The 72089-nt window shown below is 33.0% G+C and overlaps 2 protein-coding genes across 2 annotated transcripts; both read left to right on the top strand.

The window, feature by feature from the left end:
* Positions 1-16027: 16027 nt before the first annotated feature.
* On the top strand, positions 16028-18934 carry LOC105794445 (multicopper oxidase LPR1). The gene is made up of 3 exons (XM_012623622.2): positions 16028-16435; positions 17032-18489; positions 18563-18934. The coding sequence occupies exons 1-3, from the start codon at positions 16142-16144 to the stop codon at positions 18614-18616; spliced, it is 1806 nt and encodes a 601-aa protein (XP_012479076.1). The 5' UTR covers positions 16028-16141; the 3' UTR covers positions 18617-18934.
* A 12674-nt stretch (positions 18935-31608) lies between these two features.
* Positions 31609-34421, top strand: LOC105794444 (transcription repressor MYB4). The gene is made up of 3 exons (XM_012623621.2): positions 31609-31847; positions 31958-32087; positions 33631-34421. Exons 1-3 carry the CDS (start codon positions 31718-31720, stop codon positions 34019-34021), a joined length of 651 nt encoding a protein of 216 aa, XP_012479075.1. The 5' UTR covers positions 31609-31717; the 3' UTR covers positions 34022-34421.
* The last annotated feature ends 37668 nt before the right edge of the window (positions 34422-72089 follow it).

Here is a 72089-nt window from a genome sequence, read left to right as displayed (position 1 = left end):
TAATATTGAGACAAATTTTATATCCCAAAATGATGAAATGGAGGCAAAAAAGGAGGGTGATGTAATTCACGGCCTTAATGATATAACTCACCTTGGTGTGGTAGATTTCTTTGAGAATTATTAGAAAATTTGGTGTTATTTTAGCATTTTATGTTGTTTTTAAGTATGTTTCATTTTCTTGCATAAAGAATAAGTTGGTGTTATTTTGGCATTTTTATGTTATTTTAAGTACGTTTATTTTCTTGCAAGTTATACATATTCAATAAATATTTGCAACACCTCGATGTTATATTTTATTTATTTTTATGAAGAATATGAATGATCAACAAAATTTTGTTGGATCCAAAATCAATGGAGACATGTCTATTGCGATAGTGCTATAACACATACGAAATTCAAAGATAAAAATATTTCTCATTTAACAATAAGTGATGCTCATATTAATACAATATTGGGTAGTTCAAAACTTATTGAAGGCTCGGAAGAGCTATTATATTATTACCTAAAGGTACAAAATTTTTCATTGATGATGTTTTATTTTCCATTGAGTTTCAAATAAATTTATTAAGTTTTAAATATATTCGTATTAATGGATATCATATTGAGACTATGAATGAGAAAATACTGAATATCTATATATTACAAATGTTGAATTTGGAAAGAAATATGTTTTGGAAAGGCTACCTATTTTTTTCATTACGTTTATATTATACACATATTAATGCAATTGAGGCACATGTTACTACAAACCAGAAGTTTGTAGAATCACATACTTTTACTATTTGGCATGATTGGTTAGCCAATCCCGGATCTATTATGATGTAAAAAATAATTGAGAATTTAATTGAGCACCCATTAAAGAACCAAAAGATTCTTGAATTCAAATATTTCTCTTGTGATGCTTATTCTCAAGGTAAACTGATTATTAGATCATCACCAGTTAAAGTTGGGATTGAATCTCCCGCATTTCTAGAACGTATTCAAGGTGATATATGTGGGCCTATTCATCCACCATGTGGACCATTTAGATATTTTATGGTATTGATAGATGCAACTAGTAGATGGTCACATGTATGTTTATTATCGACTCGCAACCTGGTGTTTGTGAGACTACTTGCTCAAATAATTCAATTAAGAGCACAAGTTCCAGGTTATGCAATAAAAAATATCTGTCTTGATAATGTTGGTGAGTTTACATCTTAAGCTTTCAATGATTATTGCATGTCAATTGGGATAAAAGTTGAACATCCTGTAGCTCATGTTCACACACAAAATGATTTAGTTGAATCGTTTATCAAACGCCTCCAACTAATAGCTAGGCCATTGCTTATAAAAACAAAGCTCTCTATTACAGCTTAGGGATATGCTATTTTGCATGCAGCAACACTTACGTATATCAGGCCAATAAGTTATAATAAATACTCCCCATTGTAATTGGCTTTTGGTTTAGAGTCAAATATTTCCCATTTTAGAATTTTTGAATATGCAATATATGTTCCAATTGCTCCAACACAACGAACAAATATGGGTCCTCAAAGGAGGTTGGGAATATATGCTGGTTATGAATCTCTTTCTTCTAATGAAGTATGTTGAACCATTAACTAGAGATTTATTTATTGCACAATTTGTTGATTCACTTTGATGAAACAATATTTCCAACATTAGGGGGAGAGAAAATTCAATTGGTAAAAGAAATTAAATGGAATAGATCATCATTATCTCAATTAGATCCTCGTACAAGTCATTGTGAACAAGAAGTTCAAAGGATCATACATTTGCAAAACATCGCCAATCAACTGTCAGATTCATTTACTAACCTAAAGAGAATTACAAAATCTCACATACCAATTGAAAATGCTCTAATACGAATTGATATCCCAATAGGGCAAACTATTAGTGCAAAAGAAAGTAATCCATGCTGGAAGCGTGGAAGACCGGTTGGTTCTAAAGATAAAAATCCTCATAAAAGGAAAGGAGGAAATACTCAAGGTGATTATATTATGGAGACAAGTTCCCAAGAAGAGGTCAAAGATATAACAAATCATAATCATAAAACCTTAGAAGGGATTCAAGTACTTGAAACTGATGATAACGAAGAGATCTCGATAAGTTATGTTGCTTCGGGGGAAAGATGGAACTGGAAAAATATAGTTATCGACAAAAATTTTTCATATAATGTTGCTATTGAAGTGGAAAAAATAAAATGATGATCTTGAGTCTAAATCTATTGAGGAATGTAGAAATAGAAAAGATTGGCCAAAATAGAAAGATGCAATTCAAGCAGAATTGCATTCACTTTCTAAACATGAGGTTTTTGGACCTGTAGTCCAAACACCTAAAGGTGTAAAGCCGGTAGGATATAAACGGGCATTTGTGTAAAAACGAAATGAAAAAAATTAAAGTCGTAAGATATAAAGCATGACTTGTAACACAAAGATTTTCGCAAAGGCTCAGTATTGATTATGAAAAGACATATTCTTCTGTGGTGGATGCAATCACGTTTAGATATCTTATTAGTATGGCAGTACGTGAAAAACTTAACATGCATCTAATAAATGTTGTTACAGCCTATTTGTATGTACACTTGATAGTGAAATTTATATCAAAATCCCTGAAGGATTTAAAATCCCAGAAGGATATAGAGTTTCTCGAGAAAATTTCTCAATCAGATTAAAGAAAAGTTTATATGGACTAAAACAATCTGGCCGTATGTGGTACAATCGTCTTAGTGAATACTTGTTAAAAGAAGGTTACAAAAATGACCCAATTTGTCCATGTGTCTTTATAAAAAGGTTTGGATCAAATTTTGTGATAATTGTTGTTTATTTTGATGATCTAAATATTTTTGGAACTCTTGAAGAGCTCCAAAATACAGTAAATTATTTAAAGAAAGAATTTGAGATGAAAGACCTTGGAAAAACAATTTTTTTTCTTGGCTTACTGATCGAGCATTTAAAAGATGGAATTCATGTTCATCAATCAACTTATATGAAAAAGATATTAAAGAAATTTTACATGGATAAAGCACACCCATTAAGTACTTCGATGGTTGTACGATTGTTAGATGTGAATAAAGATTAATTTCGTCCTTGCGAGAATGATGAAGTGTTTCTTGGTCCTGAAGTACCATATTTAAGTGCCATAAGGGCATTGATGTATCTTGTAAACAACACAAGACTTGATATAGCTTTCGCTGTAAACTTGTTAGCAAGATTTAGTTCTTCTCCAACACGTAAACATTGAAATGGAATTAAACATGTATTTAGATATCTCAGAGACCATTGGTATGGGGTAATTTTATTCAAATGGATCAAAATCCCTATTAGTCAGCTATGCTGATGCTGGATAATTATCAAATCCACATAAAGGTCTATCTCAAACAAGATATTTATTTACATGTGGGAGTATTGTCATATTATGACGTTCAATAAAGCATAACATTAGCTGCTTCTTCTTCAAATCATGCAGAAATAATTGCAATGCATGAGGCAAGTCGACAGTGTGTTTGGCTAAGGTTATTGACCCAACATATCCAGAAGATATGTAATTTGTGTTTATAGTAAAATATGCCAACTATCTTATACGAAGATAATGTAGCATGTATAGCTCAATTGAAGGGTGGTTATATCAAAGGTGACAAAACGAAACATATTTCACCAAAATTATTCTTCACCCATGATCTTGAGAAAAGAGGTGATATAAATGTTAAACAAATTCGTTCTAGTGATAATTTAGCAGATCTTTTTACTAAGGCATTGCCAACTTCAACATTTGAAAGACTACTACACAAGATTGGAATGCGTCGACTCAAAGATGTAATGTAATGTTGCCATTAGAGGGAGTCTAAAAACAAGTTGTACTCTTTTTCTTTAACCAAGGTTTATCCCATTGGGTTTTACTGGTAAAGGTTTTTAATGAAGCATCTTGTAATAGAAAATTGTGTACTCTTTTTCCTTCATTAGTTTTTTTATCCCATTGAGTTTTTCCTAATAAAGTTTTAACGAGGCACGTTATCTACCAATGGACATCCAAGGGGAGTGTTATGAATATTTTATTAAGTGGATGTCCATCAAGATCATGATAAGTTTTGATGTACTTTGAATTCTAATAGTTATTAGAATTATATCTCTACTTCATTTTTACTTCTTATGCCTATGAATAGAGACTTTGAAGAAGTATTGTGATAATCCCATTGATCAATAAAATACATTCTCTATTGCTTCTCATATTTTCTTTGTTTTTATTCTCTCTATCTTTCTTTATTTTATAATATAAAGTAATTTATTTAATTCCAATAACCTTTTGGTACACCTCTATCAATTATAAAAAGATCTAATATAATTTAAAAGCTAAGAAGTAAAAGGGGAGAGATCCACTTACATAGATATAAAATTTAAATGGCTTGACATTTTTAAATCAATCGATAACTCTATCATATGGATCTAAAATATTGTCTATTTACTATATATTTAATAGTTGAAAGGTTTTCACCGAAAATAAATAGTTAGAGATTTTAATTTATGCAAAACTTGACATGCATCATCTATATGATTGGAGTATGAAATATAATGGTTGAATTGTTAAAATAGTAAACTTATAAAAATTAGGTGTAAAACCACTTTAGTTTTGCACCGATATAAGTGTATCTTTCCTCTTAAAAGAGTAATAAATCTAAATTGGAAATAAGTGTTTTGAGAATGCCGGTGTTAGAAGATTGTAATGCGAACATGTTTGTTTACTATATGATGTAATTATTTTAAAAGAAATAAAAATAATGTAAATTTAAATTAACATAAAAATATATATATAATACATCTTAGTAATATATGAAATATATGTTTTATTACTAAGTTTGAAAAACAATAACACTAAAATTAATTTTTAATTTTTTTATAAATTGTAGTATACATATACTAATTGATTAATATCTAAAATAAATTATCTAATATAATTTAAAAGGTAAGGATTAAAAAATCTAAATTAGAAATAAGTGCTTTAAATAGAGAATATCCCGTAAAAAAATTGTTTATTTCCATTTTAGCTAAAGCCTTGTAATACAAAATCGAATATGATATGATACATAAATATAACAACAAAAAGTATAAAAAAAATCAACCTAGGGAAATTATATAAAGAGAAGGAAGTGTCATATCTTTATGAAGTTAACCCGCGAAGAAGGCATTCCTTTGAAAGCTTATATCTCTTTCTCTCACTCACACATAACATTATTGCTCTGTTTTGTGTTTGGTTTTAGTTTTGATGAGGAGGATTGTGGTGTTTCATGTCCTAGTTTTAGCTCTCCTGGGAGAGCTCAGCGCTGATGATAGACTTTTGAATCCTTCAAAATTGGAGATTTTTGTTAATGAGCTTCCAGATATGCCTAAAATCAAAGGTTTTCGTATGCTCAATACTTTCCCCTAACCCAACTCACTCACCATTGGCATGTTCCATGAGAAATGGGTTAACTATCTTTCTTTCTTCCAATCTCTTCCTTGTCTGTTTTAAAAGTTAAAACTAGCTATTTAGATATGGAATAGTTTTTTCCCTGTATCCCAATTCATATTTTTTTCTAACATATTATTAGTTTAAGAAAAGAGGTAGAAATGGTTTAAGTCTCTCCTCTTCCAGCAGCCAAAAATAAGTGTGTTCCTCTGTCTCCTTATCTTACCATCAAATCACTACAGCAAAACAGGTTTTTAGTGGCATTTTTTTGGCCTTATAAGTGTTTTGATAAGCGCAGCAAAAAACGCCGCTAGATTTTGCGGCGTTAGAACATGATCTTTAGCGACGCTTTTCTTACAAATGCCGCTAAAGAACATGATCTTTAGCGGCATTTTTGTGTGAAGCGTCGCTAAAGATCATGTTCTATAGCGGCATTTTTGTGAGAAGCGCCGCGAAATATCATTTTTTATAGTGGCGTTTTTAGTAAAAGTACCGCTAAAGATCATGTTCTTTAACGACATTTTTATGGGAAGCGCCACTAAAGATCATGTTCTTTAGACCAGTATCTATAATTCTTTCATGCAAAAGATCTAAAAACATCAAAATATAGAAATGTTTCAGAAAAAGCATGGACATTACTGTGGGGTTAATAGGGAATAGAAAGTTTTAAGATAGCATGGAGTTATAAAAAGTTAAAAAAAACATACTTTAGTTTCCTATAACCACAGTAGGTTCTCACATTTCACTTAATAGGTTTGGAATAAGAGCCAATGTTCTCTCAAACCACCAAACAGCTTGATTATAATTGCAAGGTTTCCAAGGAAGGAAAATGTTGCTATAATAATTAAAACTAGATATATAACTTCAAAAGAACTTAACCTTCTGAAAGGAATACAAACACATGATATATTTACATATACATGAAATGGAATCTTTACCAGAAAATGGCATACAATGAAATGAAAATTTAAATCATAAAAACATGGTGCATAAGACAACTGCATACCAGGTAAACAAGTAATAGAAAATTATGTTTGGAAGAATAACAAAAAGTTACTAGTTAGTATTAATTTGTTGACCAAGTTCAATGGAATAATAGTAATAATAAATTTTAGATTGTTCCCTGGTTTTCATTTTCAAATATAGAAGTATCAACCTACTAAACTTAAAAACAAGCTTTAACAAGTTTAAAAATTCAACTCTAAAATAAGGTGCATTATCCTTACTCTTTCATATGATATGCAACAACTCCAAGCTCATTATATACAAGTGGATTTGCAGGACAAATTGCCTTTGCCTGCATGATAAACTGAAAAGCAATGCCCTTGTTAAAATTTTTAGTCATGCCAAAAAATAATGATTTCTGAAGATACTAGGAAAAGATAATTGAAATGAAACAAAGACAAAAGAGATGATTATAAGTGAAGAAAACTTAGGAAAACAACACAATCTACAACCAAAAGCAGAAAACACAATGATCAATAATTTATAAAGAACTTTTTCTTTAACCTTGTCAATCATTATACTGATCTCTTTTGTAGCCAAACAATTGACCACCAATTTTTCTTAATTTAAAAAATAAATGAGAGATTATCATTCATATAGAGTTTTCTTCAGTTTCCAAACTTATTCATGAAAATCTAAGTTTTGATGTTTAGATATTTTATAGTTCTACAGAATAAGTTATAACAACAATCTCTCATAATCTTGGGGAAGATGGCACAATGCACGCTACCAAGGCAATTTTCAAGTAATAGAAAATTATATCAATATTGATACTAGCTATTATATATGTACTTGCTTCACTATGTAACATTATAGTCCTCTCCACCACAAGACTATATTTCCTAGAGTGGTCCTTATGCCCACCTCCTTAGTTTGTTAGAAAATATACCCTAACGTACAAACCATGTAATATGCCATTTCTACATATTATCTTTACAAAAATAATTTAATAGTAACCACTCTCTAGTGGTTAATTTATTCTACAAAATAAAATATCTTCATATTCCTAGAGAGTATTGAATTAAATTAAATGTTATATTAATTGTGAATTAAGATTGTGGGATATTCTGAAAGTATTGAATTGTAGTAAATGGATATGAGTTAAGAAAGTATTTGATTTGAACATTATTATTCGATAATATATTGAGCCGATTAACGTAGGATAGGATACAATTGGCATGCCAATATGTTTTAATGTGCGTGATACGGGTTTGATTTATGATGAGATGGTGATCACTGATTCGTTACCGTTCACTGAATATACCAAAGTTTAGAATTTAGTGATTCTGGTGTGTTACCGAGGGTAGATGTAAAGCCTTCGGGCAAGACACTTGGTGCCCAGCTATGTTTTGGAGGGATGTTAGCCTACGGGCTAGGAACTTGGTGCCCAGGTGTGTTCTCAATTGGTTAAGCTCACTCGAGTGTTTTGGTGTGTTCTGGATGGTTAATCGCGTATCCGAATCTGTTATATCATTCATCGGGAAAATTTTAAATGGTTATATGATGTCTTGATAGATTAACTTGAGTTGATATTGAGTGATCTAGTATTATTAAATAGATTGTTCATTAAATGTATTGCTATTAAGACTCACTTGTTGAATGATTATGATTGACAGGACCATAGTTTATTAAGTGTTAATGTGTGAATAATATATATTTCTACAGTAAGTTTATCATATTAAATGTTGAACTTACTAAGTTCTAATAAAGCTTACTCATGTTATTTCTTCTATTTCTTTATAGATTATGTTTTGTGGAAATCAGGCGATCAGATCAACTCGAAGAATCACACTATCGAGATATCTTTTGGTAGATTTTGGGTGTTTATTTTTGGGTTATATGGCATGTAATAGGTGTGCTAGTATATGTTTAGATACTTACTCTATATGATATATTTTAGCTTGATGCATAGTTGTTTTAGCTTGCTTGTAAATGTGCTTCAGTATTTGGTATAAGTAGGTTGCTGGTGAACTTGATTTTGGCTATTTGACATAAGTCTTAAGGAAGTAATTGAAATATAGTATAATAGTTGTGAATGGTTTGGTTGGTAATGATAGGTTTGGCATGTAATTTTATAAAATTTGAGTACTTTGAATGAAAGCTAATTTGGCATGGCATGTGAGTTTGATTTGAATATTGAATTGTGGTGTTAATGAGGGCACATTGGTTAGTTTTTTAAGTGTTTGCATATATAATGTTAATGCCTTTTGTGTGATAGGAAAATTTGGCATGAAATGAACTTTTAAAGATGATATTTTTTACCATTTTGAACCTAGGTATCGATATTTTGGCATTTGGTATCGATACTTGATCATATGAACAGTTTTTAAAACAAACAGAATGCCAAAATGGTATCGATTTTTATTTGAGTATCGATTCTTTTTCATAAAATATTGATACCCTTGTTTTGTAAAGAAAACAATATTCAATTTTGGTATTGATTTTCAAAAAGGTATCGATGTAGTATCAATACTAACTATGGATTTTCACTATTAGCTTTAAAACTTTAAAATTTTTGTAAATAAACCTATTTCGAGCTTAGATTTCACAATTAGGTCCTTGTAGAGTTCAAATTCTTAATATGTTCAATTATGTGTGTTTTACTATATAAATAATATAATCTTGTTTAATAAAGTATTTGTCGATGATTGAATTTAGCTGTAGCATCTCTTTACTCGAGTCCAGTGACTAGGCTGGATAAGGGGTGTTACAGTAGCAGCAGCCAATGTCCTCTGTATTTGGCTTTGTCCTTCGACAAAACTCGCAGTATAGTGTTGCTAGAACTACAAACCTCCAACTGTAAGCCCTGACAATGTTGAATTAAGCTTGTAGACCCCCAACTATAAGCTCAAGGTATAGCATCCCTATTCCTTCCTGTAGGAAACCTTGTACTTGAATCGAGCTTGCATGTCTACAATAAGAATCGATACAGGGATGGTGGGCATGTCTTTTACCAACGACATGATCTAGTTGCATATAGTTTTTGCATCTAATTTTCGGTGGTCTTGTATCATACAAGCGACTGTGCAAGCATAAGGCCTTTCTATCTTCCTGATTGTCCACATCTGAGTCCGCTGCATTAATGTAGCCCAAACACGATAGTTACAATGGCTTTCCAAAATTCTCCAACATATAAAGACTATGTAGACTTCAATACTTTATAGTCGACACATAACTTCAAGTTGTATTGCTTTATTGCATGTACATAGTCTTTCTTGTTATCGAATTGTTGTCCTATGAACAACTCTCCAGTGTCTGATTCTCTCTCAAGTAGGTGAGTAGATACTATATCTAGGTGTACAGCCCAAATTTTTACCCGGCCCACTACCCAAATTAAAGCCCAAGAAACCAAAATAGCCTAACCTACCCAACCCATTACAGAACAGGCCCAAACCCGAGGCCCAGTGTCTTAGCTCAGTAAGCTAACAGCCAAAACTAGGGTTTTAGAAAGTCTGAAACCCTATTGCCACACCTATTGACTCTTGGCCTTCTGCCACCGCCGCCACGTCACGTCGCCACCCCACTTGCGCCGTCACCTGCAAAGAAGAAAACAAACAAGCCAAGAACACAAGCAACAAGAATCGGCTATAAAAGTCGAATATGTAACCCTCTTCTTCTTCTTCTAGTGATTTTTGTAACAAAAAACAAATATTAACAGTAAATAAAAATATATTCAAGGTGATACTTCTTTTTTCTTTTTCGATTTTATAGATCTGTGAGTTTTTATATTTTATTTTGTTTTTATTTTATTTTATTTTATTTTATTTTCATTTTTCTTTCTTTAGATCTATAAATGAAAACGTTTCAAAAAAGTACCTGAATCGCCTCGCACCATCACCGGCGGTGGCCCTTTCGCCATCGTCGGATTTGGGTTCGAAAAGGGGGCCAAAGTTTTCCTTTTCCTTTTATTTCTTTCAGCGTCAGGGGTAAAGGGTTTTGGCCATTTGATACACCGTGAGGCAAGGGCTGAAAAGCCCGTTTTGCGCGCCTCCAACCACCGCGCGTGGCGAGGCTGACGGTGGTGCGTATGGCCGGACCATGGCCGGATTTGAGAGGGGAGAGTTTTGAAAATTTTTTTTTAAAATGGGGGCTGAATGCATTTTTCAGAAAATTTGGGTTTAAATAACCCCTTTAAACGGCACCGTTTGGGCTTAGGGTTCAGAGACCAAAAAGGGCGTCGTTTTGGTCTGTGACACGCACGGTGACCCGACCCGAAGGGAGGATCCGCGTGTTTTCTCCAAATGGAATATTTGCGCAATTAGTCCCTTTGACTTTGTAGCGCCTTCATGGAAGTTTTTCGCATATTTGCAATTTGGCCACAAAATTTTATTTTTGCCTCAAATCGGTCCTTTACAGCGCAGCGTTTTTGGGGTGTTGGTTTATTTACCCTGTTAGTGCCCCCTCTTTCAGCGCGCGTTATAATTTAGTCCGTCTTGTTTTGTTTATTATGATTTCGCCCCGTTTTTTGGCTTTTACTTTGATTTAGTCCCCTTTTCAGCATTTTTATTATTTTCTTCATTATTTTAATGTATTATCATCTTTTATTATTAATATTATTATTATGCTTTTATTTATATTCACTTATGAAAATTTCAGATATATGTGTTTTAATATATTATTATTATATAATTGTTTATATATATATATACGTATATATATATTTTTCTAACTTATTTAATATATAAATACTTTTATATATATGTATATCTATATACTTTTCTTTCTTTTCTCATGGATATACTTATACATATTCATATATATATATTGAAATATATTGAAATATAGTTTCCTTTATATATTTTTTATCTTATTTTTTTTATATATCTCACATGTACATATTTATCTACATATATTTTTATAATATTTATACGTATTTATGTATTTTATTTATATGTTGTGGTTTATTATTTCACATGTTATTGATTTGTTCTTTTTATTTATTTTGTTTTAGTTATTATTGTCCGTATTATTTTTATACTTTCGTATTCATTATGATATTGCCATGCATATCAACAATGTAATTAGTTTTCACATTCTTTACAACAACTTCGTGTTTCATTTTACTCGATATAACAAAATATGTTTTAAAAATGGCATTTCGTGTTTAGATTCGAGAAGGTCGTACCCTAACTTACTATGTTTCAATTTTCACGATAAATCTAAATGCACGAATCTTTTCAAACTCAAATTTTAAATGATCTCGGGATTTTTTCTTTAAAAAAAATCGCGTGCTAACTTACTGGTCGTGATCTTATTTTTAAGTCCGAGATGGCTAAAATGTCTTTTAAATAAGTAAAATTTTGGCATTCATTCGCATATCGGGAATTTGAGACATTGTATCCTAACTTACTGGATATGATGCCTTTTTTTGATTAACGAGGAATGTGCCCCTTTTCTAAAAAATTTTCATTTTTATACAAGGATCGTATTTTTAAATTCTTCAAAGTTTTCACTCTTCGACACTAAGACATTAAGTAATCAACTAGGTACCAATTTTGGGCATATCGAGGGTGCTAATCCTTCCTCGTGCGTAACCGACTCCCGAACCTATTTTTCTGAATTTCGTGGACCAAAACCGTTGTTTTAATAAAATCAAATCGTTTATTAGAAACAACCATTTTTCAAGGTGACCCGATCACACCTTATCAAAAAGGATTGGTGGCGACTCCCTTTTTCATTTTCAAAATCCAAGTCGACCCCGTTTTTTTCATCAAAAAAATGGTGTCAACACTAGGTATTCGGGTAACTCTCATGCATGCGGCGCATTAGGATCTACGTTCAACATGAAGCACCCTAGATTATTACGAATAACTATACTGGATCTTGTGTTCCCGGCCGAATGGTGCTGCACATCTTTACCCTCCACCACGTCTTCATCGTCTATATATTTAGGGACCTCATCGAAATCGGGGTCACTAAAATCTTCAAGATCATAGGGGGACTGATCTTTATTATCGGAACCTTTATTACCATCTGCTATGGTGCCCAATACCTCTAGATATATCTCTAGACGAGGACCCTTGATTGAGATGCTACACAGACATCCATCGTAGTTTGGATTTTCAGGAGTTTGAAGTGACCCTCTACAGCCTGACTGATCTTCCCAGCAGACATTAAGATCAAAATCAAATCCAAAATGCTAACTTACTTGAATTACAACTTAAACGAGTTCAGGATCGGGTATCTCTGTGAACAACTCAACCGGATTGGGATTCTCGATCTCAAGGGGCAATAATTGCAATCGTTGTGCCTCGATCATCATCATCTTCAAGCTCCATTTTCGAGAACTTGAGTGGATCTGTTGAAATTGGAAGTTTGTAAAACAATCTTAACATTTGTTTCTCACAACGGATAGCTATTTTTGCATTGATCTTTTGTTTCAATTTTGCCAGCAAAACACACTTGTTGAATCTTATTTTGATTTTTAGGCGACTTTGAAATACACAACCTTCTTCAACTGTATTTATCATTTCTCCATCAAAATGAACGTACACTAAAAAAATTAAGAACTCATTTTCAATAATATTTGCTTCCTCCTCAACAAAACATCGGTATGGCTATTTTTGTTTTTCAATAGATAAAGCAAAAAAAAAACTCAAATAGAAGACATAAAATATATATAGTTGGCTTCACTGCCAGGTAATGGATGTCCGACACCCAAGAAATTTGTTTTTTTTTTCAAAATATAGTTGGGGTGTCTGCCACCTGGTACACGACACCTTAAAAATGTTTTGAATGACAAAGTGTGCTAACTATGGGGTGTCCAACCCCCCCTCAAAATTTTTTTTATACAAAAAAGGGATGTCGGTCAACTATTTCACGGCACCCCAAAATATTTTTAAAATACTAATATAATTTGTATACCAGTATGATACAGTGTGAAAAAAATACATGGATGTTGATCATGCAATGGCCACAACCAAAAAAATATTATTTTTAAGTCTGTATCAATCATGAGGTAATGATTGGGAGGAATTTTATGTGGGTGTCGGCCATGGAGTGACCAAAACCCCCTGGCACTGTTCATTTCAGGTCATTTTGTTGATTGTTTTTAAACTTGGGTGATTGTTGTAGATATTTTATTTTTTGGGTAAGATAGGTAAAATAACCTTGAGATCCTTTCCTTCATTTTCTTTTTCATCTTTTATGAATATCTTTATTGATTCTTGGCAGATTCTGAAATAAACTAAAATTTATAACTATCAATGGAGACTCTAAAGAAGGAAAGAAAAAAAATGATGTTTTTTTTATTTACTCAAGCTTTTATTGAAATGGGGTCGTGTCTTGATTTACTGTTATTTTTCATGGGTTTGGAAGATTTTTCTGCTGTAATGACTGTGGATTGTCGATGAATATGTTTTGAGGAAGGTGTCTTGCTTGACTATTTGATTTCTTTATATTGTTGGTTCTTGGATTTTCCTATTAGAGCTTTTTGCTGATTCACTCATTCATTGTTTTCTCTTTTTCTTTTCCCATTATTTTCTTGGAATTCACAAAGGATGAGTAAGGTTAATGTGAGGATGTTACTAAAACATGGCAAAGTATAAAAGGTGAGCACACAAATTTATTAAAATTTTCAGAACTTAGAACTAAAATAACAAATCGACTAAATTTGTTGAATATTTTATATTTATGATTAAATTGATAGAATGTGTAAATATTAGATGGCTAAATTTGTTATTAAATCAATAAAAAAGTCCACATCAAGTTCCGTCACTCATGTAAAGGCCACTAATGAGAGAGTGACTAACATATTTGATTTTGAAAAATTTAGTGACTAAATTGAAAAACATAATTAAAATAAAACGAACACAATAATTTAGTGATATTTTTGTAATTTACCCTTTATTTAAAGGGGAAAACAGCCTGTTGATAACTTGATTCCTTTCCTTTATTCAAACTCATATACTTCAGTTCATCATAATGCTTCACAATATAAATATTGACACAGATTATTTAAACTTAATCTAATTGATTCATTCACATTTATATTATTCCAAAAGACAATAAAGATGTAGCAAAGGGCAAAAGTTCCAAAAGAAACAGTTGGCGGTCGAAACCTAATTATTTAAGAAAAATTCAATGTGGGTGATCGAGACCTAATTATTTAGTTTAAATGCACAAGCATGTGGTGTTCACTAAGTGATGAATTTGTGCCCAATGCTTTACACATTGGACATCCACAAAATCAGTAAGTAAATAAATATTCTTCATGCTCATTATGAAAATCATGTCCAAACTTCTATTGCTTCACTTTAAAATTAGGTTCAAGCAGGTTATTCATTTTGCTCATTATGAAAGTCAACGTGGTTTTCATAAAGATAAAAGAATACTAAAATTTATTGAAACTCGATAAAAGTAGCATAAAGATTCTTATATTAGGAATCAGATTACATTTTGGTTTCTCTATTAAAAAATAGATAATTTAATCAATGTAGGTTAGATCAAAAAGCAAATTGATCATTCCTGCTAAAAGTTTCATCTCTTTATACGGTTAAAAACTGGCATAGCTAACGTGTACTTCATATTGACATACATGGACTCATTTTAACAGTAGAGATGGATGAATTTTTAACAAAAGAACTAATTTACTTTTTGATCTAACGTATAAATACTAATTTACCTATTTATTGAATAAAGAGATAAAAATACAATCCGACTCTTAATACAAAGAATTTCATAATATATACTTTTACCATTCACACACTTAATATTGTGGAAAAGTAAAACACGTTTCTGATATGTTGTAATTGAGGCGTCATCACTATTCCTTTTGACGAATTAATCAAAAAAGAAATCTTGATGGGATTGAAATATGGTCTGATGGAATCCATCAACCAAGCAAATTAAGTCAAGCAGTGGGAGACTTATGGGAGTGATGTTAACAGTTAATCAACCAAACAAAAAGCTTTGGTTGTGGTTTAAAATTCTGCAAAAAAAGAAAAAAAAAACATCAAGTTTCAAAGGGAACATGGAATCTATAGAAAGATTAATTAGTTTGGACCAATATAGGGTCCTTCTCAGTACACATATTTATTAGTCAACCAGAGAAATCTAGCGTCTTCAACTTCACACCTCAATTAAAGAGAAAGCTGTTTAAACAAAAATCAAACACGTAACACCACTCACATTGAGAAGAAACTAAAGAATATGTACTATCAATTCTATGCTCATTCCATTCGATAGCAAATAACATTACGCGCTCAAGATTTCTTTTTTTCTAAATTTTCTTTTGAAATTAATAAATAAAAATGAAACATATTGCGTGAGTTTAAACAGTAAAACCAAACGTTATAACAATAAAAATGTAGTTGAATATGAAGGGGATGAAAAATATATAACTACATTAATTAAGCTTAAGTAACTGTAGGTTTTCTGTTCAGACCTCCAGCTCCAAACTTTTAATGTTAAAATCAAGGAGTTTCTTTTTATCGAAGATGCCAAGGTGGAGTTGGAAGCTTATCTCCCTTTGTTTTTATCTGTCTGGCTATGGTAATTGGGTATACTTTTTTTTCGGTTCATAACAAAGTTTTTTTGTCAATTACCTTTTACTCTATTATATATGGATTTTGATTCTGGTATGGAATGATTATACCATCATTTTTATAATCAGAATATGATATAATAGTAAAAACACACACATGAAAATTATATAAACAGAAGGAAGTGCCATATCTTTACCAAGTTAACCCCTATGAAGGCATTCCCTTTCAAAGCTTATCTCTCTCTCTCACTCTCACTCACGCACACACAATACTCACGCTTTCTCCCTCTGTTTTCTCTGGTTTCGATGAGGAGGATTCTGCTTTTTCTCCTACTTTTAGCTCACCTTGGGGAGCTCGGCGCTGAAGATAGGCTTCTGAATCCATCAAAACTGGAGATGTTCGTTGATGAGCTTCCAGATATGCCTAAAATCCAAGGTTTTCGTATGCTCAATACTTCCCCCAAACCCAAGTCACTCATGATTGGCATGTTCAAGAAAAAATGGGTAACTATATTCCTTTCTTTTCTATTCCAAATATTCTTGCTAAGCAATTAGGAGAATTTCTTTTTCAAAATCTACAGCTATTGACAACCTGCAACTTGTATTCTTATTTTTCTTTTAAGAATTATAGCGCAAAACTAGAGAAAAGAGTTGAAATGTTTTAAGTCTCCTCTTCCAGTAGCTGAAAAGAAGCGTGTTCCTCAGTCACCTTACCTTCTTGTCTTCAAAAGTTGCTGCAAATTCATGTAATTACATAACCCCTAAATATAGTATAGTTAAAAACTGAGACTGGTTCTTTGCTATCTTCGACACCTTGGCCAGTTGTAAAGTTTGGTGCTTTCCCATCTTAATATATTTACCAAAATAATAATAATAATAATATAAAGTAGCCAGCGAAGTGAGGGATAATAATAAGTTATGAGTTGCAGTCTTATTTTATTTAATTGTTTGATTGATTAGTTTATTTTTTACACTTTTTATTAACAGAGTAATTAAATTATGTTGGTAAATTCAAGGGAAAAATGTTTCATCTTTTTGCAAAACTTGGGTCTTACAACATCATCATAATCGTTCTACTTCGTCTAAATTCGAGATTGCAGAAATTCCACAGGGACTTGCCTCCAACGCCAGTGTTCGCCTATGGTGCTTCAAGGCGCGGGGCAACAGTCCCCGGTCCGACCATCGAGGCACTCCAGGGAATTGACACTTACGTGACATGGAAAAACTTTCTCCCATCAAAGCACATACTGCCATGGGATCCGACAATTCCCACTGCCATACCTGCAACCAAGACGGGAATCCCTACCGTAGTGCACCTCCATGGCGGCATGCATGAACCCGCCAATGATGGAAACGCAAACTCATGGTTCACTGCTGGATTCAAAGAGAAGGGTCCTGACTGGTCTAAGGGAACATATCACTACAACAATAATCAGCAGCCTGGAAGTCTTTGGTACCATGATCATGCCATGGGGTTGACTAGAGTCAACCTATTAGCCGGTCTGATTGGAGCCTATGTTATTCGACACCCTGAGGTTGAGGGCCCACTTGAACTTCCCCACGGCGAAGAGTTCGATCGGCCTTTGATCGTCTTTGATCGTAGCTTTCGTAAGGATGGATCCATATACATGAATTCCACCGGAAACAACCCCTCTATACATCCGCAATGGCAGCCGGAATATTTCGGCGACTTAATCATAGTGAATGGTAAGGCATGGCCCAAGATGACGGTACGACGCCGTAAATACCGATTACGTATAATCAACGCTAGCAATGCTAGATTCTTCAGACTTTTCTTCACAAATGGCTTGGAGTTCATCCACGTGGCATCTGACTCGACTTACCTCGTGGAACCCGTGGTGACCAATGAAACTCTGCTGGCACCCTCAGAGATTGCTGACGTGGTCGTTGACTTTTCAAAGTCAAAGACTGATGAAGCTGTTCTGGCTAACGATGCACCCTACCCTTACCCGTCCGGAGACCCAGTCAACGAATTAAACGGTAGAGTCATGAAATTTACCATCAAGAAAGAGCGAGAGGTTGACACGTGGCGAGTACCCGATAAATTGATCCAATATCCTTCCCCAGATTTATCCAGTGCGACCCAAACACGATATATTGCAATGTACGAATACACAAGCGACACCGACGAACCGACGCATCTCTACATCAATGGGAAACCGTACGAGGCGCCGGCAACGGAGACGCCGAAGGCAGGGACGAGTGAGATCTGGAACGTAATTAATTTAACGGAAGATAATCATCCGATGCACATTCATTTGGCAGTGTTTACTGTGTTGGATCAAACGGAGCTAGTAAAAGCAGAGGAGTTTAAGGCATGCATGTCGAAAATGAACGACGCCATCAAGTGCCAAATAAGCAAACACGCACGTGGCAAAAAGTTAAGGGTGGCAGCTCATGAGAAAGGGTGGAAGAATGTGTATAAGATGACACCTGGATATGTGACAAGGATATTAGTTAGGTTTTCTTACATACATTCCAACACTTCATACTCATTTGATCCAACTGGAATGCCTGGTTACGTGTATCATTGTCATGTAAGTAACTACATTGCCTTTCCTTTTATGTTTGGTGGATACATATTTAAATATAAAACATTGGAAAATGCAGATCTTGGATCACGAAGATAATGCGATGATGAGGCCACTTGTGGTGATGAAGTGAGAAGCAATATTGGAAGGAAGAAGAGCAAGGTATAACAGGAAATGGGCATTGTAAGGTGGTAATTTTGTTCTGAAAGTATTGGTACAAGCAGGGGGAAGTTAGACATATATATAGAACCAGAATGTTAAAAGTGTAGAATTGGTTAAAAACAAAATGGATGTATCTTTATGATCTAGAAATGTAAGGTTGCCAAAGTGTGGTTTGTAATGCGGAGTAGTTGTTCGCTGGTTACTTCTTTTCCTTCTTTCTTTCTTTCTTTCTGAACTGATTCGCTGGAATTAAATGGCCAATAAAAGTAACAAAGGAATTAAGGTCTTATTTTTGAATGCCAACAACTGCACTTGGACCAACCTTGCTTTAAGTAGTGATTCTGCCATGCAATACTATCCCATTCTCTGTTTGTGATATATGTAGAACGAGAAGCCATAGCAAAGCTTGATCATTGTCTGGTCTGAATCAACATGCTTAAGCATTTTACAGAGTCGGATTCCTATTTAATGTCATTAAAAAATAAAAAATCAATTCTAATCATCTATTCGGTTTGATTTTATTAAATTCAGTTTGATATTGATTGAGTTATTACTTAAATCAATTCAATTAGATTAAGATTAAAAATATTATCTATACCCCTAATCCCTCGAGCACAACTCCTCAAGAACCAAGACCAACACTTTAGAGAATACACCTAGAACACCACTCCTCAGAGCGAGCAACACGCCTCGGGAAAATCTCTCACATACCACCTCTTGAAGCACCGAATGTGCAAACTCCTCGCCATTATCACTCAATTGACCAAGAAAAACAAGACTAATAAAAGAAACTTACTAAAACCAGAAGCTCGACTAATACTAGATAAATAAAGAATTGTCACTCAAAAGAAAAAAAGAAAAAAGAAGAAAGAAATATGACTCTGGAAACACTTCAATTGCAATAAAATATCCTTGGGGTAAAAAACCGAAAACTTTATAGAAGTTTTCTCTATAACACCCCGTACCCGGTTCGGACACCAGACCCAAGCTACAGAATGCTATAGTTACCATTGGAACAAAACGCATTCAATTCATATAAATTATTTTAAATAAACATGGAATCACTTCATAAATACTTAGGTGGGGTTTGGATGGGCAGTTGGGTGTGATGCAGTGTGTTTAGTTTACTTTTTGTCTCACGCTACAGTATCTCTATAGTATCTAATCTTACCGCCACCGCTGTTTTTACACTAACCTCAGGTAAACGCACTGCCCATCCAAACTAAGCCTCAATTATCATTCAAATTAATCATACAATCATACAATCCTAGTCAATTCAATTCGTAATCACCAAATACAACATTTTTCAAGCTTTATATGAGCTTAAGTATGCTCCAGTATCAATCTAGAATTTAACTAGGACTAATTTGCAATATTTCCAAAAATTACAGATAAATTAAATTATAAATAATCCTTTAAATAATTAAACATATCATAAACACACAAATATTATAATATATATAATTAGATTCGAGTCTTAATTGAGCTTACGAAATCTCTAAAGTTGCCTCGATAATGAACAGGGATCAAATTGCAACATATTCAAAAGTTAAGGCGAAAATGCAAAATAGGGGTCGTACGGCCGTGTGGTTCAAACTGTAAAATTTCATCAAAAGTCACACGGTCGTGTGACTAGGTTGTGTAAAAAACTGTAGCCGTATGCATTAAAACTGACCAAATTTACAATACCCACATAGGCGTGTGACCAGCCCATCTAGGACACATGACTGTGTGCCAGCCCGTGGGGCACAAAAATAGGCCATTTTGGTACATGATACAAATCCAACCTTTAAAAGTGACTTAAAAATGCATTTCAACCATTAAAAACATGTTCAAACCAAACTAATACTATCCCAAAACATAACATATGATCACCTAATCAAATCATAAAACCAATATGCCACATTTGGCACCAAATCACAACAAAGCTATATATACAATTACAAGAAATTCAACTATTCGGTTTCTCAATTAAAAAATGTTCATTCTTGCATCAGTAGATACTAATCATACACATTCTAACATGTTATATATATCTTGTGTATATATACCATTCATAACTCCATATCACACATTTAACAATGTATACATTACTTGCTTGATTTCCAAACCATACATATAAACCAAAAAGCATTCAATTTGCAAACATAAGCAATTTGGCATAAGTGTTAAAAGTAAGTATGTCTCAAAACATACTAAACATTAAAAATAACAAGATGCTCCTAGACACATACCACATATAACCAGGTTCAAACGAATGGAAGTTTACCAAAATGAAGACTGTGTAGTGTGAGCTCTATGTTGATTTGATCATCTCATTCCACAATATGTCAACTACATAAAACAGAAAATGAAACAAAATAAGCATATCGTATGCTTAGTAAGTTCATACGAAATCTAAGTTAACTTACCTAAATTTTATATCAATTTAATCAATTAAGACACAAAAGTACATAACATGACATTTCTTTGGCATCCTTAAGCTCTCTTGTACAAGTTCACAAAACAACCACAAGTTAGTATATTGGCATAGTAAGATCAAAGTATTCAAATCACAATCATGTTCCACCATACTAACTATTTTCATGTTATTATGACATATTTATTTTGTAAACATATCAACTAGATTCATAACCAGTCTTTCCGACCATTTGCATTTTTAGTACATTTGTACACTTCCAAACCTACATAAAATATGTCAAAAACCTTCCAAACAATATATTGTAATCATTTCAATTCAATTCAATCCAATATCAACTTTTCGATATTATATGTATAATCAATTCAACATTTAACCATTTAAAAATATCAAATTCATATGATTTATTCATCATATATCCTTTGAATATAGTCACCTAATAATTAACGGTCATTTCCATTTTAATGCTCGACTGGTAACTGTTGTTCTAAGCAAATTCAACCAACGGAATAAACTTTTCCCAGCTACTTTCAAACTCGAGTATACAACATTGGAGCATATTTTCAAGTACCTGAATTATCTGTTCTGATTGACCATCCATTTGTGGATGAAAAGCTATACTAAATTTCAACTTAGTTCCCAGAGCCTTATGTAATTTACCCATAAATCTGGAGGTAAACCACGAATCATGATCAGAAATGATTGATAATGGAACACCGTGTAATTTGATTATTTTCAAAACATACAAGTCTACCAATTTATTGAATAATCTGTACGAATAAGTATAAAATGTGTAGACTTCATTAACCGATAAACTATAACCCATATTCCATCTTTCTTTCTCGGTGTTAATGACAATCCCATTACGAAGTTCATAGTGCTCCCATTTCCACTCGGGAATCATAATAAGCTGCAACAACCTAGATGGAACTTGATGCTCGGCTTTTGCCTTTTGACACACAAGACACTTAGATACAAATTTATAAATCTCACATTTTATTCTTGGCCACCAATATATCTGTTTCAAATCACAATACATTTTTGTGCTTCCTAGGTGTAATTAATAAATATTGTTGTGAACTTTATTCAAAATGTTCTATTTTAATTATGAATCATCAGGTACACACAATCTATTATGAAAATATAAATTGTTATCTGCACCAATATTAAAATCAACTATATGACAATTCTCAACCATTCTCCGTTTGGCCAACAAATTCGGATAATCAAATTGCAACTCCCAAATATTCTGTAAAAACAAAAGTTTAGCCCTCAACTCGCCTAAAATAAAACCATCACAGTCCAACTGAAGTTGAACATTCATCGATCAAAGAGAATAAAGAGATTTACGACTCAAAGCATCGACCACAATGTTTTCTTTGCCCAGATGATAGTCTATTATCATATCGTAATCTTTTAGCAATTCTAGCCATCTCCGTTGACGCAGATTCAACTCTTTTCATGTTATTAAGTATTTGAGAATTTTTTGATCAGTATAAACGTGTCCTTTCTTGTTGTATAGATAATGACACCAAATTTGCAATATAAAAACAACTACAGCTAACTCAGGATCATGTTTCGGGTAATTTTTTCCGTGAGTTTGAAACTGTTGAGAAGCATATGCAATCACCTTGCCTTCCTGCATCAAAACACATCCCAAACCGTTCAAAGAAGCATCATTGTAACCAACAAGTTATTTCCCGAATTCAGGCTGTGTCAACATTGATCCCTTTGCCAATATATTTTTCAACTAATCAAAACTTTGTTGACATTTATCAGACCACACAAAACTAACATTTTTTGTAACAGATTCGTCATAGGCAAAACTATTATTGACAAGTTCTTAATAAACCGTCAATAATATCTAGCTAACCCCAGAAAACTACGTACCTTATAAACATTTCGCAGAGGCTTCCAGTTCAGAATAACAAAAGTCTTGCTCAGATCAACTCGTATACCTTCAGCTAAAATCACGTGATCTAGAAATTTGACTTCTTTAAGCCAAAATTTGCATTTATTAAACTTTGCATACAATTGTTTTTCACGCAATGTCTATAATACGATATTCAAATGTTAGGAATGCTCAAATTCATCTCTGGAGTAAATCAGAATGTCGTTAATAAAAACAACAACGAACCTATCAAGGTGAGGTTGAAACACTCGATTCATCAAATCTATAAATGCTATCAGGGCATTTGTCAATCCAAATAGCATGACTAGAAATTCGTAGTGTCCGTAATGAGTTCTAAACACTATTTTTGATACATCGACATCTTTAACTCTCAACTGATAGTAACCATATTTGAGATCATTATTCGAAAACACTTTGGCACTTTTCAACTGATCAAATAAATCATCAATACGAGGCAATGAGTATTTATTTTCTATCGTGACTTTGTCAATTGTCGATAATCTATACACAATCTCATTGACCCGTATTTCTTTTTCACAAACAAACCAGGTGCACCACAAGGTGATGTACTCAATCGAATAAAACCTCTATAAATCAATTCTAACAACTAAGCTTTTAGTTCATTTAGTTTGGTTGGAGCCATTCGGTATGGAGCAATCAAAATTAGAGCAGTCCCTGACACTAACTCAATAACAAATTCAACTTCTCACTATGATGGTAAACCCAACAACTCCTCAAGAAAAACATCTGTAAACTCACATACTATCGGTACCTAATCAACCTTCTTTTTTGATACTCTGGAATCCATAATATAAGCTAAAAATGAATCATAGCCTTTTCGGATCACTTTCTGTGCTGAAATTATATTTGAAACGTAATCAAAGTTTATAGATTCAACATAAATCAATTTACCGTTCTAGCATCTCAAATCAGTCCGTTTTTTATGGCAGTTCACAACAGCATCATGAACAATCAACCAATCTATTCCCAAGATAACGTTAAATTCGTTAAATGGCAGTAACATCATCAGTAAAAAAGTTGTAGCCCTGAATTTTCAGTGCACATTGTTTGCATATCAAATCAACTATGACATTCCAACCTAATGGGTTCGTTACTTTAATGACATATTCAATTGACTCAATTGGTAAATTCTTTTCAGTTACTAACATAATGCATATATATATGAATGTGTCGATCCAAGGTCAACTAATACATCTATAGTAACATCAAAGATAGAAAATGTACCAACAATAACATCAGTAGCTGAAGCCTCCTTACATGCACGAATTGTATGAGCTCTAGCAGGAGCTCAAGCTTCAAATCGAATTGCTGAATCCTTTGTCCCACTTCTACTGACTCTTGCAGCACCACTATTTCATGTTCGTCTGCCTTTGGTAGAAGTAACAACAAGTTTTGCATTCTTATCTCTATTTGACTCAGTTCATTTCGAGCAATCGCTCTTAAAATGATCGGAAGACCACAAATAAAGCAGGATCTGACTTTCAATGTACACTCACCAAAGTGACACCAGCCTTATTGACTAAATTCTGGTTTGTTTACATTTTGGACGTTACATGCCCTGAAGCTTGAAGAAGTCGGTGATCTCATGTTGTTTTGTTTCGATTGATCTCTGCCCGAAAACCTAGATGGTGCTGAAAAACGGCTACTCAATTCTTTCATCTTCTTCTGTAGGGAAGCAGAAAATGTTCTGGTTGAGTTACGTTTATTAAAGTCACGAGTTTTTGTTTTTGTTTATTTCTTGTGATTTTAAACTTCTTTTATTTTCTAAGCTCTGTCAGACAATATTATAAATTCTCTGATTTCTATAACACTGACTAACAGTTTGATTTCATCATTTAAGCCGTCTTCAAAACAAATACACAATTCTCCCTCAGAAGATACAATTTTGATAGCATATTTACTGAGTTGAACAAACTCACACTCATATTCCACAACTGATATGTTACCCTATTTCAACTCAAGGAATTCTTTTTTCTTCTTGTTGAGATATCTTTTACTAACGTATTTCTTTTTGAACTCAGTTTTGAAGAATTTCCAATTTACATGTTCTTTAGGTACAACATGAATTAGAGTCGACCACTAGTAAAAAGCTTCTTCTTTCAACAATGATATGACATATCTTAAACAGTTATCCAGAGGACACACCTCTTCTAGAATCCTCTGTATATGCTATAACTAGTATTCAGTTCTGGTTGGGTCATCACCTACCTTACCACGGAACTCTTCAGCTCCACACTTTTGAACTTTATCAATAGAAATTATGTGATTATTTGGTTGTATCGAGCTTTGAGGATGAGGGGGTGGAGGTTTTCGAACCTCGAGATTAGCTCTCATGTATGTATTAAACATATCTTACATCATATGAAAAAAGGCATTATGAGCCTCTTCTCTAGGCTTTTAAAATTCAGGTACGTTATGGGCAGCCCATTGATCGATGGCTGGAATATTATTTTGAGTATCGTCAGAATCTAAACGATTGAAATCAGTTAAGATCATTAATCTATAAGAAAACAAGTCAAACTGATCAGGAGTCATCATATTATCACATGTTATACAGTGACATGTATTTCTAGAGTTAATACATTCTACGTTCAGTCTTAGAATTAATTAAATTGTAGCTCTAATATCACTAAATGTAATACCCTATACCTGGTTCGATCACCCAACCTTAACTATAAGGCCTTCCAATATTAAATCATGAACATTTATCATAAAATCAATAAAAAAAACAAACAAATAAATTATAACCATTCATTTCCATGCTATTCAATCAATTCGAGACCTAAATCAAGCTTACGAGACATTTAAAACAAATTGAAAACCATTCTGGATTAAAATGAAACTTTTAAAAATTTTTGAGTAAAAAGTGAAAACATAGGTCACACGGTCGTGTGGCCAGGCCGTGTGATAGGGCTTAGCCCGTGTGGCTCAAGAACATGGTCGTGTGGCTCAAGAACGTGGCCATGTGGCCAAACGTGTAACAATCTGAGTTCGTGTAACTTAGGGTCATACGGCTGTGTTGCCTGGCTATGTAACTTTTTGAGGCCGTGTGGTCAGTCCTGCACCAAAAATCAAAGAGGGCACATGGTTGTGTCATGTAATCGTGTGGGAAACATGGTTGTGTGGCAGACTGTGTATGCCCCAAAACACCTTCAAACACAAGCCATTTCACATACCAAAACTTAGACACCAAACTATGCAATAACCAACTTTCAAATCTATTCAAAATGTGCTAAAACAAGACAAAATATACCAATTCATAGTCAACCTATGTGCCTAACCAATATGCTCTCATTGACACCTCAATTCAAATATATACAACAACCATTCAACCAAAACATGTACCATAAGTTAAATTCATTCAAAACAGTCTTCAAATTTTAGATGCCAAATACCAAAGTTTAGCCATAAACTAAACCATCAAATGCTCATATACCTCACCCTAAATTCATAACTTACCATAACCAAATTAATCATCTCAACAAAGCACAAAGCATTCCAAGTTGCCTATTACCATAAACATACCGAAGCAACCATTTAAATGCATCTAAATATCAACTCATGCATACACCATCACACACCCCAACCAACCAAGTTACCAAATAGAATTTATATCAACATATAAACCATGTTTTTCAAAATGCACATCTTATTATCATAATACTTATGACTTAAATATCTAAAACCCTATTTACATGCCACTTATAACCAGGCCAAAATAAACAGATAGCTACTGAAAGAGTTGTCTGATAGTGTGGTCTCCAATGATGTTCCAATCGACAGCGGAAGTCCAACAATCTACCAAAAATAAAACCAAATAAAGTAAGCTTATGTAAAGTTTAATAAGTTCGTAAAATCAAACATATCATACCTATTAATTTAAATATAAACCGTACATAACAATGAAACTAACAATTCCTTTATCGTATTTCACCATTCCAACTACCCAAAGTAATCAAACCTAGACGTTTCATATCATTAAAACACATGTCAAATAATCATGTACCAAGATATAATTCATCGTATCATCTTGTTCCTTTTTCATCTTAATAGTTAAATTGTTGCTCGGAGAACAATAGTAAATCAGCTTCAGATACATGAGAGGGTAATGCTCATACGAGTTAACATAAAGACATTAACTGATACATGATACTGCTTACACAAGCTTCAAAGAATCTGTAACACATGTAGAACCTCAACCATCGATATGGTATCCATCACCGGTACATAGTACCTGCTAAATATAACATTGGCACAAATTGTCTGCTATGCCTTAATGACATGATATTTGTATCCTAGCTATTCACTAAGTTCACACGAGCTTAATTTGCTTTTCCAAGACCATCTCATGCTCAAACTTTATTTATCCATTTCATTAATAAGTAATAGACCAAAGCATTATCCAATTTCAAAAATCTATTACATACTAAGTTAAAACATTAACAACATAATCAGTGTAATACAAACTTGCCAAAATACGATAGCTAACAACATGTTATGACGACTACTCGACGACTTTTCCTTTCTTGTTTTTGTCGATCGATTGATCCGTTTCTTGATATGCAAGGTTACAAGCTAGCCAAACTTCAAGCGCATAAAAATGGTGTCTCATTTTTTTCAAAAATCGGTGGAGAAGCTTATGGAAGATGACAAAATGTTAGTTTTCATTTGTTTTTGTTTTTAATTATTAATTTACCATTTTAACCTTTAAAAACAATCCAAATTTCATAATTATCATCCTCGTCCACTATATTTAATTAAGGGTTAATTTTCATTTAAAATTTTTTACTTTAAATTTTTAAGCCATTATACTAATAATAATCTATGACGATTGGCTTTTGCAACTTTTACGATTTAGTCCTTTTTACTAAATTAACTATCTAAACATTAAAATTTTCTAACCAAATTTTAATATAACACTATAATAACCCTGTAATTATTAAATAAATAAAAAATACAAACTCACTAGTCAGAATCATGGTCTCAAAACCACTGTTTCCTACACCACTAAAAAACAGGTTGTTACAACCACTCCTTGGAGTGAGCACCGCGCCTTGAGAAAACACATACCACCTCTCGGAGCACCAAATGTGTGAACTCCTTTCCAAACACCTCGCTCGACCACGATATGAGAACTCCTCGAATACCCTCAATCTAGGCACACCTGCACATAAACCATATGTGAACCCTATTGAACTATCATTTATAACACCAGTTTCCAAACACTAATTTCGTTTGACACGATTGACAACTTGTCCAATCGTCACCCTAGCAGCCACGCTTAGGCCCATACTTGCCATGGCAGACCAACTAATGTATCACTCTTGATCACCAATAACACCAGGACATGTGGCACCTCGAGATCACAACCCACCATATATAACTAACAATGGCTCCCAACTAATGTATCACTCACTCTCTCTCTCTCTCTCTCTCTCTTTCATCTTCATCATATACCAACCTTAACCTCCCTCGAACCACCCTATACAACAACTCTCTACCTTGCCTTAAGCTAGGTGAATCGCCAAATACCATCACAACCCTTCCTTTTTGGATCTTACCCTCAACACAACTGAATCAAAATTTATTTTTTTAATTTATAGAATAAAATAAATATTATATATAAGTTAGTGAAATGAACTCAAAAGGTTATAAAAATTATTTTTTAAAATCAATTCAACATTTTTGGGAACCCCAAGTCGCATGACCGTGTCTTGAAAAAATGGAGTTTAAAACAAATGGGTTAAATTGAAAAGTCTAGCCCAACTATTTATTAAATTAAAAAGCCCAAATGCGACAAAAACCAGTTTCGTTTTCATCAAAATTTCTACTTTTTGGTTTTCGTTTCCTTTTTAATCTATTCTTACCTATTTCTTTAAATCCTTATTAATGCCTGTAAATAAATCATTAGATGTGTTTCTTACCATATTTTTGTGTTTTTTCATACTTATATATATATATATATATTAAAAATGACTAAAATTAAACTAGAATCAATCCTAGAATTAATTGATAACTAAATTTTTTTAATTTTATTTTATCTGTATCGTGATATAATCTAATACATGTGTTTGCATTTGGAAAACAGAAAAACAATACAGTGAAAAAGTGCGTCCAATGCAACATATATTGTAACGGAGATTTGGTTACACTATTGGCAGGGAATTCTTTAAACTACCATTCAAAATTTTAACATACCTAAGTCTTCTTCACAACTAAAGGTCGCAGAACTATGAGTTCATACTAAAACTTCTTGCAGGCCTACTATTTAAAATTAGGTAATTATAGACTTAGTAATTTGATGACCCAACTTTAAGAATTACGATGGTCACTAGCATTCTGTATGACCATTAACATTATTAATTTGTTACATTTGATCCTTGAGCCGTTAACTGTCATTAACAGTTTAAAAACAAGCTGACGTGACACGTTATATCATCATTACTGACAAAATTTTAGTCTAAATTGTATAACTCGTATCTACATTTTTTCCTTTGAGCAATTTAGTTCTTTTTTTAAAATTTTTATTTCATAGGGGATGAGAGAAAAAGAGAGAAAATAAAGAAATAGAAATAAAAAGAATTGAATTGCTCAAAAAGGAAAAAGTATAGAGGCTAGTGCAATTGGACTTAAAATTTTCATTTAAATTAATGATATAGTGCGTCGCTTTAACTTGTCGTTACAGAGTTAATGCCACTTAGCAACTCAATAATCAAAATGCAATAAATTGATAACATTGGTGATCATATTGTAAACTTTTTAAATTTCGATAACCAAAACATAATTTAAACGACTAAATCTATAGTTTAGCTATTACATATGATAATATTATATAAAATGATATGTTATCCATACCCTAATATAAAAGTTGTCCCTCATGGCCTGAGATTCTTCAATTGAAAATTTGAAATCATTGCAATGTAATTTTATTGTTAGGAAGGCTAATTCAGTCCATGTAAGGAAAGAAAGGAAATATGGAATAAACAGAAAAATCGAGAAATAATTTTTCTGAGTTTAAATTATTTTTAATGTATTTAAAATATTAAAATGATAGGTTTTACATGTTTTTAATTTGTTTTATGTGATAGAGTTTTTTTAAACGTGTTAAAAGTATTACAAATTTATTTATTTTATATGCATTTTACATATTTTATATTAAAATCATTTCAGGATTCCGTTTTGGTTTTTTATGGCAGCTGAGAGTAATTTTCAGGAAGAAAAGAAAATGTAGGTTTAAGAAAAAAGGGAAGGAATATCTTATTAGAAAGAATGAAGGATGATGATTTGATAAAAATCTGATGAAATATTTTGTCAGTTAATGCCTTATATCAACAAATCAGCTCCTAGGGATGAGTATCATCCTTTTATTGATTGCCCCAAAATATTTTTCTTTTTTAGAAAAAAATATATAGATTTTATTTAATGATGAAAAGAGAGACTGTTTGTTAAGATGGTCTGCCATTGTTGTTGAGAAATAGCTAAAAAAAACTATCAGTCAACCTACGAACATGTGACGGTGCCAAGTGCTAACTCCCATTTCTTCTTCTGCTACTGGGCATTGATCACTAAATAAATTAACCAATCAACTCTCTCTATACATGCATACATGTAAATGTACAGACAATTATTATTTTTGAAGCCGAAACCAATAAAGAGAAATATAGGATGGGATGGAAGTTGGAGTAGCGGTTGCTGGAACCCAATTACTTAATACAATTAGGCTGATAATTAATTTTTTATATAATATCTATAATTATTTATAATATTTTTTAATTTTTAAATTGGAAGATAAATGTGTTTGAATGCATTCGAATCCATATTTTTCTATAGTAATAATAATGCCGATATTAACTAAGTTAAGACTCAATTAACAGATTGTAATGTTTTGATTTTGATAAATTTTGAAAAAGAAAGTTATTATCTTACAATATATTAATTTAAACAATTAAAAGTAATGGAAACACATTCTACTGGTTCAAATTGGTTTCATTAATTGGTTCTTAAAGTTTTTCTAAAAAATTATGTACATTTTACTATGATGTAAGAATCTTGTTGATTTAATCCATCAATTCTTATTCAATAATAATTAAATAAAATAAAAATTAATTAAATAGTTTTCTTGTTTTTGTTTTGTTTTATTTTTTATTATACAACAATGGTCAAACTAGTCGAATCATCGATTTTTAATTCAACCCACTAGTTTGATTTTAACAATACTGTTTCTTTAAAGTTATTGTTACTAATTTATGTAAAATGTTTATTCTTTATATTATACAAAAGTTATAAACTAAATAAACCATAAAATTTCGCTCCGTTTAAATTTTGAATAATAACAAGTTTTATTTTATTTTATGAATGGAAAACCTGATAAATGAAATAAAAGATTTAATATGTTGGATTTTGATCTAGTCCCAAAGCAACTACCAGAAAAGTGATAAAAAAAAATTGTCAAACTTTTACTAGCCCTTCTTTCGGTTTTGTAATTGAAATTTCGTCCCTTTAAACTTAGAGGTTGAGAAGAAACATGGAAACATGCATGACCAAACCACCAGTCAACCCAACCCCCCCCCCCTCTTTCTCCATTTCTCTTTTATCTTATAATTCTGTGTCGCTAAACAACCTTTAATATATACCCAGGCATCCCCTTCTTTTGTTGCCTTGGCGCTCTTTCACTACTAATATCATCTGAGATTTTAGGGTTAAATTAGTAAGGGGGGAGAATGAGGAAGCCTTGCTGTGATAAGCAAGACACAAATAAAGGGGCATGGTCTAAGCAAGAAGATGAGAAGCTCATCAATTACATTCGACTTCATGGCGAAGGTTGCTGGCGTACTCTCCCTCAGGCTGCAGGTTTCTTATCTTATATGCATCATCATTTTAATCATCAATATTTTCCTTTTAATGTCAAGGGATGCTAATTGTGTATTATTCCTTCTTCTTTCCTATAAAAAATGGTTTAGGGCTCCTTCGATGCGGTAAAAGTTGTAGGCTGAGATGGATAAATTATCTTAGGCCTGACCTTAAAAGAGGTAACTTTACTGAAGATGAAGAGGATCTAATTATCAAGCTTCATGCACTCTTAGGCAACCGGTACCAATTCTCTCTTTATATCTTTTACATACTGACAAAATTTTGTTTTTTTTATAGACACAAGATAACCTAATAATTCAATATTTAAATTATATTTGCTTTTTTAAAAAACTATAATATGTTAATAATATTATTAATTAGTCAGATTAGATTATCTTTATTAAAATTTTAAAATGTAATTTTATTTATTAAAATAGTTTTCTTAAAAAAATTATCAAAATAATATCTTTAATTAAAATTTATGATTTTTATTTCACTTAAGAATAAAATTGATTTCATTAAAATTTAAGATAATATAATGTTTAAAAAACTAATTTAATAGAGAGTGTACTTTATAATTGTTGTTATAAGTGAAAAAACTCTTATAAAACATAAAAATTTGGTTCTAAAAAATTAATTTTATTAATAATTATTATAATGAGAGTTCGCTGTGTGTTACTCCAATTAAAATATACATCTAATTTAGATAAGCAAAACATGAAAATTTGTAAAATTAAATTATTTTTATACATTATCATTAGTAATTATAGAAGTTTTAATTTTTATGAGAGAAATCAAGATTCCATATCTCTAGAATTAACCTCATCCAAAACATCAAAATGAAAATCTTTGCCACATGTGGCTTAAATAGACTAGAAATGGAAGTACAAGGCTTCTAATAAAAAGGGAAACTCAGAAAGCATTTATGAGTGGCCATGTATTATCATTTATCAACAATGTTTTTTTTAGATGATTATTGTGAATTGAGTTTTAATTCAGTTAGTGTTAGGTGTGTTTAAATTTTGGTTAAAATCGAATTAACCGACTTAATCGATCTAATTCGGTCGGAGGTCAGTTAATGATTTTTTAGACGTTTGGTTATCGCTTAATTTGGTTTGAAATCGGGTAATTAATCGAATTAACTGAATTAACCAAACTTAATAATTAATAATACAAATTATATGTAGTTTTAATTCTGATAATTTGGTCTAATGAATATTATCAATTTATTTAATTTTTTGATATGTTTTATACTTGTTTTAACAAAAATAAAAATAAAAACATATAAATTTCGGTTCGGTTCGGTTCGATTAACCGTTTGAACACCCCTAGTTGGCGTTAGTATTGTTGTCAATGCATAAAAACATAAGTTCAAATACACTCAAGCATGTTTTATCCTCCTATTAAAAGTTGGGTTAGAGTTATGAGTAGTTTTAAACCTTATATAAAAAAATGGAACCAGATGGATTATTGAAATCATTGATTTGACTTTTCAATTAAATAAAATTTTAAAATTTATAAAAATAAAAATACTAACAAAATTTTGTATCAATTCACTTTTCTTTCAACTTATACCTTAGCTAATTTCCAATTTAACTATTCCAACCGTAAATTTAACTAGTAGAACCAGTCAATCTCATCAAATAACTATGTTTAACATGAAAGTTTCTTGTTTTTTTTTTTAATAACTCTGAGAAAGTGCTAATATTGTGCTTAGCTTATCTAAGTTTAATCTGCAAAAAGCTTTAACAAGTTGGTATTCTTTTACTGTAAAAAAATTCAGGTGGTCGTTGATAGCCGGAAGATTACCTGGAAGAACCGACAACGAGGTGAAGAATTATTGGAACTCTCATCTAAGAAGGAAGCTTATAAACATGGGGATCGATCCCAATAACCATCGTTTGATCACTCACAATCATCTTCCTCGTCCACATGATTCCAATAGTGGTGCAAGTATAATATCTCCTGCTTCAAAAGTTCCAGTCACCGATAATTCTAATATTCATCCACCGGAGAAATCCAGAGGTGACAATGATCAAGTTTCGGATGCTGCAAGTTCCCTGGAGGATCATCAGCTCCCTGATTTGAACCTCGACCTGACCATCAGTGTTTCAGCTTCCACCGTTGATAAGTTAAAGATGATAGACGAAAAAGCCAGAAACAGTCCAACATAATAGAGGACCCTTAAGATTTCACACCATCTGCCACACTAGCTTTGTTTTTGGGTAATTGATGATCAATTTGCTTGTCCAACTTAAGAGAAAAACTTAAGGTTAGGTATACTGATGATGCATTGGATTTAGGTATACACTATCTAAATCTTAGCCATAGGCTCTCCTGATTATCGAAAAACGAAAGCAAAATGAGGAGGCAATGAATGGATGGCGCTTTGAAGGAGATAATAAGAACCCATAATTTAGCTTTAAGTTAAGAGGAAAAGTAGATACTCATTAACATCCTCCATTGTCAAAACTAGATACTCGTACCATTGCTGGGAATGACTGAAATTTCCCCGGCATGCATTTCCTTATTAATTATATCTATTACTGCATGGCCATGGCATGGTTTAATTTCTTCCTTTGTGTAGTAAATAATTATTCGCAATTTGATCCATTCTCGGTTCAATTTGATTAAATCTTAGAATTGGAATTTTTCATATACAACATGAAGCAGAAATGGGTGACAACAGTAATTAATTAAAAAATCTTTCTTTAAAGCTAGGATTCATTGGAAAATGAAGATTTAAATTTGTTTAATGTCAATTAAAAAAAGAAACTACATTAGCATGTGCCAGTGCCATGTTTCCTACTCAGACAGCTCCTAGTAAATCCTATATTTAATTTGGATAAAAGGCTATGAATTTAGCTTCACACGTTTAATTATTAACTAAGCTAGTTTTCCGTATTCGGCCACACATATTTAAGTAGCAAGGGAAATTAATAAACGCAGTTTTCCCAATTTTTTATGGCTACTCATAGGCTGATATTCTATGTTAGAATGGTGTGTTAGAAATGCGACAGTTTCTAAATTTGTCTTAATCCTTACATACAACTACTAGTCTTCCATTGAAGCATGGTTGCCTTTTGCTATAGCTGTGTGGTGTGTTTTTTTTTTCTTAAATTTATTTGAAATTAAGATGATTTTCTAAAAATAAATTTATTTTTTATTTTGTGTTTGGATGATTCTTTGTAAGAAAATTATTCTCTTCTTTAACAAAATTTCCTAAAGTCATTTTTAAAACATGTTTTCAATGAAACAAACACTATAAATTATATTTATTATAGAATATTATAAAAGAATTTTTTTCTTTTGACATCTGAAATTTATTTTACAATAAGATTATATTTGTAAAAATTATATCTTCTTTAGACTTCATAATAACTAATTAAAACTTAATTTAAAAAAAAATATATATATATATATATATATGAGAATAGATAGTGAGACATTAAGAATAAAAGAGGTAGATGAGTTTAAGTCAAATTTAAAAAACATTCATATTTATATCGTTAAAATATTAATATTATATACTATAAAACAACACTACACCAAAACTGTATTTTTGTTACGTTTTGAAAACATCATGAAAACGACATCCAAACTTCACGAAAGATAATTTTGAATTTTCATGACATTTTCACAAAATGTAAAAAATGTGACGAATTAACCTTAAGGAAAGCACTCGTAATGCTTTAAAATATTACAAAAGTTGTTTTTTGTGAGAATAGTAAATGTCTCAAAAGTTGCATATTTTTTATGTTTCTAAGTGTCAATTGACCGATCAAAATGTAACAAAAGTTTATCTTCTGATGCTTAAAAACTCATGGAAAATTGGAAAAAAAAGAATTAATGAATTGTTTATTTTGTGACATTTTAAAAATATTACAAAACATTTTAGACAAAAACGTAGTGAAATGATACTTTTGGCTACTTTTTTTTAATCAAAGGTAATTATAGTTACAAAAGCATTCTATCACCTTTAATGACACTTATATTTTGAATAAAAGGAAATGGAAAGAATAAAAAACTCACATAAAATATTCAGAATATATATATATATATATATATATATATATATATATATATATATATATCAAAAGTCATAACTTAAAGAAAGCAATGAAATAGGTACAAATACATAAAGTCCATCGTACGAGAACTTAAAATCAAGTACTAAAGTTTAAACCCTAAAATATAAAATCAAAATAGAAATGAAAATTGTAATTGAAATTAAGATAAACACATACGTATAATCATGGAGACTAAAAGATACGATCATGAAAATTATCAATAGTATTGCAGTTTGGAGTTATATCAGTAGCTCAAACTTTAATTCGACAGGAGGAGTGTGTAACACCTCACACCCAACCCGATTGCTAGATCCGAGATGTGAGATGTCACACATTCGCTACCGAAGCAGCGACATTTTCATTTCAATATCTAAAAGATGAGTCATGCAAACAATTAAGTCTTAAAACTTCTAAAAATATTATTTATTCAAATCCAGGTTATAAGTAAGATTACGAAAGCTTTCGTGAAACACTAGTAAGAAATGAGGTATCAAAACGTAAAAACAACTAAAACAAGGGTTTTGTCGTGACATCAATGGATGAATGTCACGACATTGAGGGTAGTAGCATGATTTCGCGACTTCAACAGGGGAATGTTATGACTATGGTGTTAAAACTAAACTTCTGTGAGGAAAATCTTGAACACATGAACAAAACACAAACAACAACTCAAACAAAAAAAAAACGAAGCAATTGGATAATGTTCCAAGTAGACCTATTCATGGGTCGGGCCATCCGGCCCGGCCCAAAGGTCCGCCTGAAATGTGGGAGGATTTGGGCAAAAATATAGGCCCAAAAATTGGCTTGGACCAAAAAAATAAGGCTTGTTTACAAAACGGGCCAGGCCTCGGGTAAGGCCTTTTTTGCTCGGGCCCGGCTTGGCCTGGCTCGAATTCACTAAAGGACAAAAAAATTATTTTTTAATATTATTTTCTTATTGTTTTCTCCCTTTTTTGCTACCATTTTACTATTATGTTGCTACTATTTTGTTGTTATTGTTTGAATATTGTATAAAACTTATTTTATAGTTAATTTTGTTATTATTTTAAAGACATTTGTTAATTTTGTTATTATTTTAGAGGCATTTGCTTGTTAAGTTACATCTATCTTAGTGTTATTTAAGTATACATATTTTTTAAAATTTATTTTCAATTTGTTGAGAAATATTTATTTTGATATTTTTAGTAATTTTGATGTATTATATATATATATATTAAAATTATATAAAAAATAATATAAAAATTAATATGGGCGAGTCGAGTCTGGCCCGGGTTTTAACATTTTTATCTGGGTCGGCTTAGGCAAAATTTTAGTCCCCTTTTTTTGAGCTGGGTCGGGTCTGGGCCTAGCAAACGAGCCTAAATTTTTAATTGAGCCAGGCTTGGCCCATGCACACCTCTAGCTCCAAGGTGTGTATCAAGCCACTATCTTTAAGGTTCTATTCACCCTCACCTATACTTAGTTTGCAAATGAGTTTCAAGCAAATGAACCTTGAGGATACAATGAATCCTGATGACTATTTGCGTTTTGCACTGATGAAAATAGTCTACTAAGCATTGTGCAGAGTATAATAAGAAAATCAATTTCTATAAAGAATTTCTGCATTAATTCTTTATAGAACAATCTAATAATAGTAGAAGATGGAGGAAGAATAAAAAGAAACTTTTTGAGAATTTTTGATATATCTTCCAAATGAAATCCCATCCTATTTATAGGAACTCTCATGTCTCTTCATAGAGATATAACATCCAATTGGTATCTTTTCTAAATAATCATATCTTTAAAAGAGACATAATTATTCAGTTGATATCTCCCAACTATTCAAGTAAATATTATTTGTATAATTATCATTCTTTGTAAAAATCAAGTGATATAACTCTTGATCAATAACCAAAAGACATTATACCCTTTCATGTATATACATTATACCCTTTCATGTATATTTATTGAACAATATAAATATTTGAAAATGTTCCAACATATCGAATAGTTTTTCCAAAAATATGCATAATTTCTTTAAAGCTTACCTAGCATCAATTTCATTTGGTCTAAAGTGATCCAAAATCTCTCCTTATCACATAATAAGACATTCTACACAAGGTCAAAATATCATCCTTGACACACCTAAACACCTTTAAACATATGATCACATAAATATACAGATTCGTTCCAATTGCATGCATCACATTGTATTACTTGGCATGCAAGCAATACCTCAATTACAAACATACATATGTAAAATGAGTAAGCATACCATTATATCACTAGTTTAATACATACACATATCATCAAACATACATGGTCGCATTCATAATGTAAACCTTCATATCATAAGTACCAAAACCTCAAAATGAACTTAAAGACCAACTCAAGACATTAGGTACATGCCACTTGCTATAAATATAAAAAAAAAACTATACAAATTTTGCTGAGTCGTGAGTGGAGTCCTAGATGCTGTCAAACACCTCGAGACCATGAGATTTAACGATACTTGTGCATGAAAATAAACAAAACCATATTATGAAGAATATGACTCAGTGGTGCTAACATGATTTAAAGCATTAATTACATATAAGAAAAATACCAAGTACATATATTATGAAATCCAAATACTATCTAAATCATAAATTCATTTATTGTCTCATGAAACAAAACATCATTCTTTAAGCTAGTTAACATGTCAGATTCTAACATTTAATCTGTTTATTATCATATCTCACTTACATGAATGTCATAGCATATTACAAGAACCATTTCATGTTACATCCTGAAATTCAGCCTAATAGTTTCGAGTTGGTGAATCGAGTTTGTCAATTTGGGCAGGGATTAGTTTTCATAAATTAAAGTCAAAATTAGGTTTGAGAATTCAAAATTAAGTAATAAAAAATATTTTCATTAAAACGACTTTCAAAAATAAAATAAAATTTAAAAAGAAATGAGAAAAAAACTTTTAACTAGAAAAGGGGACTAATTTGAAAATAAGGCAAAGGTGGGAGTTTCCCATAAGCAATTTGACCAAAAACTAAAAAATTTGGGATTTGGAAAAATTTTTTAACGTAACGCCTTTCTTCCCTTTTCCTTGCTTAGTATTTGAAAATTTTACAAACACCAAAACTCTTTGTTTACTCTCAAATCAAACTCTTCAAATTGATTTCCTTTTCTTACAAACACCAAAATCTCACCCAATTTTTAAGAAAACCATCAAGCATATCACTAATTTCTTGATTCTTTTTCTATTGTATTTTCATGAAATTCAGTCTCCCGTTCATTTTCCTTCACCAATTAAGATAATATTCTATCACACCTTGATTTCTTTAAGTTTAAAAATTAGGAATAAGTGGTGGATTAAATTGATAGGAGCCATAAGCTGGCAACCTTTACTAAAAAATTAGGAAAAAATAGTGATTGAATTGGATATGGTTGAGATCCAATTCTGGTTCTGTTGGATTGGAACTAATTGGTTCATTAGTGGGAGACAAAATGATTACCAACAGATGATTTCTATGGGGTTGATGACTAAGTGTGAAGGGCTATAAATAGCTGGGAAAATGACTTTTCAAGGAGAATTCTTTTCAAATTTGTTTCACCTTCTTCTTACTCAGAAGAAGATAAGGTTGTGGGAAGCTCTGCATAGAGTGGTGATCATGAAGTTTGAGTCGAAAAAAGTAGAAAATCTAGGTTATAAGTAATTTGAATTTGTTTTGATGTTATTTGGTAAATTGTTAACCTTGGTTGTAAAATAAACATGTTTTGTTAAGTAATTTTTGATAAAATTGCATTTAGGGATTTATTTGTGAAAATAGTAAAATTTCATGGTAAAATAATGATTTAGGTGGGTTGGTATGAGTCCCTAAGAAATCTGGCTAGCTTGTATGGAGGATTAAAATGGTTAAATTTCAAATTATGAGTTCAAGGACAAAATTGTAAAAAGTTAAAATATTAAGGGTAATTTTGTAATTTTACATAAATATGAATTATGGATTAAAATGAATGCTAGAAGTACTTCACGGAATGAAATTATCTATTTATATCAAGATAAACAACAATTGGACTTAAATCGAGGAAAGGCTAAAGTTTCGGATTAATTTCAGATTCTACTTCTTCGACCCTGGTTATTGAGGTAAGTTCGTATGAAAAACGGTCATATTAATGTAAGTTAAATTGATTTTTGTTTATGTTATCTTAATATAAATGGACTTGAAATTGTAAATCTATCGACATATGAAGAATTGATGGATAACAAATCTCGTTTGAACCTTAAGAAGTCTTAGGATACGAATGACATGTCATTAGGGATTTCATGCTTCGAGTGTTGGTATTGAATGTCCTACAGATGGATGAGGTTCTACATTTGTTGTGGATCAATTTGTGTGAGTAGCATCGTGTAGCTAACATTCCAACCCACAACTCGTGTGAGCAGGCCCATTTCACAGCTTGTGTGAGCACTATTAAAAGGAAAGGTTACGGTTATTTGGAAAGGCACACTATGTGTGAGAATTCCCAAGTATCCAATGTAATTCTAGATGGTTCAATGGGTAAGAAAAGGAAATGAAATGGTAGGTATACAAATGAAACAACTTATGATCATATGAAAAAGTTGATGAATTAAATGATGTATATGTGAAACTAACTCACTATATGATTGAATTCATTTGTATCATGGATAAGCATACTAACTTGTGAGTTTGATGGTGCTTGTATAGGCTTATGCTAAGCTTATGGTTTTGGTAATGATATTGTGCTTAATCTATAACTTGTGCTAATGCAATGGTAAGTTATGCTTAAATTTATACGAGATTACTAAGAACTAGTTTCTTATGTAGTTACTTTCCTTTGTTTTATTGATTACCAGAAGCTCAATCTGTTGGAAGTTCCTTAGAGACTTATCACACTATCCAACAATCATTTCGGTAGTTTTTGATTCATTTGGCTAAGGTTATATATGGCATGTGTAGGACCTTTTTGTAATGGTATTGCTTGAATGTGTAATTGATGTTTTGAAGTTTATGCTTGGATTGATTAACTTTTAATGCTTTGTCAAGTTAGGTCATTTTGGCCACTTTTAGGTTTTTTAAATACATGATCTTGTTGGTATATTTGTGGTGATATGCAAATGGTTATATGTGATGTTATTTGGTAGTTAAGGAACTAGGTTTTTATGCTTAGAATATGGTAATATTGACTTGTTTTGGTAAATGATGTTTTTGGTATACATGTGGTGCCTTTGAACAACATATTGGTTAGATGAATTAGGATATTTGAAATGGTATGGTTAAATATGTTTGAATGATGTTTAAAGCTCTTGAATGTGTGCACAAATGGGATGGTTAGTTTGTTATGTTTTGGCCTTGAAATGGCTTGATTTTAGGGTCAAATTATGGATCACACGGCTTGGGACACGGGCTGTCACATGGCAGTGTGTCATTTGTAAAATCCTAGTGTTTTAAGTCAGTGAGTTATACGACCTAGCACATAGCCTGTGACACGACTTTGTGTGGCAAGTCAGAGAGTTACATGGCCTGGCACATGGCCTACGACATGACCGTGTGACCCTACTGAGTGAGTTACACGGGTGAGGACACGGGCTGGGACATGGTCGTGTGTTCCTTGTTCGATTGTTACACGGTCGTGTGACCCATTTTTTCACATATTTGCTACTTTGTCTTAAAACTTTTGTTTTGTTTTAATTTAGTCATGAATTGCTTCTAAGCTATTTCTAGGGCCTCGAAGACTCGATTTAGGGATCAAATGCATATGTTTGATATGATTCTAATTGAGACTAATTTATTAAATGTTATAATGATAAATGTTTTCTGATTGTTCGATAATGCTCCGTAACCTTAATCTGGCAACGGAGATAGGTTAGGGGTGTTACATTTAGTGGTATCAGAGTTACAGTTTAGTCGGTTCTCGGACTAAACATAACATTTATAGAGTTTAGAAATACTTGCCATTATAGAACTTGTGATAGTGTGATATCTTCTAACTCAAAATGAATTATGTTTGCATATAGATAAAAGATGACATCCAACCGAACTGATTCTTATGAGGTTGAAAGTAATATGCAAGGCTCCGTACACGGAGCAGCTAGTAGTGGGCCTGTAGTTGATGGCCAGGGAAGTGAGGCTAAAGAAGCCTTCTTTCAAATGATCTCTGAGAGGTTCCCTGAGTTCGTTAGAACGAATCCGATGGCTTAACGACCTCTATCCCCTCTAGTACCCCAACCTATTCCCATTATTCCTCATTGTTTGAAACAAGTACGTGTTAGCAAGCCTCCGGTTGATAAAACACGTAAGTATGGGGCTGAAGAGTTTTGCAGTACAACTGAAGATGACCTAGAAAAAGTTGAGTTTTGGTTAGAAAATAGTGTGAGAGTTTTTGATGAACTATCTTGTTCTCCCGTTGAATGTTTAAAATATGTAGGATCTTTATTGAAAGATTCAGTGTATCAGTGGTGGAATACTTTGATTAATGTGGCACCAAAGGACCTTGTGAATTGGAATTTCTTTCAGATTGAATTCAGGAAGAAATATGTTAGTCAACAGTATCTTGACAAGAAGAGCAAAGAGTTCATTGAGTTAAAACATGATCATTTAATTGTTGCCGGGTATGAAAGAGAATTCATGCGACTCAACAAGTATGCTCGATAATGTATACCATCAGAAGCTGTTATGTGCACTCGATTTGAAGATAATTTAAACAAAGATATCAAACTGTTAGTTGGGATTTTGGAATTGAAAGAATTCGTGGTTTTGGTCGATTGAGCACATGAAGCAAAAGAACTTAGTAAAGTTAAAAGAAATACAAATTTCAAGGTTTGTGACACTGGTAAACGACCTATGGAAAAGTCATTTTCATCTCCATCGAAGAAATCAAAGGAATTTCATAGTCGTACATTAGCTTTAATAGGATTCTTAGGAAGAGATAAAGGGAAACAACATTCAAATTCAAGACCTCAAGCTACTTTTGTAGCGAGTGTGGGTAGTGTTCGAAATAATAAACCTGAATGTCAGCAGTGCAATAGGAGACATTTCAGGGAGTGCAGATTGAGAGACAGATTGTGCTTTAAATGTAGTTCTTGTGACCATTTCCTTAGAGACTGCCTTAAAGGATTTGATAGAGAGAAAGCTCAGAACACTAGTTCGAGTAACACGACTGTGAGAGGGAGACCATCCAGAAATAGTGGTAATGTGGGTAATAGTTAAAGTGGAATGAAAGATTCTACGGTTAGATCTAAGGCTCGGGCACCAGCTAAGGCTTATGCAATTCGAGCTCGTGAGGAAGCTTCAACAGCTGATGTGATTACTGGTACATTTTCTATCTTTGATACTAATGTTAATGCTTTGATTGACCTGGGGTCAACGCACTCTTATGTATGCATAACTTTAGTGTCGAATAAGAAAATATGTTATGAGTCAACTGAATTTGTGATCAAAGTAATGAATCCTTTAGGTCAGTATGTGTTAGTTGATAAAGTTTGTAAAAACTATTTGATGATTCGGGATTGCAACTTTTCTGTTGATTTGATGCTATTACCATTTGATGAATTCGATGTGATTCTTGGTATGGATTGGTTGACTCTGCATAATGCTTTTGTGAATTGTAGACGAAAGCAATTTTTATTGACATGTTAGAATGGTGAAATAGTTTGGGTTGAATCTGATGGACTTGATGGTACAACTAATATTATTTCAGCTATGTCAGCTCAGAAATATGTCAGAAAGGGTTGTGAGGCATATCTAGCTTATATATTTGATTCCAAAGCTTCATAATTGAACTTAGAGCCAGTTGTGATTCTTTGTGAATTCTCGGATGTATTCCCAAAAGAGTTACCAAGATTACCACCAGTCAGAGAGGTTGAATTTGCTATTAAGTTAGTACTGGGAACTTCTCTGATATCAATAGCTCCGTATAGAATGGCACATATAGAGTTGAAAGAACTGAAAGCACAGTTACAAGAATTGACAGATAGAGGCTTTGTTCGGCCTAGTTTTTCTCCTTGGGCTGCTCCTATTTTATTTGTTACGAAAAGGACAAATCAATGCGATTATGTATCGAGTATCGATAGCTTAACAAAGTCATGATAAAAAACAAATATCCTTTTCCACATATTGGTGATTTGTTTGACCAGTTGAAAGGTGCGACAGTATTTTTAAATATTGATCTCCATTCTGGATATTATTAGTTACGAGTTAAGGATTCGGATGTGCCGAAGACTACTTTTAGAACCAGGTACGAACATTATTAATTTTTAGTTAAGCCTTTTGGTTTGACCAATGCACCTACTGTGTTTACGGATTCAATTTTCTTTTCAGTGACTTTACTATCAAGAACAAATGCAAGGTAAGCTTCACAACCTTTTCTCACATACTTCTGAGCCAACATCGAGGATATTACTGCTGGTAAACCATTCAGATCATTTGATTCAATTCGAATAATCTCATCGTTCTGACACCGTAGATCAATAGTTTTCCGTTTGTAGTTTACAATAGCATCATGTAGAGTTAACCAATCCATACCCATAATTATATCAAACTCGTCAAATGGCAATAACATCAAATCAGCTAGAAAACATAAATCTCGAATCATCAACGGACAATTCCTACACACTTTGTCAACATAAACACACCGGCCCAGGGGGTTCGATGCTTTAATTACAAACTCAGTAGACTCAACAGACAAAGTCTTACTGAATACTAAAGTCTCACACAAATAAGAATGAGTCGAACCAGGATCAATCAATGCAATAACACTGGTATCATAAAGAGTAAAAATACCAGTAATGATGTCTGGGAATGACGCCTCCTCACGTGCTCGAATGGCATAGTTTTTGGCAGGTGCGCGAGCCTCAGATCTAACAGATGCATCTTTAGTACCTCTCTGACAGCCACTCACATTACCCATATTCCTAGGTGGTCTACCTCGAGCGGCTGTGTTGCCAGATCTCGTATTTTGAGCCAAATTTCGATCTACAAACTCTGGGCACTCCCGAATAAAATGATCTTTCGAGCCACATTAATAGCAAACTCGATTGTTGTACTTGCCCCAGCACTCACCAACATGTCTCCTACCACACTGTTGACACTCGGGCTTATTCGGTCGGGTATTACCAACACTAGCAACTGAAGTGGCTCTTGAACTCATTGGTGGTCGTTCTTGAATAAAAAGCCCGGCAGTAGCCTCAGATCGGCTACTAACATCTCTGAACTTCTTTGTTGCCGTCTGAAAAGTTTTACTTGCTGATCTCTTGCGGAAATCACTAGCTTCAAACTCAGCTTTTCTTTTCTCTTTACTGAGTTATTCAGCCTTGCAAGCTCGCTCGACGAGAACTATGAACTCTTTTATTTCGAGTATGCCGACAAGAAATTTTATGTCTTCATTTAGCCCTTCCTCGAATCTTTTACACATAGCAGTCTCGGTCACAACACACTCTCGGGCATATCGGCTGAGTCTCACAAACTCGCGCTCATAATCAGATACGGTCATACGACCTTGTTTTAGCGCAAGAAATTCTTTTCGTTTCTGATCAATGAATCGCTGACTGATATACTTTTTACGAAATTCTGTTTGAAAGAAATCCCAAGTGACACGCTCTTTCGGAACAACCGAAACTAGAGTGTTTGACCAATAGTAAGCTGAATCCCGTAAGAAAGATATAACACATTTCAATCACTCATCAGGCGTATAGGATAATTCATCGAAGACACACATGGTATTATCGAGCCAAAATTCAGCCTGTTCAGCATCATCACTAGCTGTGGCCCTAAATTTTTCAGCTCCATATTTTCTTATTTTATCAACAGGAGGTTTATTCAATCTCATAGGATCGATAGTCGGAGGTACCACAGGCATTGAAAATGGGTTAATCGGGGTCGGAGATTGTTGAACAGCCGAATTTGTCCGGATATATTGAGTAAACCATTCATTCATCATAGTATAAAAGGCTTGTTTAGTCTCATCACCATGGTTACTCGTATTCGGTCGAGAAACAACCAGCTCCGTCCCTTACACGGGAGCAGGGGCTACACTCTCGACATCATCCGCTACAGTTCGATCGGGATCCATTACTATACGAAAACACATTTGTAGATGTCAGAAGTCATCACACTATCTCAATATAAAATATGGCATGTATAGCTAGACTCATACGCGCTACGTTAGTCAGAGAATCGACTAAATCGTAGCTCTGATACCAATAAAATGTAACACCCCTAACCCATATCCGTCACCGGATTAGGATTAATGAGTGATACTAAATATCGAAATCTTACACTTAACAGAATGAACCAAATATCAAGCTGTTTATAAATATGCGTCTTGAATATGTAAATATATATATTTAAAATCCTAATTTATTTCACCTAATTATCAAAAACAATTTATTCGCCAAAAATATAAGTCATTAACAATCCACACCAAATATCAATCATGCTTTACTAATTAAAAATTTTATATCATTCAAATACTTAAAACATTTTAAAATTAACATTTATCAATACATATCATATGCCGAGCCAATATTAAAACTACTATTTGCATGCATTTATTTCATTAATAAATGATTCACTATGTAACATACTACAGACATAAAGAACCAAGCCTGTTTTGGACAACAATTATTCATCAAATTGGACAGCAATAATATGCTCTAAATGGACAGCATTATACATCGAATTAGACAGCTTAAATATACTCAAAATTGGACAGCATTATACATTAAAATGGACAGCATTAATATACTCAAAATTGGACAGCACTATAAATTAAAATGGACAGCATCAATAAACTTAAAATTGGACAGCATTATACATTAAATTTATAACACAAAATGTACCTATTTTCTCACTAACATTTTGTGCGCATATGACCATGACAACTTGAACCATATTATACACTATTAACCTCTAATTTTATACCTAATTTACATGCTTAATATGCATACACTAAACGAAACCTGCACCACACAATCGGTCATCACATCTTAAAAAAAATATAATTCTTGAAGTTATATCTAAGCCAAGTATATACATTATCTAATTCTAATTAATCATGCACATGATACAAAAGTATATACCCAAAATTGTTCATTAAACTATATGTATCAAAGTCAAATTCAAACAAAAAGAGATAAGCCATTTTTGCATGGCTTTTAATTACACAAACACATTGGTTTCAAAATCAACATTTTTTTTAACTATGCTATACATGCCATATATTTGAAAACAATTTAGCAAAATACCAAAAGGAGACACCGATAATGTGATGAGCTTAGCTGACGATACCCAAACACGTAGCGATCACCAAAATCTTTAGCTTACCATAGCATAATATAATTATTCACTTCATACTATGATTTAACAAAAATCAATATAATAACACAACTATAAGCATTTCTTCAAATTTAAGTACAAGGTTAAGTACATTATACATTTTATTATCATAAAATATAAAGAATCATCTTAAATAAATATGATTCCAATTATAATCACCACCTAGGTTTAATACTTACAAAACTTAATCTTGAATACCACCAAAATAATTATTACTCACTTTATTACTCATGATTTCTCGATAAGTCAAATACTCGATATTAATAATCTTTCGAAAATATTTAATAAGTACACACACTTAGTGCTTAATAATCAAACTCGTACACTTAGTGCTTTACCCTTATACTCGCACACTTAGTGCATTTCAATTAAACTAGCACACTTAGTGCTAATCTCATTATCGTATATTTTTATACTCGCGCAAGTCAACAACTCAATACCTCATAATTCAAAAATTTTATCACTACATATATATCAATTCAATTCAGCATAATTACGTTGATGTTAAGATAATTTAAAACGACACAACTATGTATGCTTAATAACTTAGCTCAGATATTGTCGACTAATAGATCGACTACTCAACTACCTTTGATTTCCCCTGATCTAAATCCGATTTCTTGGTTTCTTGATCTAAACATATTCAAATAAATCTCATTTAAACATATTTTCATTCAATTTAGTATAAGAACACATAAATTGGCAAATTACATTTTTACCCCTAATATTTCACATTTTCACAATTTAGTCCTTTTTGCTCAAAACACAAAATACACAAAATTTGACTACACTCCTTAAGGGCCAAATATTCCTAGTGTCCATACAAACCCACACATTTCATTTATTTCACATTTTAGTCCCTCAAAAATTTTATTTTTACAACTTAACCCTAATTACTCAAATTAATCAAAAATTCAAAAACAAAGCATGTTAATCTTTCACATATCTTTCATATTTCATCATCAACTATCAGAAAGCTCAAGCATTCATCAATGGCATTTCTCAAATCATCAACAATTCACAAAATTAAGACATGGGGTTTGAAGTATTCAAAGCAACGATCTCAAAAACGTAAAAATTATCAAAAACCGAACAAAAACTAACCTTGAATTAATCTTCAAAATGGTCGAATATTTCAAGATCTCAAACCTTGTTTTTCTTTTCTATTTTTGGTGATACAAACAATGAAGAAAAAGCTTATTTCTTTTATGTTTTAATGATATAATAACATAATATTATACTATTATTATTATAACTTTTTTTATTTAATATATAAAAACTATATATTAACTATCATTGCCATCCACTATCCTTTAAAATGGGCTAATTGCCCTTTAAGAACCTCATATTTAAAAGCCACTATCGAATAAACACTTTACACCTTAATAAGCAAACTTCACATTTTATGCAATTTGATACTTTTGTCAAATTAAACACATAAACAACAAAATTAATTCACGAAACTTTCACACATTTAAATTCACACATCATAAACACACAAAATAATATTAAAATATTTTTCAGACTCGAATTTGTGGTCCCGAAACCACTATTCTGATTAGGGTCAAAATTGGGCTGTTACAACTCTCCCCCTTAGGGATTTTCGTCCCCGAAAATTTTACCGGTGAATAGGTTTGGATAACGTTCTTTCATTGTATCTTCTGACTCCCAAGTTGCTTCTTCAACTCCGTGTTTATGCCAAAGTACTTTGACTAGTGCAATTTTCTTATTTCGTAATTCTTTAACCTCACGAGCTATAATGCTAATCGGTTCTTCTTCATATGACATATTAGAGTTAATTTCAATCTCGGTTGGACTAATCACATGCGAAGGATCGGATCTGTATCTAGGAAGCATCAAAACATAGAATACATTGTGAATCTTTTCTAACTTAGATGGAAACAACAATTTATAAGCAACCGGCTCGATAAGCTCTATAATCTCATACGTCCAATGAATCTCGGACTTAATTTACCTTTGCGACCAAATCTGAGTATTTTCTTCCACGGTGAGACTTTTAAAAACACTTTGTCCCCGATCTGAAATTCTATATCCTTTCTTTTCAAGTCTGCATAAGATTTCTGACGATTCAATGTTGATTTCAGACTATCCCGAATCACTTTCACTTTATGTTCAGTCTCTTTAATCAAATCGACCCCGTGTATCTTATTTTCGCTGAGCTCGGTCCAATACAATGGTGTACGAAATTTACGACTGTACAAAGCCTCGTAAGGTGCCATTTTGATACTAGATTGAAAGCTATTATTATATGCAAATTCAATCAAAGGTAAGTATCGTTCCCACGTACCTTCAAACTGGAGAATGCAACATCTCAACATATCCTCAAGTATCTGAATGATTCGTTCGGATTGACCATCTGTTTGCGGATGGAAAGCTGTGCTAAAATGTAATTTCGTACCTAAAGCATCTTGTAGTTTCCTCCAAAATCGTGATGTGAACCTCGGGTCTCTATCCGAAATAATAGAAATAGGCACACCATGCAACTTCACAATTTGAGAAACATATAATCCGACAAGTTTATCGAGCGGAAAATCTGTGCGGATCAGAATAAAGTCTGCCGATTTTGTTAACCTATCAACAATAACCCAGATTGCATCTTTCTTACTCGGTGTCAACGGTAAACCAGGTACAAAATCCATCGTGATCCGGTCCCATTTCCACTCGGGAATCATAATCTGCTGAAGTAACCCAGATGGTACTTGATGCTCGGCTTTAACTTGCTGAAAAATTAAACATCTCATAACAAAGTTAGAAATGTCTTGTTTCATACCGTGCCACCAATAGTATTGTTTAAGATTGTTATACATTTTCGTGCTACCCGGATGAATAGAAAATAGACTATTATGAGCTTCATTCAAAATCATCAAAATTAACTTTGAATTTCTCGGAACACATAATCGGTTTCTAAATCTCAAACAATCCTCAGCATCAACTAGAAACTCAGAATCAACATTTGAGTCACACTGAGCTTGTTTTTTAATTAATTCACCATCAGCTTTTTGAGCTTCACAAATCTGTTGTACGAATAATGGTTTTGCTTTTAACTCAGCTATTATCGCACCATCATCAGATATAGCTATATACGCTTTCATTGCACGCAAAGTAAACAGTGATTTTCGACTTAAGGCATCAACAACAACATTAACCTTTCCCAGATGATAATCAATCACAACCTCGTAATCTTTTAACAATTCTAACCATCGGTGCTGTCTCAAATTCAGATATTTCCGAGTCATCAAATACTTCGGGCTTTTGTGATCGAAATAAACATGACATTTTTCACCAAACAGATAGTGGCGCCATATTTTTAACGCAAACACAATAGCGGCCAATTCTAGATCGTGCGTTGGATAGTTCTTTTCGTGCGACTTTAACTGTCTCGAAGCATAAGCTACAACTTTGCCTTCCTGCATCAAAACACAGCCCAAACCATTTAAAGACGCATCACTATAGATAACAAACTCTTTACCCGATTCTAGCTGAACTAATACTGGAGCTTCGGTCAAAAGAACTTTCAACTGATCGAAACTTTTCTGGCACTTTTCTGACCACTCAAACTTGACGGTTTTCTGTAGTAGCTTGGTCATCGGGGTCGCAATCATAGAAAACCCTTTCACGAACCGTCTATAATAACCAGCAAGTCCCAGAAAACTTCGAACTTCCGAAATATTTCTTAGAGGTTTCCAATCAAGTATAGCCGAAATCTTACTCGGATCAACCCGAATACCTGATGCTGATATAACATGACCCAAGAAACTAACTTCGCGTAACCAAAACTCACATTTACTGAATTTTGCACACAACTGTTTATCTCGTAAAGTCTGTAACACAAGTCTCAAATGTTCGGCATGCTCCGTCTCATCACGAGAGTAGATCAGAATGTCATCTATGAACACTACCACAAACCGATCCAAATACTGTCTAAAAATTTGATTCATCAAGTCCATGAAAACAACAGGTGCATTTGTAAGTCCAAAAGGCATAACAAGAAACTCATAATGTCCGTACCTCGTTCGGAAAGCAGTCTTTGACACATCAGAGTCTTTAACTCACAACTGATAGTAGCCTGATCTCAGATCTATCTTCGAAAACACAGTAGCCCCTTTTAACTGATCGAACAAATCATCAATCCGTGGTAACGGATACTTATTCTTTATTGTCACCTTATTAAGCTACCGGTAATCAATTCACATTCTCATCGTTCCGTCTTTCTTTCTCACAAATAGAACTGGTGCACCCCAAGGAGGGAAACTCGGTCGTGCGAAACCCTTATTAGTCAACTCTTGTAGCTGTGCTTTCAATTCTTTTAATTCGGTCGGTGCCATACTGTTCGGAGCTATCGAAATTGGATTCGTCCCTGGTACTAACTCAATACCAAACTCTATCACTCGAATAGGTAGCAAACCCGGCAATTCTTCGGGAAACACATCTGAATAATCATACACAACTGGCACGGATTCAATCTTCTTTTCAGTGACTTTACTATCAAGAACAAATGCAAGGTAAGCTTCACAACCTTTTCTCACATACTTCTGAGCCAACATCGAGGATATTACTGCTGGTAAATCATTCAGATCATTTGATTCAATTCGAATAATCTCATCGTTCTGACACCGTAGATCATTAGTTTTCCGTTTGCAGTTTACAATAGCATCATGTAGAGTTAACCAATCCATACCCAGAATTATATCAAACTCGTCGAATGGCAATAACATCAAATTAGCCGGAAAACATAAATTTCGAATCATCAATGGACAATTCTTACACACTTTGTCAACTAAAACACACCGGCCCAAGGGGTTCGATGCTTTAATTACAAACTCAATAGACTCAACAGGCAAAGTCTTACTGAATACTAAAGTCTCACACACATAAGAATGAGTCGAACAAGGATCAATCAATGCAATAACACTGGTATCATAAAGAGTAAAAATACCAGTAATGATGTCTGGGGATGACGCCTCCTCACGTGCTCGAATGGCATAGGCTCTGGCAGGTGCGCGAGCCTCAGATCTAACAGATGCATCTTTAGTACCTCTCTGACTGCCACTCACATTACCTGTATTCTTGGGTGGTCTACCTCGAGCGGCTGTGTTGCCAGATATAGTATTTTGAGCCAAATTTCGATCTACAAACTCTGAGCACTCCCAAATAAAATAATCTTTCGAGCCACATTTATAGCAAACTCGATTGTTGTACTTGCCCCAGTAGTCACCAACATGTCTCCTACCACACTGTTGACACCCGGGCTTATTCGGCCGGGTATTACCAACACTAGCAACTAAGGTGGCTCTTGAACTCATTGGCGGTCGTTCTTGTATAAAATGCCCGGCAGTAGCCTTAGATCAGCTACTAACATCTCTGAACTTCTTTGTTGCCGTCTGAAAAGTTTTACTTGCTTATCTCTTGCGGAAATCACTAGCTTCAAACTCAGCTTTTCTTTTCTCTTTACTGAGTTCTTCAGCCTTGCAAGCTCGCTCGACGAGAACTACGAACTCTTTTATTTCGAGTATGCCGACAAGCAATTTTATGTCTTCATTTAGCCCTTCCTCGAATCTTTTACACATAGCAGTCTCGGTCGCAACACACTCTCGGGCATATTGGCTGAGTCTCACAAACTCGCGCTCATAATCAGATACGATCATACGACCCTGTTTTAGCTCAAGAAATTCTTTTCGTTTCTGATCAATAAATCGCTGACTGATATACTTTTTACGAAATTCTGTTTGAAAGAAATCCCAAGTGACACGCTCTTTCGGAACAACCGAAACTAGAGTGTTCGACCAATAGTAAGCTGAATCCCGTAACAAAGATATAAGCACTCATCAGGCGTACAGGATAATTCATCAAAGACACGAATGGTATTATCGAGCCAAAATTCAGCCCGTTCGGCATCATCACTTTCTGTGGCCCTAAATTCTTCAGCTCCATATTTTCTTATTTTATCAACAAGAGGTTTATTCAATCTCATAAGATCGATAGTCGGAGGTACCACATGCATTGAAAATGGGTTAATCGGGGTCAGAGGTTGTTGAACAGCCGGATTTGTTCGGATATATTGAGTAAACCATTCATTCATCATAGTATAAAAGGCTTGTTTAGTCTCATCACCATGGTTACTCGTATTCGGTCGAGAAACAACCGGCTCCGTCCCTTACACGGGAGCAGGGGCTACACTCTCGACATCATCCGCTACAGTTCGATCGGGATCCATTACTATACGAAAACACATTTGTAGATGTCAGAAGTCATCACACTATCTCAGTATAAAATATGACATGTATAGCTAGACTCATACGCGCTACGTTAGTCCTAGAATCGACTAAATCGTTGCTTTGATACCAATAAAATGTAACACCCCTAACCCATATCCGTCGCCGGATTAGGATTAAGGAGTGATACTAAATATCGAAATCTTACACTTAACAGAATGAACCAAATATCAAGCTGTATATAAATATGCGTCTTGAATATGTAAATATATATATTTAAAATCCTAATTTATTTCACCTAATTATCAAAAAAAAATTTATTTGCCAAAAATATAAGTCATTAACAATCCACACCAAATATCAATCATGCTTTACTAATTAAAAATTTTATATCATTCAAATACTTAAAACATTTTAAAATTAACATTTATCAATACATATCATATGCCGAGCCAATATTAAAACTACTATTTGCATACATTTATTTCATTAATAAATGATTAATTTTGTAACATACTACGTATATAAAGAACCAACCCTGTTTTGGATAGAATTTATTCATCAAATTGGACAGCAATAATATGCTCTAAATGGACAGACATTATACATCGAATTAGACAACTTAAATATACTCAAAAATTGGACAGCATTATACATTAAAATGGACAGCATCAATATACTTAAAATTGGATAGCATTATACATTAAATTTATAACACATTAAAATTGGACAGCATTATACATTAAATTTATAACACAAAATGTACCTATTTTCTCACTACCATTTTGTGCACATATGACCATGACAAGTTGAACCATATTATACACTATTAACCTCTAATTTTATACCTAATTTACATGCTTAATATGCATACACTAAACCAAACTTGCACCACACAATCGGTCATCACATCTTTAAAAAAATAATTATTGAACTTATATCTAAGCCAAGTATATACATTATCTAAATCTAATTAATCATGCACATGATACAAAAGCATATACCCCAAATTGTTCATACGGTACGGAGCTATCGAAATTGGAGTCGTCCCTGGTACTAACTCAATACCAAACTCTACCTCTCGAATAGGTGGCAAACCCGACAATTCTTCGGGAAACACATCAGAATACTCATACACAATTGGCACGGATTCAATCTTCTTTTCAGTGACTTTACTATCAAGAACAAATGCAAGGTAAGCTTCAAAACCTTTTCTCACATACTTCTGAGCCAACATCGAGGATATTACTGCTGGTAAACCATTCAGATCATTTGATTCAATTCGAATAATCTCATCGTTCTGACACCGTAGATTAATAGTTTTCCGTTTGAAGTTTACAATAGCATCATGTAGAGTTAACCAATCCATACCCAGAATTATATCAAACTCGTCGAATGGCAATAACATAAAATCAGCTGGAAAACATAAATCTCGAATCATCAACGGACAATTCTTACACACTTTGTCAACTAAAACACACTGGCCCAGGGGGTTCGATGCTTTAATTACAAACTCAGTAGACTCAACAGGCAAAGTCTTACTGAATACTAAAGTCTCACACACATAAGAATGAGTCGAACCAGGATCAATCAATGCAATAACACTGGTATCATAAAGAGTAAAAATACCAGTAATGACGTCTGGGAATGACGCCTCCTCACGTGCTCGAATGGCATAGGTTTTGGCAGGTGCGCGAGCCTCAGATCTAACAGATGCATCTTTAGTACCTCTCTGACAGCCACTCACATTACCCATATTCCTGGGTGGTCTACCTCGAGCGGCTGTGTTGCCAGATCTCGTATTTTGAGCCAAATTTTGATCTACAAACTCTGGGCACTCCCGAATAAAATGATCTTTCGAGCCACATTTATAGCAAACTCGATTGTTGTACTTGCCCCAGCACTCACCAACATGTCCCCTACCACACTGTTGACACTCGGGCTTATTCGGTCGGGTATTACCAACACTAGCAACTGAGGTGGCTCTTGAACTCATTGGTGGTCGTTCTTGTATAAAAAGCCCGGCAGTAGCCTCAGATCGGCTACTAACATCTCTGAACTTCTTTGTTGCCGTCTGAAAAGTTTTACTTGCTGATCTCTTGCGGAAATCACTAGCTTCAAACTCAGCTTTTCTTTTCTCTTTACTGAGTTCTTCAGCCTTGCAAGCTCGCTCGACGAGAACTATGAACTCTTTTATTTCGAGTATGCCGACAAGCAATTTTATGTCTTCATTTAGCCCTTCCTCGAATCTTTTACACATAGCAGTCTCGGTCGCAACACACTCTCAGGCATATCAGCTGAGTCTCACAAACTCGTGCTCATAATCAGATACGGTCATACGACCTTGTTTTAGCTCGAGAAATTCTTTTCGTTTCTGATCAATGAATCGCTGACTGATATACTTTTTACGAAATTCTGTTTGAAAGAAATCCCAAGTGACACGCTCTTTCAGAACAATCGAAACTAGAGTGTTTGACCAATAGTAAGCTGAATCCCATAAGAAAGATATAGCACATTTCAAACACTCATCAGGCGTATAGGATAATTCATCGAAGACACGAATGGTATTATCGAGCCAAAATTTAGCCTATTCAGCATCATCACTAGCTGTGGCCCTAAATTCTTCAGCTCCATATTTTCTTATTTTATCAACAGGAGGTTTATTCAATCTCATAGGATCGATAGCCGGAGGTACCACAGGCATTGAAAATGGGTTAATCGGGGTCGGAGGTTGTTGAACAGCCGGATTTGTCTGGATATATTGAGTAAACCATTCATTCATCATAGTATAAAAGGCTTGTTTAGTCTCATCACCATGGTTACTCGTATTCGGTCGAGAAACAACCGGCTCCGTCCCTTACACGGGAGCAGGGGCTACACTCTCGACATCATCCGCTACAGTTCGATCGGGATCCATTACTATACGAAAATATATTTGTAGATGTCAGAAGTCATCACACTATCTCAATATAAAATATGGCATGTATAGCTAGACTCATACGCGCTACGTTAGTCCTAGAATCGACTAAATCGTAGATCTGATACCAATAAAATGTAACACCCCTAACCCATATCCGTCGCCGGATTAGGATTAAGGAGTGATGCTAAATATCGAAATCTTACACTTAACAGAATGAACCAAATATCAAGCTGTATATAAATATGCGTCTTGAATATGTAAATATATATATATTTAAAATCCTAATTTATTTCACCTAATTATCAAAAAACAATTTATTTGCCAAAAATATAAGTCATTAACAATCCACACCAAATATCAATCATGCTTTACTAATTAAAAATTTTATATCATTCAAATACTTAAAACATTTTAAAAATAACATTTATCAATACATATCATATGCCGAGCCAATATTAAAACTACTATTTGCATACATTTATTTCATTAATAAATGATTCACTATGTAACATACTACAGACATAAAGAACCAAGCCTGTTTTGGACAGCAATTATTCATCAAATTGGACAGCAATAATATGCTCTAAATGGACAGCATTATACATCGAATTAGACAGCTTAAATATACTCAAAATTGGGTAGCATTATACATTAAAATGGACAGCATTAATATACTCAAAATTGGACAGCATTATACATTAAAATGGACAGCATCAATATACTTAAAATTTGACAGCATTATACATTAAATTTATAACACAAAATGTACCTATTTTCTCACTAACATTTTGTGCGCATATGGCCATGACAACTTGAACCATATTATACACTATTAACCTCTAATTTTATACCTAATTTACATGCTTAATATGCATACACTAAACAAAACCTGCACCACACAATCGATCATCACATCTTTAAAAAAAATAATTCTTGAACTTATATCTAAGCCAAGTATATACATTATCTAAATCTAATTAATCATGCACATGATACAAAAGCATATACCCCAAATTGTTCATTAAACTATATGTATCAAAGTCAAATTCAAACAAAAAGAGATAAGCCATTTTCGCATGGCTTTTAATTACACAAACACATTGGTTTCAAAATCAACATTTTTTTTAACTAAGCTATACATGCCATATATTTGAAAACAATTTAGCAAAATACCAAAAGCAGACACCGATAGTGTGATGAGCTTAGTTGACGATACCCGAACACGTAGCGATCACCAAAATCTTTAGCTTACCATAGCATAATATAATTATTCACTCCATACTATGATTTAACAAAAATCAATATAATAACACAACTATAAGCATTTCTTCAAATTTAAGTACAAGGTTAAGTACATTATACATTTTATTATCATAAAATATAAAGAATCATCTTAAATAAATATGATTCCAATTATAATCACCACCTAGGTTTAATACTTACAAAACTTAATCTTGAATACCACCAAAATAATTATTACTCACTTTATTACTCATGATTTCTCGATAAGTCAAATACTCGATATTAATAATCTTTCGAAAATATTTAATAAGTACACACACTTAGTGCTTAATAATCAAACTCGCACACTTAGTGCTTTACCCTTATACTCGCACACTTAGTGCTAATCTCATTATCGTATATTTTTATACTCGCGCACTTAGTGTTGGAAGTCAACAACTCAATACGTCATAATTCAAAAAATTTATCACTACATATATATCAATTCAATCCAGCATAATTACGTTGATGTTAAGATAATTTAAAACGACACAACTATGTATGCTTAATAACTTACCTCAGATATTGTCGACTAATAGATCGACTACTCAACTACCTTTGATTTCCCCCGATCTAAATCTGATTTCTTGGTTTATTGACCTAAACATATTCAAATAAATCTCATTTAAACATATTTTCATTCAATTTAGTATACGAACACATAAATTGGCAAATTACATTTTTACCCCTAATATTTCACATTTTCACAATTTAGTCCTTTTTGTTCAAAACACAAAATACACAAAATTTGACTACACTCCTTAAGGGCTGAATATTCCTAGTGTCCATACAAACCCACACATTTCATTTATTTCACATTTGAGTCCGTCAAAAATTTTATTTTTACAACTTAACCCTAATTACTCAAATTCATCAAAAATTCAAAAACAAAGCATGTTAATCTTTCACATATCTTTCATATTTCATCATCAACTATCAGAAAGCTCAAGCATTCATCAATGGCATTTCTCAAATCATCAACAATTCACAAAATTAAGACATGGGTTTTGAAGTATTCAAAGCAACGATCTCAAAAACGTAAAAATTATCAAAAACCGAGCAAAAACTAACCTTGAATTAAGCTTCAAAATGGCCGAATATCTCAAGCTCTCAAACCTTGTTTTTCTTTTCTATTTTCGGTGATACAAACAATGAAGAAAAAGCTTATTTCTTTTGTGTTTTAATGATATAATAACATAATATTATACTATTATTATTATAACTTTTTTATTTAATATATAAAAACTATATATTAACTATCATTGCCGTCCACTATCCTTTAAAATGGGCTAATTGCCCTTGAAGAACCTCATATTTAAAAGCCACTATCAAATAAACACTTTACACCTTAATAAGCAAACTTCACATTTTATGCAATTTGATACTTTTGTCAAATTAAACACATAAACAACAAAATTAATTCACGAAACTTTCACACATTTAAATTCACACATCATAAACACACAAAATAATATTAAAATATTTTTTAGACTCGGATTTGTGGTCCCAAAACCACTATTCCGATTAGGGTCAAAATTGGGCTGTTACAACTCTCCCCGCTTAAGGATTTTCGTCCCCGAAAATCTTACCGGTGAATAGGTTTGGATAACGTTCTTTCATTGTATCTTCTGACTCCCAAGTTGCTTCTTCAACTCCATGTTTATGCCAAAGTACTTTGACTAATGCAATTTTCTGATTTCGTAATTCTTTAACCTCACGAGCCATAATGCTAATCGGTTCTTCTTCATATGACATATCAGAGTTAATTTCAATCTCGGTTGGACTAATCACATGCGAAGGATCGGATCTGTATCTAGGAAGCATCGAAACATAGAATACATTGTGAATCTTTTATAACTTAGATGGCAACAACAATTTATAAGCAACCGGCTCGATAAGCTCTATAATCTCATACGGTCCAATGAATCTCAGACTTAATTTACCTTTGCGACCAAATCTGAGTATTTTCTTCCACGGTGAGACTTTTAAAAACACTTTTTCCCCGATCTGAAATTCTATATCCTTTCTTTTCAAGTCCGCATAAGATTTCTGACGATCCAATGCTGATTTCTGACTATCCTGAATCACTTTCACTTTATGTTCAGTCTCTTTAATCAAATCTACCCCATGTATCTTATTTTCACTGAGCTCGGTCCAATACAATGGTGTACGACATTTACGACCGTATAAAGCCTCGTAAGATTAGGGTCAAATTTGGGCTATTACAATTCTGATTTATTCGTGAGATGAAATTAAACATGCACAACATTTAATAATAATTTTGAAGACGTTGTGCGAAAAATAGTTATTTGCTAAATTTAGAAACTGTAATTTCTGGCTTCGAGGAGTTGGATTTTTGGGACACGTTGTATCGGCGGACGATATTAGAGTGGATCCGAGTAAAATATCAGCTATAGTGGACTGGAAGCCTCTGAGAAATGTTTCAGCAATCAAAATTTTTTTGGGTTTAGCTGGGTATTATTGAAGATTTGTTAAACGGTTTTCAATGATTGCTACGCCATTGACGAAGCTACTTCAGAAAGATGTTAAGTTTGAATGGTCTGAAAAGTGTTGTTGAGCAAAGCCTCTGTGTTAGTTCAGCCAGAATCTGGTAATGTGATGTATAGTGATGCTTCACTGAATGGTTTAGGCTGCGTTTTGATGCAAGAAGGAAAAGTAGTAGCTTATGTGTCCCGACAGTTGAAACCACACGAGAAAAATTATCAGACTCATGATTTAAAGTTTGCACCTATTGTGTTTGCACTAAAGATCTGGTAACACTATTTGTACGGAGAAAAATGTCATATCTTCACGGATCATAAAAGCTTGAAGTATTTGATGTCACAAAAAGAATTAAATTTGAGACAACGTAGATGGTTGGAGCTACTAAAAGATTATGATTTGATCATTGGCTATCACCTAGGAAAAGCTAATGTTGTTGCTGATGCTTTAAGTAGAAAATCTTTGTTTGCTTTGCGAGCTTTGAATACTCGATTGACATTGATTAATGGTGGTTCTATTGTAGAAGAATTAGAAGCTAGCCTAACATTTCTACAATAGATTTGTGAAGCTCAGAGAAGTGACTTTGAGTTGATTGCTAAACGGGAATAGATTGAGTCGACACTTGGTTCAGACTTTCATGTTAGTCTTAATGGTAGTTTGTATTTTCTAAACAATATATGTATTCTGAGGAATTCTGATGTTATTCAGAAGATTTTACAAGAAGCTCACAGTAATAATTTATCGATACATCATGGTAGTAATAAAATGTACAGTGATTTGCAACAGATGTATTGGTGGCCAGGTATGAAACGTGAGATTTCAGAGTTTGTATCGAAATATTTGATTTTTCAGCAAGTCAAAGTCGAGCATCAGGTACCTTTTGGACTATTACAGCCTATGATAATTCCAGAGTGGAAATAGGAATGAGTTACGATGGATTTTGTATCAGGGTTACCGTTATGTCCAGGGAAGAAAGATGCTATATTGTTAGGCTGCATGGTGTGCTAGTGTCTATTATCTCTGATAGAGATCCACGGTTCACTTCTCAATTTTAGAGTAAACTGCATGAAACTCTTGGCACTCGACTGCATTTCAGTATAACATTTTATCCAGAGGCTGATGGTCAATCTGATCGAGTGATTCAAGTACTCAAAGATATGCTTCGTTGTTGTATTTTAGAGTTTGAGGGTATTTGGGTGAAATTTCTTCCGTTGGTTGAATTTGCATACAATAATAGTTATTAAGCGAGTATTAAAATGGCACCGTGTAAAGCTTTTAATGGTTAGAAATGTAAAACTCCATTATATTGGTCTGAACTGAGTGAGAAAAAGCTATTCAGTGTTGATTTAATTCGACAAACGAATGAAAAGGTCAAAGTAATACATGATTGTTTGAAAACGGCTTCTGATCGTTAAAAATCGTACGCAAATTTGAAAAAAAAGACATGGAATTTCAAGTTGGAGATAAATTGTTTTTAAAAGTATCTCCTTAGAGAAAATTTCTCTGTTTTGGCCGGAAAGGAAAGCTTAGTCCACGATTCATCAAGTCGTTTGAGATCATCGAGAAGATTGAGCCAGTAGCTTATCGTTTGGATTTATCGTCTGTGTTAGAGAAAATACATAATGTATTTCATGTGTCGATGTTACAAAAGTATCGACTAGACCCTTCACACATGATTGCACTTGTTGATGTTGAGATTCAGCCAGATATGTCATACAGTGAAGAACCGATCATAATTTTAGCTTGAGAAGTTAAAGAGTTAAGAAATAAATGTATAACTTTAGTTAAGTTTCTTTGGCAATGTCATGGAGTCGAGGAAGCTACCTGGGAACCAGAATAAGCTATGAAAGTGTAGTACCCGAAGCTATTTTCTGGTAAGATTTTCGGGGACGAAAATTCCTTTAGGGGAGAGAGTTGTAACAACCTGTTTTCAGTGGTGTCAAAATTAGTGGTTTCAGGACCACAATTTCGACGAGTGAGTTATTATTTTAATATTTATTTAATGTCTACGGGATTATTTTAAGGTTGTATTGAAGTTTCGTTAAGAAAATTTGAAGTTTAAATGGTTAATTAGGTGAAAAGGACTAAATCATAAAAGGTGTAAAAGTTGAAATCTGTTAGTTAAAAGGGCTAAATGGCTATGGGAAGGAAAGTTAATGGACTTATATGGTAATTATACTATGTTATATGTCAGTGGATGTGCATGGATAGGTTTTAATGAAATTTTAATAGTTTTTAAAGGTTAAAATTGGAATTGAATAAATAAAACTTAAACTAAAATAACATAAAATAATATCATCTTCTCTAATTGTCTGTACCACTAAAAATTGAAGAGAAAAACCACCATTTTAGGGCTTTAAAGTTTGGTTAAGCTTCTACCTTGCATGGTATGTGGTTTTGGCCCATTTTTAATGATTTTTATGTTTTTGAGATCGTTTTGCTTAATCTAGCTAGCCCGAGGGTTAATTTGCAAAACTGTTAAAGGTTGAGGGACTCACCATTGATGTTTTTGAACGTGTTTTGATGTTATTTGGTAGATTATTAATCTTGGTTGCAAAATAAACATGTTTTATTAAGTAATTTTTTATAAAATTGTATTTAGGGATTTATTAGTGAAAATAGTAAACTTTCATGGTAAAATTATGAAATAATGATTTAGGTGGGGGATTAAAATGGTTAAATTTCAAATTATGAGTTTAAGGACAAAATTGTGAAAAATTAAAATGTTAGTGGTAATTTCGTATTTTTACATAAATATGAATTATAGATTAAATTGAATACTAGAAGTACTTAATTGGATGAAATTATCTATTTAGATCATGATAAAAAACAATCGGACTTAAATCGAGGAAAGGCTAAAGCTTCGGATTAGTTTCAGGTTCTACTTCTACGACCCTAGTTATCGAGGTAAGTTCGTATGAACTATGATCGTATTAATATGATTTAAATTGATTATTTGTTGTGTTGTGTTAATATAAATGGGCTTGAAATTGTAAATGTATCGACGTATGAAGAATTGACGGATAATGAATCCCGTTTGGACTTTAAGAATTCTTAGGATACGAATGACACGTCATTAGGGTTTTTATGTCTTGGGTACTGGTCTTGAATGTCCTTGTAACAGTCCATTTTCAGTGGTGTCGAAAACAGTGGTTTCCAGACCACAAGTGGTTATTGAAAATTAGGTATGAGGACCTCGTTTCCGTAATTTAGGGTCGTAAATATTTTTTTTAAATATTTACGGAGTGATTATTTTGGTACATTGAAGTTTGGTTCAGAAATTTTAATGTTTGGATAGTTAATTTAGTAAAAAGGACAATCATAAAAACTGTAAAAGTTCATCATAATCAATTTATTTGTGCTAAATGGTTATGAAAGCATAATTGAATGGATTTAGATGGTAATTTAACCATATTGAAAGTGTTGGACGGTAGAAATATATGTTTTAGTTAAAAATATATATGAATTAATGGCATTTTTGTTATCAATAAAAAGATTACATAAGATTAAATAATAAAACAAACTTCATATTTTTCATTTTGGTTTTGAAAACTGATTCCTCCATGCTTAAAGAACACAACCTTCGGCCCTGACAATTTTTATTGAGGGTAAGTATTTCTTGTCTATTTTTAATAATTTTTATGCTTTTGAGATCGTTGTAGCTTAATCTAGCTAACCCGGGGTCTAATTTGTAAAATTGTTAAATGTTTTAGATTATTCCATTAATGAGTTTAGTGCAATTTTGAAGTTTTATGAAAGATTATTGAGCTTGGTTGCTAGGTAAGACTATTTTGTAAAGTAATTTTTGGTAATTTTAATGTTTAAGGACTAATTTGTTAAAGTGATAAAAGTACAAGGACTTGATGTGAAATAACATGTATGGGCTGTAGAGAAATACTGAATAATTCGGCTAAAATGAAATTTGAATAAAAATGGTTAAATTGCATGTTTTGGGTTTAGAGACTAAATTGTATAAAAGTAAAATGTTGGGGGCAATTTTGTAAAAATGTCAAAAAGGACTTAATTTCATAAAATGAATTAATATTGCTGTTAAAATTAATGAATTGAATGGAATTATTATTTTAGATCCTGAACAAATGGAAAACCAAGGAAAAGAGAAAATCATCAAATAGCTCTTGTACTTTGCTATTGCTGCAATTTAGTTTGGTAAGTTCGTATGGTTTAAATCTAGTACAGTTTTAAATGTATTGTACGCCTTAATTGTATAATGTTTGAATTATATTGATGTATGTAATTGAAAATTGAAAATTATGAATTGACACAACGTCGATTGTTGATTGAGCAATTCTAGACCATACTGTAAATCAAACCTGTAAGTTCGTACAGTTTATAATTTAACATCTATATGAAATGTTTGATGATATAAGGTGATATAATAAATATATTTGATTATAAATGATGTAAAGTTATTTGAGAAAAGTTCTTGAAATTTAATACTTGGACCGGATTGAACGCGGAATAGAGTACAATCGAGATATGGAGTGTTATGGGGGATTGGAGTGGAGATTGTTGTTGAGTGATATATATGTTTCCTGAGTAGAATGAGGTTCAACATTTGTTGCGAACTCTCGAGTTATACTCCTTGTTTTGGTGTGTTTTTGGTTAGACTAGCTCTTCGGAGCCATTGGTGTGTTTCGGATGGATTAACTCTTTTGAGCATCTGTTACATTTCATATGGATTAACTATTTTGAGCATCTGGTGTGTTTTGGATGGATTAGCTCTTTTGAGCATCTAGTGTGTTTTGGTTGGAATATCGATGTACTCATATCTGTAAGTCGTTCATCATATCGTAAATTATTGTATTATACTTAAATAATGACTTTGAATGGCATGACATGTAATTGATATCTAAGATTGATTATATCGTTGATATGTATATTATTCTCGGAGAACTTTGATTAAGCTTTGAATTGAATTATGCAATTCACCAGGTTGAGATTTTGGATGACAAGAAAGCATTGTAGTTGAGTTATTATTGGTTGAAATGTTGTTTTTACTTCGGTAGATTTATTGTTTCTGTATATCGAACTTACTAAGCTTCAATGAGCTTACTTGTGTTAATTTTTGTTCTTGTAGACACCTTTGAACGTTGGACGGTCGGATCAACACTCAAGTCACACTATCCACCTATTTTCGGTAGTTTTTGGAACGTTCATTTTGGATTATATGGCATGTAATAGGCTTGTTGTGATCTTACTATTATTTTGGGTATGTGTGTAATGTAAATAGTGGACCTAATTGCAAATTGGTATCATGAACACCTATACATGATTTTGATGTTGTTTGAAAAATTTTTAGATAATGCCTTGCTATGGAATGTGAATGGTGGAATCTGTTTTTGATATAAACTTGTGGAATATGTATGACTTAGAGGTCTAATTGACTTGTTGAGATTTGAGGTGCCTATGATGGGCATACTGGTTAGAAGTTAAGTTGTGTGAATTTGCATGTTTTGGATGATGGTTTATATTGTTGATTAGGTGTATATTTGTTGTACCAATGAGGGTACGTTGATTAGGCACTTAAGATGATTTAAAATGTTATGATTTGAGCTTGTTTAATGTCATTTTGGGTAGGTCTATTGGTTGATAAATGGTTTACTTAGTGTCCAAGAAAGTTTGAAATGGTAAGCTTGTTATTTAAGGTTCATTTAGGTGCACATAGCCTGAGACATGGCCGTGTCACTTGGCTGTGTGCCACACATGGTCAGAGACACGGACTTGTTTCACAACTTAGAGAGTCACAGGCTTAGCACACGGCCTGTGACACGACCGTGTGACCCAACTCAGTGAGTTACACGGGGTTAGACACGGTCGTGTGTCCCTAATTCAAAAGTTACACGACCTGGGGAATTCCACACGACCGTGTGTCCCTTATCTTTTTGTAAATTTTCATGTTTTCCTAAATTTTTCTGATTTGCTACAAATTAGTCCCGAATTGCTTTTAAGCTATTTTTAGGGCCTCGAACGCTCAATTTAAGGATAAAATTCATATGATGGGTTAGTTTTTAATAATGTTAATATATTTAATGATATGCTGTTTAATGTATTTTGTTTGATCAATAATGCTCTGTAACCCTAATATTGTGACAAAGATGGGTTAAGGGTGTTACAGTCCTATCGATGGTTGAGGTCCTGCATTTATTTCAGATTCTCCACAGCTCGTGTGAGCAGCATCGTGTAGCTAACATTTTAACCCACAGCTCGTGTGGGGAGGCCCATTTCATAGCTCGTGTGAGCACTATTGAAAAGGAAAGGTTACAATTATATGAAAAGGCACACTATGTATGAGCATTCCCCAACATCCGATGTAATTCTAGATGGTTCAACGGGTAAGAAAATGAAATGAAATGGTAAGTATAAAAATGAAACAATTTATGATCATATGAAAAAGTTGATGAATTAAATGATGTATATGTGAAACTTAGTATATGATTGAATTCGTTTGTATCATGGATAAACATACTAACTTGTGAGTTTAATGATGCTTGTATAGGCTTATACTAAGCTTACGGTTTTGGTAATGATATTGTGCTTATTCTATAACTTGTGCTAATGAAATGGTAAGTTATGTTTAAATTTATACGAGCTTACTAAGCACTAGTTGCTTACGTAGTTACTTTTCTTTGTTTTATAGATTATCGGAAGCTCAATCGGTTGGAAGCTCCTTGGAGACCTATCACACTATGCAACAACCATTTCGGTGGTTTTTGAGTCATTTGGCCAAGGTTATATATGGCATGTATAGTTTTGACCTTTTGTAATGGTATTGCTTGAATGTGTAATGGATGTTTTGAAGTTTATGCTTGGATTGATGGACTTTTAATGCTTTGTCAAGTTAAGTCATTTTGGCCACTTTTAGGTTTTTGAAATAAATGATCTTGTTGGTATATTTGTGGTGATATACAAATGGTTATATGTGATGTTATTTGGTAGTTAAGGAACTAGGTTTTTATGCTTGGAATATGGTAATATTGACTTGTTTTAGTTAATGATATTTTGGTATAAATGTGGTACCGTTGATTGACATATTGGTTAGATGAATTAGGATATTTGAAATGGTATGGTTAAATGTGTTTGAATTATGTTTAAAGCTCTTGAATGTGTGCACAAATGGGATGGTTAGTTTGTTGTGTTTTGGCCTTGAAATGGCTTGATTTTAGGGTCAAATTGTGGGTCACACGGCTTGGGAAACTAGTTATGATATATGATGCTAATGCAGCAAGCAATATGTGAAAATGCATTAATGTGACAGCTGGTTTACTATTTTTTTACGCTTACATATGAGGTATGATATATGATAGCTCAATGAGCACTTTTGTGACACTTGTAAGTGCAGTTAAATGTGTATCCGTTAAGCATGTATTGTGAATAAGGTTGTGATGTGAAACTGCTGAAAATGAGTAAAGTATATGTGCATTGAAATAGTAAATAAATACGCACAATTAGGGATATTTTGGCCTTGTGATCTATTGAAACCATTGGATATAGTTGGCATGCCATAGGATTGTAAGTACTCACCACTTTCTAATTTTGGTTTGGACGTTGAAGCCTTGGGATTTATATGGACTCTATGAGTCATTTGGCGTGTTTGGAAGGCTGTTAGCTATATTGTAATACCTCTAATTCGTATCCGTTGCTGGATTAGGTTTACAGAATAGTACCGTACAATCGAGAAACATTTATTATCATAACATTAAATAAATAAATGACATTCAAAACATATCAAAAATAAGCATTTCGTCCCTAAATCAAGCCTTCGAGGCCCTAAAAATAGCTTTGAGGTATTTCGGGACTAATTTGAAACAAAATAGAAGTTTTAAGGAAAAATTGTAAAAATTGAAAAATATGGGTCACACAACTGTGTGGCCAGGCCGTGTAACTTTCTAACAAAGGACACACGGTCATGTCCCAGCCTGTGTAACTCATTGAGTAGCCCCACACACTTGTGTGCCAGACCATGTGTTAGGCTGTGTAACTCTCTGAGTTACCACACACACCCGTGTGCCAGGCCATGTGCTAGGCCGTGTAACTCATTGACTTGGAACACTAAGAAATCTCAAATGACACATGGCCGTGTGACAGCCCGTGTCCCAGGCCGTGTGAACCCAAAATTTACCTAAAATCAAACCATTTCAAAACCAATTCATACCTAACCATTCATACCATTTGGGAATACATCCAAGAAACTTATACATCATTCATACACACATAAACATGCCATTTTAAACTCCTAATCCATCTAACCAATATGTCATTCAAAGGCACCACAATTGTCTTTAAACATCATTTACCAAATCAAGTTAACTTTGCCACATTCCAAGCATAAAACCTAGTTCAAATATCTACCAAAACATGTCACATAAGACCATTTTTCAAGTTATCACAAACATACCAAAAGACTGTGCACTTCAATTATGTAAAGGTGATCAAGAGGACCTAACTTAATAAGCATTACAAATCCATCAACCATATATAAACTTTAAAGAAAAATAATACCAAATTACCATTTACACATTCACTAAATACCATTCAAAATGACCTATACATGCCATTATTAACCTTGGCCAAAATACAAAAAATCTATCAACTTAGTTGCTAGATAGTGTGATAGGTCTCCCACGAGTTTCCAACTGGTCGAGCTTCCAATAATCTATAAAATAAAGGAAGAAAACTACGTAAGCAATTAGTGCTTAGTAAGCTCATATAAACCAAAACATAACTTACCATGTCATTTATACAATTCAAAGATAAAAAATCCATCATCACCAATGCCATAAGCTTAGTAAAAGCCTATACAACATCACCAACTCACAAGTTAGTACACTTGTCCATGATACAAATGAAATCAACCATAAGATATGTAAATTTTCATATATAATAATATCATTTAGTTCATAAATCCTTTCATAAGGTCATGATTCAAGCCATTTGCATTCTTACCATTTCATTTCCTTTTCTTACTCGTTGAACCATCTAAAATTGCTTCGGATACTCGGGAAAGCTCACACATAATGTGCCTTTACATATAAAAGTAACCTTTTCGGGAAATCTCACACATAACATGCCTTTACATATAAACATAACCTTTCTTTTACATCAATGCTCACACGAGTTGTGAAATGGGCATGCTCACACAAGTTGTGAAATGGGCATGCTCACACGACCTGTGGGTTGGAATATAAGCTACACGATGCTGCTCACACGAGCTGTGGAAAATCCAGAAAACATGCAGGACCCCAATCATCGGTAGGACATTCAAGACCAGCACCCGAAACATGATGTAATGGCCCGTTTTTAGGGAAAATAGAATAGTGGTTTTGGGACCACAAATCTGAGTTCGAAAGAAAATTTATTTTAATATTATTTTATGGTCTACCGTATGATAGAAATATCATATAAATATTTCGTTAAGAAAATTTTACCGATTACATATTTAATTGATAAAATGACCAAATTGCATAACATGCAAAAGTTGAATTCTAGTACCTAAAAGGATCACATAGCTATGGAATTCAAAATTTGAGGTCTTTATATGGAAAATAGACCATTTAGAGGAGTTAGTAGATAAGTATGATGATTCATCATTGGAAAATTAATTAAAGAAAATGACTAAATTGGAAAGAGAAAAGATAAAAGATGATAAAAGATGATAAATAATAAAATAAAAGAAAATATCATCATATTATCATCTTTCCTAAATTAAAAAGATGGAACCCTAGCTATGGAGACTTGAGTTCAAGGAAGTTATTTTGGCTTAATTAGGTGATTATTCTTGTCCTGTTTTTAATAATTTTCATGTTCCTGAGATTGTAATAGCTTAATCTAACTATCTCGGGGATTAATTTGCAAAGTTATCAAAGTATTAGAGTTTTTCCATGGATGATTATGCATGAATTATGAAGTTTTATGGTAGAAAATGAAAGGTTGTTGATAGATAAACAACTTTTGTAAAAGGAATTTTGATGAAATTATGATTTAGGGACTAAATTGAAAAGATGTAAAATTCATGGAAAAATTCTAAATTTTATGAAATACATGGGCTACTATTGCTACATGTAAAAATCGGCTAGGCTTGGAATAAGGAGTACATTGCATGAATTTCATTTTCCAAGCCTAGGAACGAAATTGTAATTAATGAAAAGTATAGGGGAAAAATGGTAATTTTGCTTAAGATGTGAATTGTATTAAGTTAAGCTAAATTTACTCGTATAGATTCGGATAGATCAAATATGGGGTTAGATCGTGGAAAAGAAAAAGTGTCGGGTTAGTAGATTTTGCGTACACAAACACTTATAAAGGTAAGTTCGTGTAACTAAGGGTGTGTTTGTTTGGTGGAAAATGTTTTCCAGAAAACATTTTCATTCATTTCCAGTGTTTGTTTTGTGGAAAATGATTTCTAAAGGAAAACATTTTACAAACACGGGTAAAATCCAAAGCAAAATTTTGGAAATTGTCTTATCGATTTCTATTTCGTAAGACATTTTCCCTTTCTCCTTTCTCTTCTAAGCAAATTTTCTTCCATATCCTCTGCCTCCTCATCTCCGTCCGTCATCTCCTTCGACCGTCGGCCTTAGTTGTATTTTGAAGAAACACTAAAAAATTAGCAGCCACAGTTAAGAAAAGAAGACCCAGAAGCAGTGGTTCTCTCTCTGTCATCAACAGGTATTTTTTCTGTTTAATTCTTTTAAAATCCAAATTGTTTGTTGAAGCTTCCATTGCTGAAGATTCCAGAAAACATTTTTTCTGTTTAATTTTCACTGATTTGATTGGTGGATCGGGTCTGGTTCCAAAAAATAAATTCTTAGCCTAGTAACAACCCATGACCGATGACAGTTTTTGTCGCTGCATCTAGAGAAACCAAAAGGAGGATCAAAGAGCAAGGTAAATTTGTTTACTCAAAGTTTGAAATTTGTGGCATCTTTGGCTTTTTTAAAACTGAGAAAAAGCTAAGTGTATCTTTGTCCGTATGTTAGTAGGAATAATTTGAACTGTTAATTCCAATAAGTTCAGGTTAGGAGTGAGAGATATAAGTGAGAGATATATGAATAATGGGAAGTTAATTCAGGTTGTAGGGCGTAGAAAATTTGAAGGTTGAAATAGTTTTAGTACTTTTGGGGTGATAGAGAACTACAAATTTGGTATAAATTCTTGTTGTGATCGTGACACACCTTTGTTTTGATTTATCTATTCATGGAAACTATTATTTTTTTTGTTGGTAAGCGGTTCTGGTTCAACACTTTGTTAGTTTACTGTTAAATGATATATATATTTGGAGATTTGTTCATATTGTCGTAGTGGATTTGATATTTATAATTGGCCTTTTGGAGTAAGGCTTCCTCTTTTATTTTGGACTAAATTTGTAATTTTGTATGATGAGCCTAGGATGGGAATGAAGTTTTCTTTAGGATCAAAAGAAGCACTCAAATGAAGAAGCTCATGAATGCATATTGTGATCGGTAATCTGTGGATTTCAACTCGATTGCCTTCTTGTTCGATGGCCGCCGCTTGCGAGGCGAGCAAACTCCTACTGAGGTATCATTCCATTTTCTCTGTTAGATGAGTGACCACTCATGCTAATGCACACATTGCGGAGGGGGAATGTGTTCTAATGCATATTTTCTCTTTTATTTTAGTTGGAAATGGAGGATGGTGATGAGATCGATGCTATGCTTCACCAAACTGGTAGCACAAGCGTTTGATGTTGTCAACTGTGTGAAGGCAAGTTCTAGCTTACTAGTTTTAGCAGTTGAAAGTAGACTTACGGTCTGATTGTGTAGATGTTATTTTATACAGACTTATTGCTATGGAATCTCTATTTACCTATTTGGTTCTGAAATATCTAGCTTTTCTTTATGAGTTCTAATGGCTTCGGTTTAAAATCA

This window comes from Gossypium raimondii, chromosome 3 (genome assembly GCF_025698545.1).
Source record: "Gossypium raimondii isolate GPD5lz chromosome 3, ASM2569854v1, whole genome shotgun sequence".
Classification (NCBI taxonomy): Eukaryota; Viridiplantae; Streptophyta; class Magnoliopsida; order Malvales; family Malvaceae; genus Gossypium; species Gossypium raimondii.
Note: the sequence above shows the minus strand (reverse complement) of the source record. Positions and strands in the feature narration are given on the sequence as shown.

Bases quoted from the DNA above. Each gene is read 5' to 3' on its own strand.
- LOC105794445 (XM_012623622.2), top strand. From the start codon at position 16,142: ATGAAGGCATTCCCTTTCAAAGCTTATCTCTCTCTCTCACTCTCACTC. The intron at 16,436-17,031 runs GTAACTATATTC...TCGAGATTGCAG, and splicing joins GCATGTTCAAGAAAAAATGG to AAATTCCACAGGGACTTGCC. The intron at 18,490-18,562 runs GTAAGTAACTAC...TGGAAAATGCAG, and splicing joins GTTACGTGTATCATTGTCAT to ATCTTGGATCACGAAGATAA.
- LOC105794444 (XM_012623621.2), top strand. From the start codon at position 31,718: ATGAGGAAGCCTTGCTGTGATAAGCAAGACACAAATAAAGGGGCATGG. The intron at 31,848-31,957 runs GTTTCTTATCTT...AAAATGGTTTAG, and splicing joins TACTCTCCCTCAGGCTGCAG to GGCTCCTTCGATGCGGTAAA. The intron at 32,088-33,630 runs GTACCAATTCTC...AAAAAAATTCAG, and splicing joins CATGCACTCTTAGGCAACCG to GTGGTCGTTGATAGCCGGAA.